The sequence below is a fragment of the Eleutherodactylus coqui genome, chromosome 1 (assembly GCF_035609145.1).
Source record: "Eleutherodactylus coqui strain aEleCoq1 chromosome 1, aEleCoq1.hap1, whole genome shotgun sequence".
In the NCBI taxonomy this organism is placed as follows: Eukaryota; Metazoa; Chordata; class Amphibia; order Anura; family Eleutherodactylidae; genus Eleutherodactylus; species Eleutherodactylus coqui.
The window spans coordinates 2,793,646-2,865,734 of NC_089837.1; the positions used below are offsets into that span (position 1 = coordinate 2,793,646).

General features: G+C 50.7%; 1 protein-coding gene across 1 annotated transcript; it reads right to left on the reverse strand.

The window, feature by feature from the left end:
* Window positions 1–21,674: 21,674 nt before the first annotated feature.
* LOC136617832 (zinc finger protein 660-like) lies at window positions 21,675–44,406 on the reverse strand. Its single transcript, XM_066594286.1, has 4 exons — window positions 44,257–44,406; window positions 42,065–42,156; window positions 41,197–41,287; window positions 21,675–22,780 (listed from the first exon to the last, which is right to left on the reverse strand). The coding sequence occupies exons 1-4, from the start codon at window positions 44,327–44,329 to the stop codon at window positions 21,873–21,875; spliced, it is 1,164 nt and encodes a 387-aa protein (XP_066450383.1). The 5' UTR covers window positions 44,330–44,406; the 3' UTR covers window positions 21,675–21,872.
* Window positions 44,407–72,089: the final 27,683 nt, after the last annotated feature.

Consider the following 72,089-nt stretch of genomic DNA (forward strand, 5'->3'; position numbering starts at 1 on the left):
TATTTAATGCACGATGTATATTACAAAGTGCATTAATATGGCCATACAGAAGTGTATACCCCCACTTGCTGCCGTGAGACAACAAGAGACACATTTCCTAGATTGACTGATGCAAAGTTTAAGGAAGGTATTTTTGTTGGGCCACAAATTTGACAACTTGTAAAGGATCCTGGATTTGACCAAGCTTTGGAGGGAAAATGAAAGCAAGCTTGGCAGCCTTAAAAGGAGTTAATCATGGATTCTTAGGCAACAAAGGAAATAACTAAACTCAGTTAGTGACAGTACTTCTGGAAAAATCCCATCAACTTGGATGCAACATGTCCCTTAAAATCCATGTTCTCCACTCCCACCAAGAGTTTTTCTCTCCTAGTTCTGGATCTGTCAGTGATGAACACGGAGAAAGATTCCACCAGGATATTTCTGTAATTGAACACAGCTATCAGGGCCGTTGGAATGAAGAAATGCTTGTGCATTGCTGCTGGTCTGTGTGTAGGGATGCTCCGCAACTCACTTACAAGAGGCAAGCCAAAAGAAAACCATCTCATGAAGTCACCACATGATTGTCTTCACACCAAACTACCTGCCAGGAATTCTTCCATCAGTTTAGAACTCTTAGAATGTAACTGTCATTACAAAAAATTCAAATTCAAATGCACTTTCAATGTTCGCATATGGAATTAAATTGTATCATTTTCTCTTAATCCATTAAAATAACTTCCTTCCACCTATATCACAAAAAGTAGAGCTAATAAAAAATTCTTTGTCATATTCGTTTTTCTCGCCCCAAAATTAGTAAGATTTGACTCATGAAGTTAAGGAAACATTCCCAAATATTTTTTTGTTGGCCATTGTTATTAGCGCTAGAAGCAGGGGAAAGGACTGTAACTGATCATAGGGAACACAAAAGTCCCAGCTCTCTAACAGCACTGGATCTCTCACCGTCTCCCCTTCTGCTGCCTCTCCTCTCCGTTCTGTGGCTCCACCTTAATTGACTCTCCCCTCATGCTGTGCTGGGTTGTCAAGCAGTCGGGTATAGACTGCGGGGAGCTGCCGCTACTGTCCTCTCCTCCTGCAGCGCCAGACTCCCAGGCCAAAGAACAGTCAGCAAAATCAGCATCCTGGAAGCCCACAACTATAGCTTCAGATGCCTCCTCGGTCTCAGGCACTCTACTGTTGGCACCTGAAGCATGGGAAGGGGCTGCCGATGATTGAGAAGAAAGCAAAAGTTAAAGTCCCGGCAGCTCTTTACCAGTACGGGCGCTTACCCCATCTCCCCCTCTGGTGCCTCTTTTCACCCTTGCTTTCTGTGGCTTCAGTGGGGTCCCCACATCCTTTGTGGAATTACCCCTCTTGCTGCACTGACCAGTCAAACAGTTGGGTGCAGACTGCGGGGAGCAGCAGCTGCTGTCCTCGCCTACTTCAGCATCGAAGTCTGCTATTTCTTTATTGGAGTCTCCCGCACTGTAAAGAACTCGTCCAGCTTCCCAGGCTTTGGATTTTCTTCCTTTGGTGCCCATCTTCTACACAAGTTCCTCCGATAGCTTATTTCAAAGATTCCATTGATTGTTATGCTTAAAAGTCGCTCTATGAGAGGTCTAGAGCGGAACTCCGCTTCACATGTCCGTCTTGTTCCAATGTAATTTGATCAAATTATATACCAGGAGCCTTGCGTATTATTATATTTTGTGGTTAGATTACACAGGTCTGCGATGAAAAAATTGCAGCATATTTAATTAGTGGGTTTAACAGTATTTTTTGTGCTAATTACGGTAAAAATAGTGAAAAAATTCCATCACCCCTAGATAAGTCACAAATTTCACCTGAAATGTTCTTATTTTCCGGGTTTTTCAGGTTCGGTACGCGTACGACAACGAATCTAAACTGTCTGCTAGGCGTGACCTTGACTGCAGTCAGTGACTCCGTGTGGAGCCAGCCACTGTGGTGGACGCATCAAACAGTTTGGTGATACGGTATTTAGAAGAAAGGGCTACTAGAAGATGTGCCAACTCTCCTAACTGTTATATTTGTGGGTCTTATACCGTCAAGAAGCAACAAAGGAACATTTCTAATTTTGTTCAGAAGGTGTATTTTGCATACTTTGGTATGAAATTAGGGGGCCAAGATAAATCTTGGGCTCCCCATATAGTGTGTTCTGTGTGTGTTGAAGAACTGAGACAATGGTTTCAAGGTAAGAAGAAATCATTTGGTTTTGGAGTACCCATGGTTTGGAGAGAGCCTAAAGATCACAGTGATGACTGTTATTTATGTTCTTGTTCAGGAAGGACATTTCATACCCAACCAACATACGTTCGGCTATTCGCCCTGTCCCTCATGGACCTGACTTGCCTATTCCTTCACCTCCGGATACCCTGGACAATATTTTAGACGATTTAGACCAAATGTCACATAGTAGCAGCGATAATGATGACAGCTATGATCCAGGTACCAATGACCCTGAACTTTTCTGTCAATCAGACTTGAACGATTTAGTACGAGATCTGGGCCTACCAAAGCATTCAGCGGAAGTGTTAGGGTCTAGACCTAAAGAAAGACATGTGTTAGCCTCCGGTGTTTCATTTTCATGGTACCGACTTAGAGAAAAGGAATTTGTCCCTTTTTTTACACAAGAGGGTGAATTAGTTTTCTGCAACAATGTACCTGGAATCATGGAAATGTTCAACATAACGTATGACCCAGAGGAACGGAGACTTTTCATTGATTCGTCAAAAAGGAGTTTGAAAGCCGTACTTCTTCACAATGGTAACCAATATGCTTCTGTGCCTGTTGGACACTCAGTCCATTTGAAAGAATGCTACGAAAATCTTGGGTTTGTTCTTAATAAGCTCAGGTACTCTGACCATAAATGGACCATTTGGGGGGATTTGAAAGTTATTTCCATGTCACTAGGTCAACAAAGGGGTTACACAAAGTTTCCATGTTTCCTCTGTAAATGGGATAGCCGTCCGTGACAGGAAACAACACTATGTCAAGCAGACCTGGCCAATCAGAAAGGCTCTTATTCCTGGAGTTAAAAATGTTGAAAGACAAAGTTTAGTGGATCCTAAAAAGATCTTACTTCCACCACTTCATATCAAATTGGGACTAATGAAACAGTTTGTGAAAGCATTACACAAAGAAGGAGAGTGTTTCAAGTATCTTTGTGAACAGTTTCCTGGTCTATCAGATGCTAAGCTGGAAGAGGGAGTCTTTGTTGGGCCTGACATAAGAAAACGTTTAAAAGATGAAATCCTTGTCACTAAAATGGAAATGGAAGAAAAAAATGCCTGGAATTCATTTAAACTTGTTGTAACAGGCTTTCTTGGAAATAAAAAAGACCCAAACTACAAAACTTTGGCTGCTGAATTGTTACAAAACTACAAAATCTTGGGCTGCAACATGAGTGTCAAAGTCCATTTCCTTCACTCACATCTGGACTACTTTCCAGAAAATCTTGGGGTTGTAAGTGAGGAACAAGGAGAACGTTTCCATCAAGATCTAAAAGAAATGGAGCGCAGATACCAAGGTCGATGGAAGGTCAACATGATGGCAGACAACTGTTGGGTGTTAAAAAGGGAAGATTCACAAGAACACAGCCGAAAAAGTACCAAAAGAAGCTTTGATGGAAAAAGAAAACGTTTTACAAAGACTTATAATAACTTTACCACACATGTGTATCACTACTAGGCTTATTTTAGCTAGGTATTGCTGTTTTTTGCTTTTACTTCATGTTAAAATAGAAAAAAACAAATAAAAAAATTTCCGTTTTTTGTATTTTTTCCAAATACTTCAACTTTATTTTGTAGGCAAGCCTTACATGATAGAAAAAAACCCGTCATTTTTGAAATCTGTGAAAAAAAACTACATAAAGATGATTTAACAAAATCAAAACAATTTTTTAAAAAGTTTTTTTTGCAGACCTGTGTTATTGATTATAGGTATGTATACCTCTGATAGTACATTTATTTGGCGTGCTGTTGCCATTTTTGAACTGAAAACTGGAGTGAAAATAGGTGGCAGAAACATCAACAATCTCTGTTATGCAGATGACACAATTTTGCAGAAATAGAAGCCGGTCTGAAGCCGCTGTAATATTACAACTGAAAGCTCAAATTAAACAAACATAAAATGTGTGCAAGACTTCATCTTCTTTGGACCAGGAGGGAGTATCTGTGCCAGAGATAATACATAAGATTGCATTGGGGAGGAGTGTGATGCTAAACATGGACAAAATCTGGAAAAGTAGAGATACTGGCATGGCAACTAAACGCAGGATAGTGCAAAGCATGGTTTACCCCATAGCCATGTAACATAGTATGTAGTACCAAGATTCCCCCCCCCTCAATGTTGATGCAGAGGAAGGCAAATAAAACCTAAAGCTATAGAAGCCAATTTTCCCCACTTTCCTTCCTGACTCAATAATGGCAATCAAAATAATCCCGGGTTCACCGCCCCTCCAGAGTAATCAGCGATATAACATGTAATATTGAACCACTCAAGAAAGGCATCCAAACCCTCTTATACTCTTATATCGTAACACCATCACCGCGTCCTCAGGAGAGAGTTCCACAGTCACACTGCTCTTACAGTAAAGAACCCCCTTCCATGCTGTATAGCAATCTTCTTTCCTCTAGACGTAGAGAGCGCCTCCTTGTTAAAGTCACAATCCTGGGTACAAACAGATGATGGGAGAGATCTCTGTATTGTCCCCTTATATATTTATACGTAGTTATAAGCTTGCCCTTCAGCGATCTATCTTCTAAACTAAATAACCCCAATTTGATCTGCTTCCATTTATTACTTTAGCTGCCCACCTTTGTACCCACTCAAGCTCCGATATGTTCTTTTTGATTACTAGTCCCCAAAACTGTCCACAAAATATCTTGTGTGGTCTGACCAAAGACTTGGAAAGAGGAAGAACAATGTTCTCATCATGTGTCCCTAGACTTCTTCTGATGCCCCCATGATCCTAACTGCCTTGGCAGCAGCTGCCTGACACTGGTTGCTCTAGTTAGGCCTACAGTTAACTAAAAACACCAATCCCTTCTCCATGTCAGTGTTCCCCAGTGGTTTCCCATTTAGTGTGTAATAGTGACATATATTTCTTGCCCGTGTGCAGAACCTTACATTTATCCATGTTACCCCTCATCTGCCACTTTTCTGTCCCCAACTTATCCAGATCCTCTTTTAATCCTTGTGCCCTCTTTTGTCTTAATATCTTTACTTAGTTGTCATCTGTAAATATTGATATTTTACTGCACAATCCTTCTACCAGGTTGTCAGGGAAATTTCTTGCGTACAGCACCAATCAGGCCCACCCCAATGCCCCGCTGCCGGCGGTAAAGAAGAGACACCACACACGGAGGTCTGGTATAGTTCCTCACACGGGGACATGACTGCGCACTTTATTACAGATTACATGGGATCTTATACCCTTTGGTCTCATCACTAGGAATGGGTGATGGGCTCATTGGCTCAAATTCACCGCATAACCATGTATGGGAAGTCCGGATTTCCGGCCTGAGACAGTGAAAGTTATATACGTAGTTGAACAGTCGTTATCTAGATACGGCGCTTCTGGGAAAAGAGCCAAGCACACGGCCTTCGTCCGATTCTTCTTTGCTGTGTTTAAAATACATTTTGTCTTCGCCTTGCAAGGCCTTTGGAATATCTGATGTAAGGCGACATATAAGTTTTTCTCATTTTAGAATTGAATAGAACTTGCATACAGGTATAAAAGCATAAAAAACATATGGCAATATATACATATACCCTCACAAGGTCATAAATAGATATATTAAAAATACAGCCTAAAACCGACCCCTGTGGTACCCCATCGGTAATGGTCAGCCCTCCAATGCTGCCGCCTGGTGTATCTCACTAGTAACAGGGACCCAATCAGAGTATGCACCATTTATAACCCCCCCTCTGCTTTTGTATCACAGATCAGTGACTTACACACAGACCAAGCATTCTCATGTTATATACCAACCTTTTATGCTGCACAGTATCAAACGCTTTAGAAAAGTCCAGATACACAAGATCCAGTGACTCCCCGGTCCAGTCTAGAACTTACCTCCTCATAGAAGCTGATCAGGTTTAAACCACAAACTCTAGACAGCATCAAAAGAAGTGCAGATTAAAAGTCAACGATGACGGAAGAGTTACTTTATTGCACACAGCTTAAGCATAGCAAAGCAGCAACGTTTCGACCCAATATTCTAAAAACTCCACCCCTACATGCGCGTAAGCTAGATGGACTCGCTGGACTACGTTAACTATATCTCAATGTGACATTTAGTGCAGTTTACTTTATGCCTCTGCAACTCATCTGACATTTCATTTTCCTCTGTGAATACACTGGAGAAAAAGCGATTTAATAGATTTGCTTTCTCCTCATCAGCCTCTACAATTTGTCCTACATTATTTATTATGGGACCCACACTTTAAGTATTAATCGTTTAACTACCTTGCGGCAGTTGCTGGTCCTCCTGGGGTGGCTGTGTGTGGGGTCCTGTGGTCAGGGCGCGTCCCTCCGGCTTTTGGTATGGCTGCCAGGGGCACAGGTGCCTGGCCAGCGTGCGCGCCCACACCTGTGAGTGCAGCTGCCGTGCACGAGCTCCCTTTTGTTGTGTTCTGTTGGGAGTTGGCCGTCTCCCTCTCTCCGCCCCTGGGCAGAGGCTTTTGTTTAAAGGTCGGGCAGAGACTTGCAATCACTGCCAGTTATTGGTTTCCCTCAGTGTGCTAGCTAGTCTGCCTCTGTTGGTCTCCTGCCTCTGTCATCTTGTCTGCTATACTTTGCTATTATCCGCCAGGTTTTTCCATCTGCCTCAGTTCTGCTTAGTATTGTTCTTGTTGGTTATTTACATCTGCCTTTACTGTCGGTATTCTACACTTACTATCCAGGTACGCCAGCATCCCTTCTTTGGTCCCTAGTGAAAGTAGGGACCGCCACCCCATTTGCCCGCCTGGGGTTAGCCAGGAGTGGAGGCAAGTAGGCAGGGACAGGGGTTGTGGGTGAGATCTAGGGCACCCGGGCTGGCGTATCAAGGATAGTATACCGTAACATAATAACTGGCCCTTAAAATTGCTCTCCAATGAAGGCCATAAGTACTCTCGCAAGTCAGTTGCAGGATTTAGTGGTCTGGATCCACGACCTGCCCGGTCGTATCATGGCCCAGGAGCAGAGGGAGTTAGTGCATGTTTCTACTGCCCCTTCTATTCCTGAGCCTAAGTGTCCGCTTCCTGAGGTATTTTCAGGGGAGAGGAGCAAGTTTTTTGTTTTTCCTAAATGACTTCTGGAATTTCACTCGGTCCGGTCAAGCTTTTATTGATTAGCGTGCTGCTGCCAATTTGATTAATTTAAGTTTTGTCAGACCTCTGACGACTGAATTCACGGCGTTAAAGATCCCCATAGGCTTTACTAGTATTGATGCTACCCCTCTGTTTGCAGGGGTTGTACAATGGAGGACTCCCATGTTACAGTTCACTGTGGATGTTCTCCATTCTGAGAATCTGTCGTTCTTGGTAATGGAAAGGATGTCCGTTGATGTAGTGCTCGGTATGCCCTGGTTGGCACTGCACAATCCCCTATTTGATTGGTACATTCGGCAATTGACACATTGGGGTTGGCCTGTCATAGTCACTTAGCTACTATATCCATGTGTTCAGCAGATACCATACTTATTCCTGAGTATTTGTCTGATTTTCATTATGTATTTTTCAAGAAACTGTCTGAGACTTTGCCTCCCCCTAGGGAGTGGGACTGTGGTATTAAATTGATCCCCGACAGTCCCATCCCTAAGGGAGCCATTTTCAATTTGTCTGGGCGTGAGCAAGAAGCCCTTAAGTCCTATATCTCAGAGTCTCTTGCCAAACGACATATCAGGCCGTCCAGGTCCCCTGCCGGGGAAGGTCTCTTCTTGTTAGGGAAGAAGGATGAGACATTGAGGCCTTGTGTGGATTATCGGGCTTTGAATAAAATTACAGTCAAGAACCAGTGCTCCTTGCCCCTGATTCCTGATTTTTTGAAATCAGTTGGTAGGGGCCCACTGGTTTTCCAAATTGGACTTAAGGAGGGCTTACAATTTAATTCGCATCTGGAAGGGAGATGAGTGGAAGACCACGTTCAACACCTTGTTTGGACATTTTGAATGTCTGGTCATGCCCTTCGGACTTTGTAATGCCCCCGCTGTGTTCCAGGGATTTATGAATGCGGTCTTCCACGACTTCCTGGGGGTATTTTTGTGTCGTGGAACCTTCCTTTGTGGAACCACCGCTTACTCAATTTGGAATGTTTACACCCCTCCATATTAATTCTGAATTGATAATGCGCATAAGAAGTTTTCACACTGACACGAGGTTCAGCATGTATAGCTTCCTCAATTCTAACTTTAATGTTGGGCGTGTAGCCTGTTTTAAGAGTTTAACATATCCGCCCATCTGGGCAGGTCAAAGATTACATAGATACAATGCATTGTTTAATTATTGGATAAGCATCTTGCAATTCTTCCATCCTCCGGTCATCTGTGATTGGCCATCAGGTGGTGGATGAAATGAGTGGGTTGTCTTGGAGCCACGTGTGGTTCCTTCGATATGATTGGATGTTACATCATGAACTATAAATTGCACAAACCTCCCATGTTATTTGCATACGTTTCCAGTAAAATTGCTTGGGTAATTTCTGCGGTAGCTGTTTCAGACTGCGGTTGTCCATGTCTGAGTTAACTGTCTTCCAAAATTGCAAAACAGATGGAAACTGTAACGAGTTTATACTATATATTATCTTGTCAGCGTTTTGAGAACAGAAGTTTCATGTTGGCTTCCCCATGTCAGCAGAGTTATAAAACAGATATTTTCATATGAGCGGAAGTACCTATTGCATAACTGTAAGAACATTATATTTGTAGCAAGACAGAAAGCAAATATGTATACAGAATGTTAAATTGACAACTGTCTACTGCCAAGGACCAGGTAGTCATCAGGGTCGGAATACACTGTATGCAACGACAAACAGAAATTAGGATGACTATAAAGGTGACAAATATAATCAGGTTAGGAGAGGTGCGACTTTTACTATTTCAGGTAAACACTGCATAACTTGTATAGAACCCCGCCTTCTTCACGTTACCTCGATTCATCAACAAGAGTGCAAAATCAGAACTATCTAATTACTGATCAATATGACTAAACCCCTGTCTCATTAGTAAGTGCATGATCATATATATCAATCTGGAAAGAGCTACAAGGTGATTATTTCCACTTCCCTTTTCCAGAGGCAGCAAGGTAACAGGACCAGGGGCGTTGTAACACCGGCATGTTGCGTGGACATAAGCAGAGTGCACTGCAGATAAAATAAAGCAAAATCTTAGCGAAAACCTATCACCGTGTTCTAAATACACAATGTTTCAAAACTTATTTTATATATTTTTTCCTTCTCCCGTTAGGTACCTTACTGAGGAAAACAGATTAAGGTTAGCTCTTTTTAGTTAGTGCGGTCAGCTTCTTAATGGCAACTGCGTCTTTACCCGCGGGTCACGTGTTGTCTGGAATGTAGGTACAAGTCAACCCTATCATCTTACAGACACTCCCTTTTTTGGCTAAAATCGTACCTAGTGCCATTCTATTTTGAAAAGTCATAGTCGAGGTAGGTCCTATTGGTCGACTAGTCCCTATAAGGCGTCTCTAGTATAACTTATAAATCAATTTTTAATTGTAATAAACATAATTAATCTGGTCAACATTTTATTTACCATAATAAATCAGGAAAAATTTTAAAAACTCGTCAGGTACCCCCCTTGGCTGTCTTATGACGTCAACGTACATGTGTGGGTCAAAACTATCACCAGGAGCCTCTCTTCTCACTCTAATGTGCTGTTACAATACTAGTAGTGTGCACAGGTACGCACGGCGTGGGACACCCTGATCTTCACCCACACCGATGTCCCTCCTGGAGATAGTCCTGATGGTGAACACATCCAGGCCGCCTACCCTGACCCTACACTACCTAGTGACAAGACTGGAAAGAGCCATCGTACCTATGCAGAAAACAAGGGTAGACCAACATGACAGGATAACTACAGAACACAGCAGAGTTGGGTCAAGATAGAGTAACTATGGGGGGGTAACCTCATTATCTTCAATGCTGTCTGACAGGATGTGGGGGAGCATAAGGGCTTTACTAAGGCACACTCCCCTGTCCAATTACTTTCTAGACAGGATGTCACATTATTTTACCTGTGAAGTGTGTACCTTCGTTTACCTCATTCACTTCCGGTACCCTGTATCTGCAGATTACCTCATTCATGAGCTTCTGTGTGGTTATCTGCTCATTTACCTTAGTATCAGGGTGGGCCTCCAACCTGAAAAAGACTCGAGCAACAACAAGCACATGTTCATACTCCCCAACAGGTGTGAGCTGAATTTGGTCAAATTGGCAATCTCTGAAATGGGTAGAGTGGTCAAGGCAAGTGTTATATGGCCACCTTACTTCTGTCCGGACTCGCATATGGCAAAGATCATGCTAACTGGACAAATGGTGCAGTAGCTACAGAGAACCTAGGTGTCACCCATTCTTGTTCAGTGTCGACGTCATCGCTGCTTTTGATTCTGTGTACCAGTTGGGCCATCATGGGGGACAGGGACCTCTGTAGGCAAGTTCTGTTGATTGTTCGCCATACGCCGTCCTGTTCTATCGCTCCCGTCTTTTAGCCCATCTGCTTTCTTTCCTCGTTGACTTGTAACTGTAAAGTCCTTGACATATCAAAGTCCAAAGTCTTTATCAAAGTCCAAAGTTTTTATCAAAGTCCAAAGTTTTTATCAAAGTCCAAAGTTTTTGTCACTGACTCATGCTGTCAGTATCTATTCTTCTTTCTTCCACGGCTTGAGGGCCGCTGCCTTTGCTGTGTTGTCGGCGAGGGTGTCACCTCTCGCTTCTCCATTGTAGAAATCGATGTGAATTCTCCATTGCCAGGTAGTAGTAGTAGGGTTTCCATGAGATTCTGCACCGCTGCACCATTCTTAATTGGCTGTCCTACTGAGATAACAAGCTGTCTGGCCTTCCATATTGGGCCATAATCATGAGCTATGCCAAATGCATTCCAGGAGTCAGTGTAAAGAGTTGCCGACTTACCTTCTACCACTCCACACGCCTCAGTGAGGGCCTCCGGTTCCGCTTCTTGCCCTGAGACACGCGGAGGCAGAGCTTCTGCGTTTAGGACATCTTGTTGTGTGACCTCTGCATATCTGGTTCGGAATCATCAATCCTCACCCTGATACCATCTACAAAAGAAAACTCAAAATATGCATCATTAACAGTGTGTACATCACTACAATAATGTCAGAATCTTATTGCACAGAATTTTAAACAATTTAAAAAAATAGCTGATCTGCCATACTCAGATCACCTATGCCTCCCCTCCCCCCAGGAATACCTGATTACAAGAAGAGTAACCGGATTCAAGGTATTACAACATTGGGAAGAAATATTGGGGGAGGCATGGAAAGAGCACATTGTAGCCGGATCTAATAAGCCAGAGATAAGTGCTTGGGTTGCACTTGCATGAGTATGTTCTGGGTGTCATTTGGGGTGTGGACCACTAGGGGGTAGTCCAATACCAACTTAGAAGATTTGTCAACCATTGCCTGTACTGCTGCCACCGCAAAAGCAGATGAGGGAGCTCCTCGAGCCACTGGATCTAACCTCATGGCTGTGGTTGTCCTCCGTGCTTTTGTGTCAATACTGTCGTATGGGTGGCAGTATGAAACAAGGCCCAGAAAGGTGCGGAATTTGGCAACAGTGTATGTACAGGTATGGCCTGCAGAACTTGGTTAGTCTTTGGAGGCCTCCAGGCCTTACAGCCTTCTGCAAGAGAAATTAACAGTGAAATTGTGGCCGGTTGGCAGTTTTTCCAAAGCATCAGCACACAGCACCTAACACCCTTCACCCCTTTTTTTTTTTTTAACTAGGGGGATACTGTTTGACCCAGGGGTGTGTATCTGGGTCTCGTATATATCATCATGGTGGATATATTCAATTTCCCTATGCCTGTCTTGTGGGTGTCCCATAATTTGTCAGGAACCGTGGAAAGCTGAGTTTGGGGCAGGAGAAAAAACAAACCTTTTTCTTCTGGCTATCTATGATTCTTACCCCCTCCTTGGATAAGAGACGTGTTCTTGCATCATCTAGCTCCACCCCTCTGAATCAGGCTAATCCCTTACTTCCTTATTCTCTCATTCAAGTTTGGCAGTCCTTGGGTACACATCACAACCCAATAAAGATAAAGTCTTATGCATCACACAATTTACACTTTACAAATTACGGGTCAATCTGCCCCGTTCCTCCTGTGGATACCTGGCCTTATCGTTACCTGCTTGTTTCCTATTCCTTGGCTTCTCTACCGTTTCTCTACAGTTTCTCTTACTCCCTGTAGTTTATTTATTTATTTTATATTGTCTGTGAATATACGTTACTTGTGCTGGGACTACAGGGCAAGTAACTTCCTCTTTTCAAGTCTCTCGCTCATGTGACAGCCCAGCGACAGGATTATAAGGGAGAACGTGGCTAATTTTTACTTTTACAACAGTTTTTGTCCCAGACTTCCGGCGACCGGGCAGATGCAGTCTTAGATGCCGGGCATCTCCATCTGATTGGTAATGTACTGCAATTCTCTCTATTTACTAAACTGTTATATTGAACGATGGTGTCTTTGGCGTGTATTAATACAGACGCCATTTCAGCCCACCTTCTCTTCCTCTTTTTAGGTCTCTTAGGGAAATTCTAACGTCTAATGCATAAATCACATATATTATGTTGTAACTTTACGGTCACAGCGGTGACCACCTAACATTGTATGTGGTTACAATTGAATTGGGGGCTGCTAACATGTACGCTGTTGGGGACTTGGCAAACATAGACGTATTTTCTTGTGGGCATGGTGGGCTACGCAGTCTGTTACAGTTACAGTTTGTATTCTTAAGAGCCCCCTCAGGATGTGAGTGGCATATAACTTTTTACATTTGTATGACGGATGTATTTGTCTGAAGGATTAGATTACATAACAAGCCATCCGCAGTAGTTATTTGTTACAGTACAAGAATTGCTTCACTTTTATTAAGAGTTCCACTTCCTCTTTTTAAATGAAGTTAGCAGCCTTTTTTTTTTTTTTTTTTTCCCAAACACACTTACGGGCACAAGCCTATACTTCTATGCTATTATTAACGTTTAACAATTCAAAGGCAACACAGTTTAGTAGTCTGTCTTTTACTAGAAGGGATCCAATAATGCAACCTATGAAGTCCAAACCCACAGCGCGCCGCTGTGTACGGTGCATTATCTTGGCTATAACCCAACCAATGCATTCTCATTGCTAACAATCCCTTCTTACAGTTGAGCAGGACTGATACTAATTCTATATAACAGACAAACAGACTATTTCTATATAACAACTCAGCAGGATTAGCTCTACACAACAGACAAGCACACTAACTTTATATAGAGGACAGGTAGGACGTTTTAAACGCACAGAAAGATTGCTTGATTAATCAATGATAACTTGACTCTCCACCCCTTCCACACTTTCCTGGAGGGTGTAAGAATTAACCTCGGTACAATGTTCGCTGCCTTTCAATTTCAATCATGGCTGCCAGATTCATGATTATAGAAGTCTCCTCAGACGCCGGACACAGTATGTCCCGCCCTAGAGTCTCTAGCATTTCTGTCACTACACAGTTTATTAATCTACCCTCAGACGGAGGGATCCACTCGTGCACGTTTAAACGATAAACAAATATTTGCAGACCATCATCCTCAAGCAGTGGACCATAACCACAGCGGTGGGCGGGGTAGGGATTATTCTGACTACAGATCTCCCATCCGAGGGTACTTTTCGTCAATAACAATCCTTTTTGGCAATTTGACAATTAAACAGACAAATAGACAGAGCGCCAGTACGGCTGGTTTAGTCTAAACTGCCCCTCGGGATACTGTCTGGCAGCCCCCCTCTCCTAGGTCTCTTACCAGACTCTAACGGAGCAGCGGTGCCTGTCCAGACGTTTGACCGTTTCCTGACTCTAAGGTTTTAGACACCAAACCTGACCCGAGCAGGACCACCTAGTCAAACTACCCCGACAGGTCCCCTTACTCTAAGGTTTTAGACACCAAACCTGACCCGAGTAAGGGGCCCCTGTATGGGGACTTCCTCCCCCTTAAAGCAATTCACTGACCTTGCCAACCGACCAGTACTCTCAAAACGACAGGCATGTAAACATTCCTTTATATCTTATGACAGGTTCTTATCGAGTGATCGAGACTTATAGAAATACCTGTCGAGCGGGTCCAAATCGTTCGGCCTTGACACGGCACATAGGCGAGCCTGAACTTAGCCACACAGGTATAGATAATTAATTTATCTTACCGTGTTCTGATGATATTTTGGGCCCACCAAGTCCAAGGTCGCATATGTCCGTGTCTTCTGTCCGAATTCTATGGAACCTGTCGATCACTCCCCGTACGGGCCACCAGCTGTCGTGGAACCTTCCTTTGTGGAACCACGGCTTACTCAATTTGGAATGTTTACACCCCTCCATATTAATTCTGAATTGATAATGCGCATAAGAAGTTTTCACACTGACACGAGGTTCAGCATGTATAGCTTCCTCAATTCTAACTTTAATGTTGGGCGTGTAGCCTGTTTTAAGAGTTTAACATATCCGCCCATCTGGGCAGGTCAAAGATTACATAGATACAATGTATTGTTTAATTATTGGATAAGCATCTTGCAATTCTTCCATCCTCCGGTCATCTGTGATTGGCCATCAGGTGGTGGATGAAATGAGTGGGTTGTCTTGGAGCCACGTGTGGTTCCTTCGATATGATTGGATGTTACATCATGAACTATAAATTGCACAAACCTCCCATGTTATTTGCATACGTTTCCAGTAAAATTGCTTGGGTAATTTCTGCGGTAGCTGTTTCAGACTGCGGTTGTCCATGTCTGAGTTAACTGTCTTCCAAAATTGCAAAACAGATGGAAACTGTAACGAGTTTATACTATATATTATCTTGTCAGCGTTTTGAGAACAGAAGTTTCATGTTGGCTTCCCCATGTCAGCAGAGTTATAAAACAGATATTTTCATATGAGCGGAAGTACCTATTGCATAACTGTAAGAACATTATATTTGTAGCAAGACAGAAAGCAAATATGTATACAGAATGTTAAATTGACAACTGTCTACTGCCAAGGCCCACCGATCCATATAGATATATACTGGGCTTCCACCACATTTGGTCATATATCTCAATGACATTCGGGTGTATTCCCCAGACTGGGATTCACATGTGCGGCACCTGAGGCTGGTTCTGACCTGTTAACAAAAAGTTGGTACTCATGCAAAGTTGGAGAAAGGAATTTTTGGTACTAAACAAGTGTCCTTCCTTGGTTATGTGATTTCACTCACAGAGATTCAAATGGAGTCTGATAAAGTGGCAGCAATCTCCCAATGGGTCAGACCAGATAGCCTGAAAGCTCTCCAGCGGTTTTTAGGTTTCGCAAATTTCTACCGTAGATTCATTAAGAATTATTTTGTTATTGCTCAACCCCTGACCTATCTTACCAAGAAAGGTGCCGACTTGGTAAGATGATGGCCAGAGGCCTTAGAGGCTTTTCGTCGTCTCAAAAGGGCATTTACTGCTGCCCCGATGCTAATACAGCCTGACGCACGGCGACCGTTCTTCATTGAGGTCGATGCATCTGAGGTGGGGGCGGGGGCTGTATTGTCTCAGGAAGTCAGCGGGAGACCTAGGTATAGTCCATGTGCGTTCTTCTCGCGGAAGTTCAGTTCGGCGGAATGTAACTACGACGTGGGTAATCGTGAGTTATTGGCGATTAAGTGGTCTCTAGAAGAGTGGCGTCACCATCTTGAGGGGTAAGGCATCCCATTACCATGTATACTGATCATAAAAACTTGGTATATCTCGCCAATGCTAAGAGACTCACAGCTCGTCAGGCCAGGTGGGCGTTATTTTTCGCCAGGTTTAAGCTCATCAATACATATATTCCAGGGGAGAAGAACGTGAAGGCTGATGCCCTCTCGCAGAGTTTCGGTTCGCCGGAGAGTGAGACAGTGGCTCCCTAAAATATCTTGGCACCTGGGGTGGTGGTGGCAGCTGTAGAATCTGATCTCGTTCCTCATCTACAAAATTGTCAGCAGGATGCTCCGTCGGGGGTGCCGGAGAGCAGATGGTTTGTGCCAGAGACCTTGCGTCTCAGGGTCATTGAAGAGTCTCACTCGTCTGTTCTCGCAGGCCATCCGGGGGTTCAGGGGACTCTGGATCTTTGTACTAGACACTACTGGTGGCCAGGCAAGGTATTGGGAGATCCCCGACTTTGTTAAGGGATGCTTTGTCTGTGCACGCAGTAAAAGTCGTCGTTGGCGTACGGAGGGACCTCTGAGACCGTAACCGGGTGCCTTTTCGTCTGTGGTCGCATTTATCGGTAGATTTTATCACGGATCTACCTGAGTCTCAAAAGTTCACCACTATCCTAGTTGCTGTGGACCGTTTCTCAAAGATGGCACATTTCGTGGCGTTAAAGAAGCTACCTTCTACAATAGAATTTTCCAAGATTTTTGTGAAAGAAATCATTCGTCTACATGGGGTTCCCGAGAACATCGTATCTGATTGCGGGGTTCAGTTTGTTGCGCAATTTTGGCGAGCTTTCTGTAGAAACCTGGGAACGTCGCTTTTCTTCTCGTCAGCATTCCACCCGCAGACTAATGGTCAGACTGAGCGGAAGAACGAGGATTTAGTGCAATATTTACGGTTGTTTGCTAGTGAAAAGGCTCATCAGTGGGCGGAATTCCTGCCGTTGGCAGAGTTTGCGCTAAACAACCGTACTTGTTCTTCCACTGGGGTATCTCCATTCCTTTGCGTATATGGTCAGCATCCCCACTTCCTTACAGCTATTTCTACTCCGTCTGCCTGTCCTGCATCTGATGTCTCCACAGATGCGCTGCAGGGGGTATGGAAAGAAGTACAGAAGAACTTGGATGCAACGAGGTGCTCGTATGCAGTTGCGTAGTGGGAGGAGTCTGTCAGTATCTGAACCTTACAGGATGGGACAGAAGGTATATTTGTCTTTTAGAAATCTCAAATTGAAAGTTCCGTCTTTGAAACTGGCGCCGCGTTACGTGGGTCCCTTTGTCATCACGCGGGTAGTAAATCCGCTTGCTTATAAACTTGATTTGCCAGTTACGTGAAAGGTCCATAGGGTTTTTCATAAGTCATTATTGAAACCTTTTGTCCCTTCTTGTACTTGTTGGTTAAGTTAATCTAAGGCCGCCTGCACACGGGCAGAAATCCCGCCGCGGGATTTCCCGCGGGATTTCCGCCACTGAAAGTTTGCATAGGAGTGCATTACAATACGCACTCCTATGCAGACGGCCGCGGTTTGGCCGGCAAACAAACCGCGCCATGTCCTATTTTTGTGCGGGGCACGCACTCACCCAGCCGCCGGCTCCAGTCTGCGCATGAAAGAGCCGGGGCCGCCAGGCGCAGGTGAGTACGCGCTCGTCCCTGCAGGCTCTCGGGTCGGGTCCCGCGGCGAGAATTCTCACTGCTGGATCCGACCCGCTCGTCTGCAGGCGGCCTTAAGTAATTGACAGGAACTTGTTACCTTTATGAGATCTGTAGGATTCAGCTTCTGAGTTTATATTCGGATAGTTAAAGTCCCCCATAATAATTACCTCATTGTGATTTGATGCTTCCTCCTTTTACCTCAATAATAGACTTTTGGTGGCTTGTTATGTTTGGTTTCAATAGAAAACCCCTGCGAGGATTTTATTGTTGTTTTTTCCTCCCTGTATTCCCACCCATAGACTCCACATGTTCATCTCCCTCAGGGCTCTCTCACATGGCCCTAGGTGTTTTTATGTGTGCCATCTGGAGCCGTAAAGACAAGTGAACTGGGTAAAAAAAAAATCTAACATTTGTGCGGCCTTTCAGACGGCATGGGCCCCAACGCATAAACACCAAGACCGCAATGTCGTTGCCTCCACTTCCCTCCCCCTCGCCAGCTCACCTCCTCTCTCCTTCCCTCCGGCTGTTTGCAATGAGAGTAGGCTGGATGGAGGTGGAGCTAAGCACTCGCCCCCTCCCTGCCCCTTCTCCACAGCCAGCAATGGAAAGGGCAGAGCTCAGCTCCACCCCCTCCCATTGCAAACAACTGAACGGGAGGACAGAAGAGGGAGGGAGTTTAGCCGTCTCACTGCTTAACTCCCTCCACCCCTCTTCTCCAGCTACAGTGATTGGCTCTCGTAGGAGCCCATGCAGTGGCCGACGTATCCTGGCCCGAAAGATAGTTCCAGGATTATCTTTGCTGCCCAACGTAAAAACGCCCGGTGCTATATTTGCCGTCCGGGGGCTTTTACGCCGTGGGAATACGGCCATGTGATCTGATGCATTGGAATCCATCAATCCATTTTATATGTGATTGTACACAGTATACATTTATGTAGCACACTGTTAATTTAATTTGTGCTAATAGATGCAAATTGTGTCAAAGGTTTCAGTCTCATACTAGTCATTTTGTGTTTATTCAGTCTAAGAGCTTCCGGACTGTTTAATTGGAGTGTGGGACTCCACTAATGGATTTAAAGACTTCAGGGAAATAGTCATTTGACATTGCAGCAGGGATTCTGAATTAGCAGATTAAAAGACTTTGGGGAAGTGTCTGTTAAGGAATCACTTGGGGAATGATATTTACAGCTGCACCTCATCTGGTATGGGTAAATAAACATCTGAGAGAAAAAAAAAGAGATGGCCTAGTGGAGGTTAAGTGCAATTCAAATGTGCACTTCAGTAATGACAAAAGGTGGATACGCCAAAGACTGAATGTTTGGATGTGGATAGATACTGGACATTTGCACGTGTTTGTAAAGGCAAAATGAAGGGTTTCATATAGAAGTCCTTGCTTGGAAAGATGTGAGATTGAGGTCAGAGCATGTAGAAATGAGAAGGAAAACAGTGAAATCTGTTATACAATTCTATTACTTGCCTAGAAAGAGTTCAATTCACTTCAGGGGAAGAAATGCGCTCCAGCCACATAGCATAGTTAGAAACTGCATACTTAGGATCTTCTAATTTGATCATTAATAATGTGGAGTTGTTATTTTTGTGAATTTGAGTGTGTGTAGGTCCCATATATGTTGTGTGTTGTCTATCTGTATACATTATATAGGTAACATATAACTAAAGTTATAGAAATCGTTATCATGGTCTGGAAACATCAGAAGAGAGACAGTTGGTGTAGGGACAGTTGAGAAGACAGCTGGCAAAAGGGGCACTATATCTATGGCCCTTACCAGTCATTCCATGGATAGAATGATTGATGGCTAAAAGGGGACCAAGTGCTGGCTGATAGTATCTCAGGGCACTGGTGAGAAAACCCAGTGAAGCAGTATGAGAGCAGATAGGAATACACTAGCAGCAAGTGCCACCACCTTTAGACATGGCAATGAAAGACAGGATTGTAAAAGAACATTGACCCCTTTCATCATCTGAAAGTTAAATGAATATAAGTTATATGTTACTCTGCCTGACTCCTCGGACTCTCTTCTCCAGGGTACCACCACACTACACCATGACATAACACAGGGATCAGAAGCCAGCTGGTACCATCAGTCACCAACATTTTACTGTGAAGTGTTCAGCTATAACAGAACAACCACCGTTGTACCAACCTCCCACCCTGGGACATTACAGTATGTTCTCTTTGTGTTTCTACTTGTTCTCTGTTCACAGAAAAAGTAAAAAGAAGTGTGGTGGCTCAGTCATTAGCACTGTTGCCTAGCAGTGCTGGAGTTCTAGGTTCAAAACTGAGCAAGGACAACATTCGCATGACAACCAGAATGGACTACTCAATTCAGAACTCAAGATCCTGCAACTCATGACTTGAAGGTTAAGAGGTCACTATTAGCTAACATGAATATTTTTGAGGAAATATTTTTCACACTTTTTTTTAGCCAAAAAAGCCTTCAACTATTAAGGCCTATGGTAGGACTTGGAGAATTTTTACTTTGGTTTCTTTAGAACTCAGTTTCCTCTCCCCCAATCCTTGCAGCTCTACAGTGCCTTCAAGGGGATTTCCTAAAGGACTGAAGCTCAAAACTCTTTAGGTGAGGCTTTCGTCCATAAATACTTTTTTGAGTATCGTGAACCATACAAAAGACTCCTTTCTCAGTGCCTTATTATCCAGACTATCCCATATTTCTTTCCTGAGGTCTCATCTGATAATAACAAAGAGGAGGTCTGCTTACCTGCCTTCTCTCCGGCGCCAAAGAATGAGGAGCAAGAAAAGCTTCACCTTCTTGAAGTTACCACTTACCTTGTCAGAACCAAAGATGTTAGGAGTTCTGATGTTCTTACTGTCCAGTTAAAAAATAACAAAGAGGTGAAGAAAGTGAGTAAATCCCCTCTGGTTGGGAGGAGTAAAGACACACCCCACAATATTATTAATTAGGGGGTCTCCCTACTCCAGAGGATGTAAGACCCTCCTCTACATCTACATCCAGGGTGGAGACAACCCCGTGCTCTCATGAGATCTGCAGATCCGCGCTTGGGCCTCATCTACTACACTTACTAACCGCTATGGGTAGGAAGTAGCTTCTTTAGGAGACGGTGCCTCTGGCAGGCAACTGCTTGGTACTGCAGCTTCTCCCATCCCCTAGGTCTTGTGCTGCCGGTCCTTATAGTGATCACACTGTTAACTGTAATCTTCCTTTCCTCTGAAGGCTCCACAACAAGTTCTACTGCTGCTCCCATCAGGAACGGTTTCTGCCTCCGGAGGGATTTCTATTCCACACAATCTGATTAATTGTTTAACCGCTCGTTTTCTCTTCTGTCCGAGGAAGCGGGAGGCAAAACAAACTGTCTATATTGTGCTGCCGAGGATCCAAAGAAAGGACAATCAAAGGTAAGAAGATTGTCGGCTACACTGTCATACTGGTATCTATCCCATCTATAACACGCTGTATTCTGCCCTGTATAGTGTCCTCACAGGAGGTCCATCTATAACACGCTGTATACTGCCCTGTATACTGTCCTCACAGGAGGTCCATCTATAACACGCTGTATACTGCCCTGTATACTGTCCTCACAGGAGGTCCATCTATAACACGCTGTATACTGCCCTGTATACTGTCCTCACAGGAGGTCCATCTATAACACGCTGTATACTGCCCTGTATACTGTCCTCACAGGAGGTCCATCTATAATACACTGTATACTGCCCTGTATATGGTCTCCACAGGAGGTCAATATTTTTGAATGAGAACAATTAAAGTGATCAATAAGAATGTAGTGCAAGGCTTGTGTGTAGGGTTGCCCTTTTTGGGGAGCTTACTCCGCAGTGGAGGAGGTTTTAGGCATCACATGGGCTAGCAGCATTCTCTCCCTATGTAGTAAATACTTGGATTCGTTGTAGGGGTTTTTTTTAGCAGTTTTGATGTACGTAAAGGCAAAAAATAAGAGTTATATTTCACAAGGAGACTTTTATTCAGTGATTTTTACAGTAATAAGAAGGTTCATGGGGACAATTCAGGGTCGCTGCTCTGGGAGTAAACCAGGATCTTCTCTTCTTCCTTCTACCCATAATACTTCTCCATGGATCTCGCTCACAGGTACATAGAATTTGGGTGTTTGGCAGATTTGGGGTGATTCTACCCACAAATAAATCTCTCTTACTGGATGTTTAATGTCTGTAAATAACTGGTGGGTTACATTTTCTCTGTGAACTAGAATCTGGTTTCTTCTCTGTGTGAATTGTCTGAGCAGTTTCAAAATTTGATCAAATTATAAAACATTTTTTCATATAGAAGATCAAAAAGGCTTCTCTCCTGTGTGAATTCTCTGATGCATAGCAAGAACAAATTGATTAAAAAAACATTTACCACATTTTGAACATGAATATTTCTGTTTCTCTCTGGTGTGTTTTTTCAGATGTGCATTAAGATTTGATTTATTTATAAAAGTTCTCTCACATTCTGTACATGAATACGACCTCTCCCCTGAGTGAGTTTTCTGATGATCCGTAAGTTTGCCTTTAGTAATAAATCCTCTCCCACAGTCTGAACATAAATATGGCTTCTCTCCTGTGTGATATCTCTGATGCTTAACCATATCTGATTTATTTGTAAAACATTTCTCACATTCTGAACAAGAAAACGGCTTCTCTCCTGTGTGGCTTCTCTCATGTATAACAAGGCTTGCTTTTCTTCTAAAGCTTCTCCCACATTCTGAACATGTAAACGGTTTCTCTCCTGTGTGAATTCCCTCGTGTTCTGCAAGGTATGATTTACTTGCAAAGCATTTCCCACATTCTGGACATGAATACGGCTTCTCTCCTGTGTGAGTTCTCTTATGTTTATCAAGTTTTGATTTATGTGTAAAATCTTTCCCACATTCTGAACATGAATACGGCTTCTCTCCTGTGTGAATTTTTATGTGTGGATAAAGATTTGACCTATGTGTAAACTGTTTTCCACATTCATTACATGGGAACCTTTTTCCCCCATCCTGACCCACACTTGTGGTAACCATCTGTGATTCGTTCGGAGACAGTTCCTCATAATTGGGGGGATTATATGATGGATCTGTACTGTGAAGTCCTGGAGGTACATTGATGGTAATGAGGTTTTCTCCTGAAGAGCGCTGCACGATATCTTCATCTTCTACCTTATAATTTACTGACAACATGAAGTTTCCCTCAGAAGTCGTACTGGGAGTTTCTGAAAGAATTAAAAATGGATTTCAGGATTGTTTTCATCCAATTTACAAATTTATCACATTACTATTAGGCTGGATGCACTAGAAGCTTTTGATGCAGTTTTTTTTTTTTTTTGGCTGAAGCCGGAAGTGGATACAGGAGGAGGGAGAAGTTCTTCCTTTATATGTGCCATGTAGGACACATAGCTTAATCACTTCCCGACTACATCATGTGAGTACACATACCTCCCGAATAGAGATGAGCGAGCACCAAAATGCTTGGGTGCTCGTTGCTCCAGTCAAACTTTCCGTGATGCTCGAGAGCTTATTTCGAATAACGAACCCCATTGAAGTCAATGGGAGACTCGAGCATTTTTGTATATGACCGATGCTCCGCATAGGTCTTCACTTGTGAAACTCTGGAAAACATCCGAAAATCATGGAAACACCACAGAAACGGATAAGGAAGGGCAGGGGCAGCATGAAGGACTGCATCTCAGGCTCCCAGGTCCCACCATTAAGCCACAATAGGGGCAAGAGTCTGCCCCACCCCCTAACAGTTTTTACTTTGGACAAACCCTCATTAGCAAGGTATACCTTAGCTAAGCACCACACTAACTGCAACCAAGCACAATCACTGCCTGCGGGTCACACCCCTGCCTCTTCTCCTGGGTTACATGCTGGCATTGCTGTCCAACCCTCCGCACGACCCTGCATCCACAGTGCACACACAAGTTTCCCTGCGCAGCCTTCAGCTGCCCTCATGCCACACGCTGGCCTCATAGCCACACCACCCTCATGTCTATTTATAAGTACGTCTGCCATGAGGAGGAACCGCAGGCACACACTGCAGAGGGTTGGCAGGGCCAGGCAGCGACCCTCTTTAAAAGGGGCGGGGCGATAGCCCACAATGCTGTAGAGAATCGATGATAAATTGACGTACGATCATCATTCCAATCCCGTGCCACCTCCGTCGCAAAAATGTCACGAGCCGCAAACGTGCGCATAAAGGGGACTCAGGTGCCAGCCCAGAACTTCTAAACATCTCCACAATGCAGCAATACTCTGTGTGGGAAGCATGTGAGCGGGCCCAGAGTCCCAGCCTCCATCTTGTGTGACCCAAGGTGTTGCGAGTTACATAGCAATGGGCAATCCATGAGTCCACACATAATTCATTCTGTGTAGGTGTTAGATAGCTCAACACCGCAATGGAAAGTCTTTGAGTTCCTGGGGCTTGCCTATGCTGTTGGTGCGCAAAGATGGTATTAAACAAGAAGAAATCAGAGTTTCACCCTGTCAAGTACCTCGGCCCACATTTCTACCCAGTCAGTGTATTTATGCCAGACAGGTAAAGCAACGCAATGGGAACTCATTGTGCACTCACAGCATAGGCTAGCCCAAGAAACTCAAGCATAGTATTAGACAAGGAAATCAGAGTGCCCAAACATGGCAGAGTTTCACCCTGTGAAGGACCTCGGCCTACTTTTCTGCCCTAGTCAGACAAGTAAAACACCGCAATGGAAAGTCTTTGTGCACCTACAGCATAGACGAGCCTCAGGAACTTAAAGATGGTATTACGTATAAAGAAATCACAGCGCCCGAACATGGCAAAGTTTCACCCCGCCAAGGACCTCGGCCCATACCCTCAGCAATCGTGGGCATAAAGCGGACTTCGATGCTAGTACAGCTGTGAACGTCTCATTTAATTATTTGCAGTTGCTTTCACCGCTCCAAAGACTGCATTAACCAGGAAGAAGTTCCACAGGCCCAACCTGGTGCAGTTGCATTTCCCCCAGGACATAGGTCTCTGCCCACACCCTTAGTAATCGCAGTCAAAGAGCGGACTCCGATGCTAGTACAGCTGTGAACGTCTCATAAATGCAGTAACGCTCCTCTTCTTTGGCCCAAACCAGTGTATCAGATAACTGTGGTAACTCCTCCTCCAAGCAGGAGGAGGAGGTGGCCTTAGAAGGCCAAGAAAAAATGACCAGGACCCGCAGTAGCCTGTGTGGGAAGTATGTTAGCGGGCCCAGAGTCAGGCTCGGTCCTAGACTCCACCTTGTGTGACCCAAGGTGCTCTAAGTTACATAGCAATGGGAAATCCATGTGTCCCAACACAGAAAGGTCAACACTGCAAGGGGAAGGGTTTGAGTTCCTTGGGCTTGCCTATGCGGTCAGTGCACAGAGATGGTATTACACAGGAAGAAATCAGAGTGCCCAACCATGGGAGAGTTTCACCTCACCAAGGACCTTGGCCTCGGCCCACAATTCTGGCCTAGTCAGTCACTGTATTATTTGTGCCAGATAGGTAAAACACCGCGATGGGAAGACTTAGTGCACCGATAGTATAGACAGACCCCTGTAACACTCCTGTAGCAAAGGTATAAACAGACCCCAGTAACATTTCTGTAGCACAAGTATAGGCAGACCCCAGTAACATTTCTGTAACAGTATAGGCAGACCCCTGTAACATTTCTGTAGTAACAGTATAGGCAGACCCCTGTAACATTTCTGTAGTAACAGTATAGGCAGACCCCTGTAACATTTCTGTAGTAACAGTTAAGGCGGACCCCTGTAACATTTCTGTAGTAACAGTTAAGGCAGACCCCTGTAACATTTCTGTAGTAACAGTTAAGGCAGACCCCTGTAACAGTTATGTAGCAGAAATATAGGCAGACTCCTGTAACATTTCTGTAGCAGCAGTATAGGCAGACCCAAGTAACATTTCTGTAGTAACAGTATAGGCAGACCCCTGTAACATTTCTGTAACACAAGTATAGGCAAACCCCGGTAACATTTCTGTAGCACAAGTATAGGCAGACCCCTGTAACATTTCTGTAGCAGAAGTATAGGCAGACCCCTGTAACATTTCTGTAGCAGAAGTATAGGCAGACCCCTGTAACATTTCTGTAGCAGAAGTATAGGCAGACCCCTGTAACATTTCTGTAGCAGCAGTATAGGCAGACCCCTGTAACATTTCTGTAGCAGCAGTATAGGCAGACCCCTGTAACATTTCTGTAGCAGCAGTATAGGCAGACCCCTTGTAACATTTCTGTAGCAGAAGTATAGGCAGACCCCTGTAACATTTCTGTAGCAGCAGTATAGGCAGACCCCTGTAACATTTCTGTAGCAGCAGTATAGGCAGACCCCAGTACCATTTCTGTAGTAGAAGTATAGGCAGACCCCAGTAACATTTCTGTAGTAAAAGTATAGACAGACCCCTGTAACATTTCTGTAGTAACGACGTTTCGATTCTTTTCTTATATGAGTCTTTGTCAAGAAAAGAAGGTTATATAAGAAAAGAGTCGAAACGTCGTTTTTCTGTGTTGGGAGGAATAAAACCCTCACTTCTTTGCACCACAACTGCTGCCTCCATTGCTTCTTTACTGGAATTATCATTGGATGGTCTGATTTGGATCCAGGCCTGATTGGCTTTTTGCAGGATCCCTGTCCGGAGCTATTAGGGCATAAATCTGTGCTGTTGATAAAAGACTCTATCTGTAGTAACAGTATAGGCAGACCCCAGTTACATTTCTGTAGCAAGAGTATAGGCGAACCCCTGAAACATTGGTGTACCATTAGTGTAGGCGAAGTCTGGAAAAATTAGTTAGATAACAGTATAGGCGAGGGCCAGAAAAATTAGTGTACCAAGAGTACAAGTGTACCTGTGAAAAATTTACCAACCGAGAGGGCAGGTGAGACCCAGAAATATTTTTTAAAGATACAGGCTCGCTGTTGCTTAATTTGCAACAGAGCCTGGAAGCAGCCCAGTGAAAAAAATTGGTTTCTGGTAAAGTATCAATACTTTTGAAACTTTGAAAAATTGTATAAAAAAAACTTGTAAGCAGAGTCTTTTGGGCCGCAGAAAAATTGGCAGTTTAGCGTGATGATATGTTGTTTTAAGAGGAGGAGTAGGAGGACTAATATCCGAGAGTGATTGACAAAGCTAATTCCCCCGTTTTTTCCGGTGATAGAGAATGCTTATTTATCCAGTTGCAGCGAAAAGAATCTTTAGGTACCGCTGCTTTCCGCCGGTGGAGAAGAGAAGTCTGGGGAAATCCAGGCTTTGTTCATCTTTATGAGTGTAAGCCTGTCGGCACTGTCAGTTGACAGGCGGGTACGCTTATCCGTGATGATTCCCCCAGCTGCACTAAACACCCTCTCTGACAAGACGCTAGCGGCAGGGCAATGCAGCACCTCCAGGGCGTATAGCGCAAGTTCGTGCCACGTGTCCAGCTTTGACACCCAATAGTTGTATGGAGCAGAGGCATCATGGAGCACGGTGGTACGATCGGCTACGTACTCCCTCACCATCTTTTTACAGTGCTCCCTCCAACTCAGCCTTGACTGGGGAGTGGTGACACAGTCTTGCTGGGAGCCATAAAGCTGGCAAAGGCCTTGGAGAGTGTTCTCCCTGCCTGCGCTGTACATGCTGCCTGATCTCCGCGCCTCCCCTGCTACTTGGCCCTCGGAACTGCGCCTTCTGCCGCTAGCGCTGTCAGATGGGAAGTTTAGCATCACTTTTTCCACCAGGGCCCTGTGGTATTGCATTACTCTCATACCCCTTTCCTCTTCGGGAATGAGAGTGGAAAGGTTCTCCTTGTACCGTGGGTTGAGAAGGGTGTACACCCCTAACATGAAGTCAGCCATGTGTGCCAGGGTGCCAGTACGCAAGACATGGCTGTCCTCACAAGGAAGATGACTTTCAGGATCCTCCCTCCTCCTCCTCCACAGCCCAAACACGCTGAATAGATGAGATGCAAGCAGCATGGGTACCCTCTGCATTGTGCCCAGCTGTCTCTTTCCCCTCCTCCTCCTCCAAAACGCGCTGAGATATAGACATGAGGGTGGGTGAACTCAACACATGTTTAAACAGCTAGATAGTAAGGAGGACTCCCCTCCAGCGCCCCGTTGTACCCCCCCCCCCCCCGAGATGCAATTGTAGGGTGCTGCTGATGGGTTAGGATGGTAGCCCAGAGCCTATTGAAAACTTCCAGCGCTGTCATGTGGGAATGCCTATTAACCCTTTCCAATGCAGTGTCAGCCTTCGTCAGCTCCAACGCTGTCCTGCATACTGTGACATACATATGGTGAACAGCCTCTGACATCGGAGCGCTGTCCTGCATACTGTGACATACATATGGTGAACAGCCTCTGACATCGGAGCGCTGTCCTGCATACTGTGACATACATATGGTGAACAGCCTCTGACATCGGAGCGCTGTCCTGCATACTGTGACATACATGTGGTGAACAGCCTCTCACATCGGAGCGCTGTCCTGCATACTGTGACATACATATGGTGAACAGCCTCTGACATCGGAGCGCTGTCCTGCATACTGTGACATACATATGGTGAACAGCCTCTGACATCGGAGCGCTGTCCTGCATACTGTGACATACATATGGTGAACAGCCTCTGACATCGGAGCGCTGTCCTGCATACTGTGACATACATATGGTGAACAGCCTCTGACATCGGAGCGCTGTCCTGCATACTGTGACATACATATGGTGAACAGCCTCTGACATCGGAGCGCTGTCCTGCATACTGTGACATACATATGGTGAACAGCCTCTGACATCGGAGAGCTGTCCTGCATACTGTGACATACATGTGGTGAACAGCCTCTGACATCGGAGCGCTGTCCTGCATACTGTGACATACATGTGGTGAACAGCCTCTGACATCGGAGCGCTGTCCTGCATACTGTGACATACATATGGTGAACAGCCTCTGACATCGGAGCGCTGTCCTGCATACTGTGACATACATATGGTGAACAGCCTCTGACATCGGAGCGCTGTCCTGCATACTGTGACATACATATGGTGAACAGCCTCTGACATCGGAGCGCTGTCCTGCATACTGTGACATACATATGGTGAACAGCCTCTGACATCGGAGCGCTGTCCTGCATACTGTGACATACATATGGTGAACAGCCTCTGACATCGGAGCGCTGTCCTGCATACTGTGACATACATATGGTGAACAGCCTCTGACATCGGAGCGCTGTCCTGCATACTGTGACATACATATGGTGAACAGCCTCTGACATCGGAGCGCTGTCCTGCATACTGTGACATACATATGGTGAACAGCCTCTGACATCGGAGAGCTGTCCTGCATACTGTGACATATATATGGTGAACAGCCTCTGACATCGGAGCGCTGTCCTGCATACTGTGACATACATATGGTGAACAGCCTCTGACATCGGAGCGCTGTCCTGCATACTGTGACATACATATGGTGAACAGCCTCTGACATCGGAGAGCTGTCCTGCATACTGTGACATACATATGGTGAACAGCCTCTGACATCGGAGCGCTGTCCTGCATACTGTGACATACATATGGTGAACAGCCTCTGACATCGGAGCGCTGTCCTGCATACTGTGACATACATATGGTGAGCAGCCTCTGACATCGGAGAGCTGTCCTGCATACTGTGACATACATATGGTGAACAGCCTCTGACATCGGAGCGCTGTCCTGCATACTGTGACATACATATGGTGAACAGCCTCTGACATCGGAGCGCTGTCCTGCATACTGTGACATACATATGGTGAACAGCCTCTGACATCGGAGCCCTGTCCTGCATACTGTGACATACATATGGTGAACAGCCTCTGACATCGGAGCGCTGTCCTGCATACTGTGACATACATATGGTGAACAGCCTCTGACATCGGAGCGCTGTCCTGCATACTGTGACATACATATGGTGAACAGCCTCTGACATCGGAGCCCTGTCCTGCATACTGTGACAAACATATGGTGAACAGCCTCTGACATCGGAGCGCTGTCCTGCATACTGTGACATACATATGGTGAACAGCCTCTGACATCGGAGCGCTGTCCTGCATACTGTGCCATACATATGGTGAACAGCCTCTGACATCGGAGCGCTGTCCTGCATACTGTGACATACATATGGTGAACAGCCTCTGACATCGGAGCGCTGTCCTGCATACTGTGACATACAAATGGTGAACAGCCTCTGACATCGGAGCCCTGTCCTGCATACTGTGACATACATATGGTGAACAGCCTCTGACATCGGAGCGCTGTCCTGCATACTGTGACATACATATGGTGAACAGCCTCTGACATCGGAGCACTGACCTGCATACTGTGACATACATATGGTGAGCAGCCTCTGACATCGGAGAGCTGTCCTGCATACTGTGACATACATATGGTGAACAGCCTCTGACATCGGAGCGCTGTCCTGCATACTGTGACATACATATGGTGAACAGCCTCTGACATCGGAGCGCTGTCCTGCATACTGTGACATACATATGGTGAACAGCCTCTGACATCGGAGCCCTGTCCTGCATACTGTGACATACATATGGTGAACAGCCTCTGACATCGGAGCGCTGTCCTGCATACTGTGACATACATATGGTGAACAGCCTCTGACATCGGAGCGCTGTCCTGCATACTGTGACATACATATGGTGAACAGCCTCTGACATCGGAGCCCTGTCCTGCATACTGTGACAAACATATGGTGAACAGCCTCTGACATCGGAGCGCTGTCCTGCATACTGTGACATACATATGGTGAACAGCCTCTGACATCGGAGCGCTGTCCTGCATACTGTGCCATACATATGGTGAACAGCCTCTGACATCGGAGCGCTGTCCTGCATACTGTGACATACATATGGTGAACAGCCTCTGACATCGGAGCCCTGTCCTGCATACTGTGACATACATATGGTGAGCAGCCTCTGACATCGGAGCCCTGTCCTGCATACTGTGACATACATATGGTGAACAGCCTCTGACATCGGAGCGCTGTCCTGCATACTGTGACATACATATGGTGAACAGCCTCTGACATCGGAGCCCTGTCCTGCATACTGTGACATACATATGGTGAACAGCCTCTGACATCGGAGTGCTGTCCTGCATACTGTGACATATATATGGTGAACAGCCTCTGACATCGGAGCCCTGTCCTGCATACTGTGACATACATATGGTGAGCAGCCTCTGACATCGGAGAGCTGTCCTGCATACTGTGACATACATATGGTGAACAGCCTCTGACATCGGAGCGCTGTCCTGCATACTGTGACATACATATGGTGAACAGCCTCTGACATCGGAGCCCTGTCCTGCATACTGTGACATACATATGGTGAACAGCCTCTGACATCGGAGCGCTGTCCTGCATACTGTGACATACATATGGTGAACAGCCTCTGATATCGGAGCGCTGTCCTGCATACTGTGACATACATATGGTGAACAGCCTCTGACATCGGAGAGCTGTCCTGCATACTGTGACATACATATGGTGAACAGTCTCTGACATCGGAGAGCTGTCCTGCATACTGTGACATACATATGGTGAACAGCCTCTGACATCGGAGCCCTGTCCTGCATACTGTGACATACATATGGTGAACAGCCTCTGACATCGGAGCGCTGTCCTGCATACTGTGACATACATATGGTGAACAGCCTCTGACATCGGAGCGCTGTCCTGCATACTGTGACATACATATGGTGAACAGCCTCTGACATCGGAGAGCTGTCCTGCATACTGTGACATACATATGGTGAACAGCCTCTGACATCGGAGCGCTGTCCTGCATACTGTGACATACATATGGTGAACAGCCTCTGACATCGGAGCGCTGTCCTGCATACTGTGACATACATATGGTGAACAGCCTCTGACATCGGAGCGCTGTCCTGCATACTGTGACATACAAATGGTGAACAGCCTCTCACATCGGAGCGCTGTCCTGCATACTGTGACATACATATGGTGAACAGCCTCTGACATCGGAGCGCTGTCCTGCATACTGTGACATACATATGGTGAACAGCCTCTGACATCGGAGCGCTGTCCTGCATACTGTGACATACATATGGTGAACAGCCTCTGACATCGGAGCGCTGTCCTGCATACTGTGACATACAAATGGTGAACAGCCTCTCACATTGGAGCGCTGTCCTGCATACTGTGACATACATATGGTGAACAGCCTCTGACATCGGAGAGCTGTCCTGCATACTGTGACACACATATGGTGAACAGCCTCTGACATCGGAGAGCTGTCCTGCATACTGTGACATACATATGGTGAACAGCCTCTGACATCGGAGCGCTGTCCTGCATACTGTGACATACATATGGTGAACAGCCTCTGACATCGGAGCCCTGTCCTGCATACTGTGACATACATATGGTGAACAGCCTCTGACATCGGAGCGCTGTCCTGCATACTGTGACATACATATGGTGAACAGCCTCTGACATCGGAGCCCTGTCCTGCATACTGTGACATACATATGGTGAACAGCCTCTGACATCGGAGAGCTGTCCTGCATACTGTGACATACATATGGTGAACAGCCTCTGACATCGGAGAGCTGTCCTGCATACTGTGACATACATATGGTGAACAGCCTCTGACATCGGAGCGCTGTCCTGCCTACTGTGACATACATATGGTGAACAGCCTCTGACATCGGAGCGCTGTCCTGCCTACTGTGACATACATATGGTGAACAGCCTCTGACATCGGAGCGCTGTCCTGCATACTGTGACATACATATGGTGAACAGCCTCTGACATCGGAGCGCTGTCCTGCATACTGTGACATACATATGGTGAACAGCCTCTGACATCGGAGCGCTGTCCTGCATACTGTGACATACATATGGTGAACAGCCTCTGACATCGGAGCGCTGTCCTGCATACTGTGACATACATATGGTGAACAGCCTCTGACATCGGAGCGCTGTCCTGCATACTGTGACATACATATGGTGAACAGCCTCTGACATCGGAGCGCTGTCCTGCATACTGTGACATACATATGGTGAACAGCCTCTGACATCGGAGCGCTGTCCTGCATACTGTGACATACATATGGTGAACAGCCTCTGACATCGGAGCGCTGTCCTGCATACTGTGACATACATATGGTGAACAGCCTCTGACATCGGAGCGCTGTCCTGCATACTGTGACATACATATGGTGAACAGCCTCTGACATCGGAGCGCTGTCCTGCATACTGTGACATACATATGGTGAACAGCCTCTGACATCGGAGCCCTGTCCTGCATACTGTGACATACATATGGTGAACAGCCTCTGACATCGGAGAGCTGTCCTGCATACTGTGACATACATATGGTGAACAGCCTCTGACATCGGAGCGCTGTCCTGCATACTGTGACATACATATGGTGAACAGCCTCTGACATCGGAGCGCTGTCCTGCATACTGTGACATACATATGGTGAACAGCCTCTGACATCGGAGCGCTGTCCTGCATACTGTGACATACATATGGTGAACAGCCTCTGACATCGGAGCGCTGTCCTGCATACTGTGACATACATATGGTGAACAGCCTCTGACATCGGAGCGCTGTCCTGCATACTGTGACATACATATGGTGAACAGCCTCTGACATCGGAGCCCTGTCCTGCATACTGTGACATACATATGGTGAACAGCCTCTGACATCGGAGAGCTGTCCTGCATACTGTGACATACATATGGTGAACAGCCTCTGACATCGGAGCGCTGTCCTGCATACTGTGACATACATATGGTGAACAGCCTCTGACATCGGAGCGCTGTCCTGCATACGGTGACATACATATGGTGAGCAGCCTCTGACATCGGAGCGCTGTCCTGCATACTGTGACATACATATGGTGAACAGCCTCTGACATCGGAGCGCTGTCCTGCATACTGTGACATACATATGGTGAATAGCCTCTGACATCGGAGCGCTGTCCTGCATACTGTGACATACATATGGTGAACAGCCTCTGACATCGGAGCGCTGTCCTGCATACAGTGACATACATATGGTGAACAGCCTCTCACATCGGAGCCCTGTCCTGCATACTGTGACATACATATGGTGAATAGCCTCTGACATCGGAGCGCTGTCCTGCATACTGTGACATACATATGGTGAACAGCCTCTGACATCGGAGCCCTGTCCTGCATACTGTGGCATACATATGGTGAACAGCCTCTCACATTGGAGCGCTGTCCTGCATACTGTGACATACATATGGTGAACAGCCTCTGACATCGGAGCCCTGTCCTGCATACTGTGACAAACATATGGTGAACAGCCTCTGACATCGGAGCGCTGTCCTGCATACTGTGACATACATATGGTGAACAGCCTCTGACATCGGAGCGCTGTCCTGCATACTGTGCCATACATATGGTGAACAGCCTCTGACATCGGAGCGCTGTCCTGCATACTGTGACATACATATGGTGAACAGCCTCTGACATCGGAGCGCTGTCCTGCATACTGTGACATACATATGGTGAACAGCCTCTGACATCGGAGCGCTGTCCTGCATACTGTGACATACATATGGTGAACAGCCTCTGACATCGGAGCCCTGTCCTGCATACTGTGACATACATATGGTGAACAGCCTCTGACATCGGAGAGCTGTCCTGCATACTGTGACATACATATGGTGAACAGCCTCTGACATCGGAGCGCTGTCCTGCATACTGTGACATACATATGGTGAATAGCCTCTGACATCGGAGCCCTGTCCTGCATACAGTGACATACATATGGTGAACAGCCTCTCACATCGGAGCCCTGTCCTGCATACTGTGACATACATATGGTGAACAGCCTCTGACATCGGAGAGCTGTCCTGCATACTGTGACATACATATGGTGAACAGCCTCTGACATCGGAGCGCTGTCCTGCATACTGTGACATACATATGGTGAACAGCCTCTGACATCGGAGCCCTGTCCTGCATACTGTGACATACATATGGTGAACAGCCTCTGACATCGGAGCGCTGTCCTGCATACTGTGACATACATATGGTGAACAGCCTCTGACATCGGAGCACTGACCTGCATACTGTGACATACATATGGTGAGCAGCCTCTGACATCGGAGAGCTGTCCTGCATACTGTGACATACATATGGTGAACAGCCTCTGACATCGGAGCGCTGTCCTGCATACTGTGACATACATATGGTGAACAGCCTCTGACATCGGAGCGCTGTCCTGCATACTGTGACATACATATGGTGAACAGCCTCTGACATCGGAGCCCTGTCCTGCATACTGTGACATACATATGGTGAACAGCCTCTGACATCGGAGCGCTGTCCTGCATACTGTGACATACATATGGTGAACAGCCTCTGACATCGGAGCGCTGTCCTGCATACTGTGACATACATATGGTGAACAGCCTCTGACATCGGAGCCCTGTCCTGCATACTGTGACAAACATATGGTGAACAGCCTCTGACATCGGAGCGCTGTCCTGCATACTGTGACATACATATGGTGAACAGCCTCTGACATCGGAGCGCTGTCCTGCATACTGTGCCATACATATGGTGAACAGCCTCTGACATCGGAGCGCTGTCCTGCATACTGTGACATACATATGGTGAACAGCCTCTGACATCGGAGCCCTGTCCTGCATACTGTGACATACATATGGTGAGCAGCCTCTGACATCGGAGCCCTGTCCTGCATACTGTGACATACATATGGTGAACAGCCTCTGACATCGGAGCGCTGTCCTGCATACTGTGACATACATATGGTGAACAGCCTCTGACATCGGACAGCTGTCCTGCATACTGTGACATACATATGGTGAACAGCCTCTGACATCGGAGCGCTGTCCTGCATACTGTGACATATATATGGTGAACAGCCTCTGACATCGGAGCCCTGTCCTGCATACTGTGACATACATATGGTGAGCAGCCTCTGACATCGGAGAGCTGTCCTGCATACTGTGACATACATATGGTGAGCAGCCTCTGACATCGGAGCGCTGTCCTGCATACTGTGACATACATATGGTGAACAGCCTCTGACATCGGACAGCTGTCCTGCATACTGTGACATACATATGGTGAACAGCCTCTGACATCGGAGCGCTGTCCTGCATACTGTGACATACATATGGTGAATAGCCTCTGACATCGGAGCCCTGTCCTGCATACAGTGACATACATATGGTGAACAGCCTCTCACATCGGAGCCCTGTCCTGCATACTGTGACATACATATGGTGAACAGCCTCTGACATCGGAGAGCTGTCCTGCATACTGTGACATACATATGGTGAACAGCCTCTGACATCGGAGCGCTGTCCTGCATACTGTGACATACATATGGTGAACAGCCTCTGACATCGGAGCGCTGTCCTGCATACTGTGACATACATATGGTGAACAGCCTCTGACATCGGAGCACTGACCTGCATACTGTGACATACATATGGTGAGCAGCCTCTGACATCGGAGAGCTGTCCTGCATACTGTGACATACATATGGTGAACAGCCTCTGACATCGGAGCGCTGTCCTGCATACTGTGACATACATATGGTGAACAGCCTCTGACATCGGAGCGCTGTCCTGCATACTGTGACATACATATGGTGAACAGCCTCTGACATCGGAGCCCTGTCCTGCATACTGTGACATACATATGGTGAACAGCCTCTGACATCGGAGCGCTGTCCTGCATACTGTGACATACATATGGTGAACAGCCTCTGACATCGGAGCGCTGTCCTGCATACTGTGACATACATATGGTGAACAGCCTCTGACATCGGAGCGCTGTCCTGCATACTGTGACATACATATGGTGAACAGCCTCTGACATCGGAGCCCTGTCCTGCATACTGTGACAAACATATGGTGAACAGCCTCTGACATCGGAGCGCTGTCCTGCATACTGTGACATACATATGGTGAACAGCCTCTGACATCGGAGCGCTGTCCTGCATACTGTGCCATACATATGGTGAACAGCCTCTGACATCGGAGCGCTGTCCTGCATACTGTGACATACATATGGTGAACAGCCTCTGACATCGGAGCCCTGTCCTGCATACTGTGACATACATATGGTGAGCAGCCTCTGACATCGGAGCCCTGTCCTGCATACTGTGACATACATATGGTGAACAGCCTCTGACATCGGAGCGCTGTCCTGCATACTGTGACATACATATGGTGAACAGCCTCTGACATCGGAGCGCTGTCCTGCATACTGTGACATACATATGGTGAACAGCCTCTGACATCGGAGCCCTGTCCTGCATACTGTGACATACATATGGTGAACAGCCTCTGACATCGGAGTGCTGTCCTGCATACTGTGACATATATATGGTGAACAGCCTCTGACATCGGAGCCCTGTCCTGCATACTGTGACATACATATGGTGAGCAGCCTCTGACATCGGAGAGCTGTCCTGCATACTGTGACATACATATGGTGAACAGCCTCTGACATCGGAGCGCTGTCCTGCATACTGTGACATACATATGGTGAACAGCCTCTGACATCGGAGCCCTGTCCTGCATACTGTGACATACATATGGTGAACAGCCTCTGACATCGGAGCGCTGTCCTGCATACTGTGACATACATATGGTGAACAGCCTCTGACATCGGAGCGCTGTCCTGCATACTGTGACATACATATGGTGAACAGCCTCTGACATCGGAGCGCTGTCCTGCATACTGTGACATACATATGGTGAACAGCCTCTGACATCGGAGCGCTGTCCTGCATACTGTGACATACATATGGTGAACAGCCTCTGACATCGGAGCGCTGTCCTGCATACTGTGACATACATATGGTGAACAGCCTCTGACATCGGAGCGCTGTCCTGCATACTGTGACATACATATGGTGAACAGCCTCTGACATCGGAGCCCTGTCCTGCATACTGTGACATACATATGGTGAACAGCCTCTGACATCGGAGCGCTGTCCTGCATACTGTGACATACATATGGTGAACAGCCTCTGACATCGGAGCGCTGTCCTGCATACTGTGACATACATATGGTGAACAGCCTCTGACATCGGAGCGCTGTCCTGCATACTGTGACATACATATGGTGAACAGCCTCTGACATCGGAGCCCTGTCCTGCATACTGTGACATACATATGGTGAACAGCCTCTGACATCGGAGCCCTGTCCTGCATACTGTGACATACATATGGTGAACAGCCTCTGACATCGGAGCGCTGTCCTGCATACTGTGACATACATATGGTGAACAGCCTCTGACATCGGAGCGCTGTCCTGCATACTGTGACATACATATGGTGAACAGCCTCTGACATCGGAGCGCTGTCCTGCATACTGTGACATACATATGGTGAACAGCCTCTGACATCGGAGCGCTGTCCTGCATACTGTGACATACATATGGTGAACAGCCTCTGACATCGGAGCGCTGTCCTGCATACTGTGACATACATATGGTGAACAGCCTCTGACATCGGAGCGCTGTCCTGCATACTGTGACATACATATGGTGAACAGCCTCTGACATCGGAGCGCTGTCCTGCATACTGTGACGTACATATGGTGAACAGCCTCTGACATCGGAGCGCTGTCCTGCATACTGTGACGTACATATGGTGAACAGCCTCTGACATCGGAGCGCTGTCCTGCATACTGTGACATACATATGGTGAACAGCCTCTGACATCGGAGCGCTGTCCTGCATACTGTGACATACATATGGTGAACAGCCTCTGACATCGGAGCCCTGCATACTGTGACATACATATGGTGAACAGCCTCTGACATCGGAGCGCTGTCCTGCATACTGTGACATACATATGGTGAACAGCCTCTGATATCGGAGCGCTGTCCTGCATACTGTGACATACATATGGTGAACAGCCTCTGACATCGGAGAGCTGTCCTGCATACTGTGACATACATATGGTGAACAGTCTCTGACATCGGAGAGCTGTCCTGCATACTGTGACATACATATGGTGAACAGCCTCTGACATCGGAGCCCTGTCCTGCATACTGTGACATACATATGGTGAACAGCCTCTGACATCGGAGCGCTGTCCTGCATACTGTGACATACATATGGTGAACAGCCTCTGACATCGGAGCGCTGTCCTGCATACTGTGACATACATATGGTGAACAGCCTCTGACATCGGAGAGCTGTCCTGCATACTGTGACATACATATGGTGAACAGCCTCTGACATCGGAGCGCTGTCCTGCATACTGTGACATACATATGGTGAACAGCCTCTGACATCGGAGCGCTGTCCTGCATACTGTGACATACATATGGTGAACAGCCTCTGACATCGGAGCGCTGTCCTGCATACTGTGACATACAAATGGTGAACAGCCTCTCACATCGGAGCGCTGTCCTGCATACTGTGACATACATATGGTGAACAGCCTCTGACATCGGAGCGCTGTCCTGCATACTGTGACATACATATGGTGAACAGCCTCTGACATCGGAGCGCTGTCCTGCATACTGTGACATACATATGGTGAACAGCCTCTGACATCGGAGCGCTGTCCTGCATACTGTGACATACAAATGGTGAACAGCCTCTCACATTGGAGCGCTGTCCTGCATACTGTGACATACATATGGTGAACAGCCTCTGACATCGGAGAGCTGTCCTGCATACTGTGACACACATATGGTGAACAGCCTCTGACATCGGAGAGCTGTCCTGCATACTGTGACATACATATGGTGAACAGCCTCTGACATCGGAGCGCTGTCCTGCATACTGTGACATACATATGGTGAACAGCCTCTGACATCGGAGAGCTGTCCTGCATACTGTGACATACATATGGTGAACAGCCTCTGACATCGGAGCGCTGTCCTGCATACTGTGACATACATATGGTGAACAGCCTCTGACATCGGAGCGCTGTCCTGCATACTGTGACATACATATGGTGAACAGCCTCTGACATCGGAGAGCTGTCCTGCATACTGTGACATACATATGGTGAACAGCCTCTGACATCGGAGCCCTGTCCTGCATACTGTGGCATACATATGGTGAACAGCCTCTGACATCGGAGCGCTGTCCTGCATACTGTGACATACATATGGTGAGCAGCCTCTGACATCGGAGAGCTGTCCTGCATACTGTGACATACATATGGTGAACAGCCTCTGACATCGGAGCGCTGTCCTGCATACTGTGACATACATATGGTGAACAGCCTCTGACATCGGAGCCCTGTCCTGCATACTGTGACATACATATGGTGAACAGCCTCTGACATCGGAGCGCTGTCCTGCATACTGTGACATACATATGGTGAACAGCCTCTGACATCGGAGCCCTGTCCTGCATACTGTGACATACATATGGTGAACAGCCTCTGACATCGGAGAGCTGTCCTGCATACTGTGACATACATATGGTGAACAGCCTCTGACATCGGAGAGCTGTCCTGCATACTGTGACATACATATGGTGAACAGCCTCTGACATCGGAGAGCTGTCCTGCATACTGTGACATACATATGGTGAACAGCCTCTGACATCGGAGCGCTGTCCTGCATACTGTGACATACATATGGTGAACAGCCTCTGACATCGGAGCGCTGTCCTGCATACAGTGACATACATATGGTGAACAGCCTCTGACATCGGAGCGCTGTCCTGCATACTGTGACATACATATGGTGAACAGCCTCTGACATCGGAGAGCTGTCCTGCATACTGTAAATATTCTGTAAATATCTCCGTCGGTATATTTGTATCTAAGCTCTGCAGACCGTTCTTAGAATAAAGCTTTATTAGTCGTCCTTGGATGCTTTAAGCGATGCATAACCCCGACGTGTGTTAGTCGTGTCGGCTGGTGGAGACAGAGGTGGCTGACTTACCTGTCAGAAATGGTCAGTGGTGGCAGAGAGGGGCGTGCAGGAAGTGGGGGTCTGGAGGTAAGTCGACCCTCCGGACGGTCCCTGGGTACATCACAGGTAGGTGACTGTCGGACCCACAAACCCCGTCATCTGTGACAACCCCAACTCCATAAAAGATGTACCTACCCCGAATAGTGCTGGTAAGTACTACCGGCTGCTCCACAAACACAAGGAGCCCTCGGAGATATAAAAGTCTCGGGCTCAGAACCCTGGAAAGCAGGTTGTGTTTGAAAAAAGTTATTTTTACTAAGAGGCCAAACAAAACGTTATAAACCTGTTATCACCGTAATCAGAGCGACCGCAGAATAAAGAGCAGCGCACTTTACTGCACCATAGGGATCACAGAAACAACGGCGCTCCGAGGAGGGACTGAATGTTATAAGGGCTTCACAACACTTCTAATGGCTGCACAACCGCTTTGTGCTTCCTGGTTGGTGCTGACCAGGTCATGTGACTGCTGCAGCCAATCACTGGCTAGAAGAAGTCCCTGCTGTGGTCGGTGACCAGGTCATGTGACTGCAGCAGCCAATCACTGGCTAAAAGAAGTCCCTGCTGTGGCCGGTGATTGGCTGCAGCAGTCACATGACCTGGTGAGCAGCAACCAGGAAGAACAAAGTGGCAAAACCCTATTAAATACCCTCCAGCCCATCATCACCTACCTGCGGGAACGTCCTCCTCCACCTCACTCTTCCACGGGTGATCGCCCCTCATCCTCTCTTCTTCTACCTCCACTTTAATATCATCTTCACCCTGATGTGTCATATGGGATAATTCAGTACAATATGGCGGAGCGGCGGGAAATATAACCGGACACTGAAATCTATGACTGCAGGAGAAAAGAGCTCCACCCCCTATATAGAGCTCCACCGCTTATATAGAGGAAAGAGCTCCAACCCCTATATAGAGCAGGGCCAGTGAAGCTCCACCCCTTATATAGAGCAGGGGCAGAGAGCTCCGCCCCTATATAGAGCAGGTCCAGAGAGCTCCACCTCTTATATAGAGCAGGACCAGTGAAGCTCCACCCCTTATATAGAGCAAGACCAGTGAAGCTCCACCCCTTATATAGAGCAGGACCAGAGAGCTTCACTACCTATATAGAGCAGGAGGAAAGAGCTCCACCCCGTATATAGAGCAGGAGTAGAGAGCTCCACCCCCCAATATAGAGCAGGACAAAGAACTCCACCTCTATATAGCGCAGGATCATAGCTCCACCCCCTATATAGAGCAGGACCAGAGCTCTACCCCATTTATGGAAAAAGGGGCAAATAGCTCCACCCCCTCTATAGAGCAGGACTACAGAGCTCAACCACTTACATAGAGCAGCAGCAGAGAGCTCAACCCCATATATAGTGCTGCACTCCCTATATAGAGCAGGATCACAGAGCTCCGCCCCTTACACAGAGCAGGGCAAGAGAGCTCCACCCCCTATATATACAGCAGGACCACAGAGCTCCACCCTCTATATAGAGCAGGGTCACAGAGCTCCGCCCCCTAAACAGATGTACTACAGGGCTCAGCGCCGTCTACCTGCCAGTTCTCCAGGACATCTTCCTCTGGACGCTCCTGAAAATATGGAGGACGGGGACATCTCTCTGGGGGTTTTCTCCTCCCATCTCCATCTGTGGAGACACACAGTGATGGGAGAATGTAGGCGACATCATACTGCCTCTTACCTGGTGACCACGAGGGCGGATGGCCATCCAGCATGGCGGCCACGTACTCATCACGCTGGCCCTCTACATACTCCCACTCCTCTTACCTGGTGACTCCGCCTCGAGCATGGCGGCCGCGTACACATCCCTCTGCATACTCATACTCCTCTTACCTGGTGACCCCGCCTCCAGCAAGGTGGACGCGTACACATCCCTCTACATCCTCCCACTCGTCTTACCTGGTGACCCCGCCTCCATCATGGCGGCCGTGTACACATCCCTCTACATCCTCCCACTCCTCTTACCTGGTGACCCCGCCTCCAGCATGGCGGCCACGTACACATCCCGCCGGCCCTCTACATCCTCCCACTCCTCTTACCTGGTGACCCTGCCTCCAGCATGGCGTCCGCGTACACATCCCTCTACATACTCCCACTCCTCTTACCTGGTGACCCCGCCTCCATCATGGTGGCCGCGTACACATCCCTCTACATCCTCCCACTCCTCTTACCTGGTGACCCCGCCTCCAGCATGGCGGCCCCGTACACATCCCTCTACATACTCCCACCCCTCTTACCTGCTGACCACGCCTCCAGCATGGCGGCCCCGTACACATCCCGCCGGCCCTCTACATACTCCCACTCCTCTTACCTGGTGACCCCGCCTCCAGCATGGCGGCCGCGTAAACATCTTGCCGGCCCTCTACATCCTCCCACTCCTCTTACCTGGTGACCCCGCCTCCAGCATGGCGGCCGCGTACACATCCCGCCGGCCCTCTACATACTCCCACCCCTCTTACCTGGTGACCCCGCCTCCAGCATGGCGGCCCCGTACACATCCCTCTACATCCTCCCACTCCTCTTACCTGGTGACCCCGCCTCCAGCATGGCGGCCCCGTACACATCCCTCTACATCCTCCCACCCCTCTTACCTGGCGACCCCGCCTCCAGCATGGCGGCCGCGTACACATTCTGCCGGCCCTCTACATACTCCCACTCCCCTTACCTGGTGACCCCGCCTCCAGCATGGCGGCCCCGTACACATCCCTCTACATCCTCCCACTCCTCTTACCTGGTGACCCCGCCTCCAGCATGGCAGCCCCGTACACATCCCTCTACATACTCCCACTCCTCTTACCTGGTGACCCCGCCTCCAGCATGGCGGCCCCGTACACATCCCTCTACATCCTCCTACTCCTCTTACCTGGTGACCCCGCCTCCAGCATGGCGGCCCCGTACACATCCCGCCGGCCCTCTACATACTCCCACTCCTCTTACCTGGCGACCCCGCCTCCAGCATGGCGGCCCCGTACACATCCCTCTACATCCTCCCACTCCTCTTACCTGGTGACCCCGCCTCCAGCATGGCGGCCGCGCACACATCCCGCCGGCCCTCTACATCCTCCCACTCCTCTTACCTGGTGACCCCGCCTCCAGCATGGCGGCCCCGTACACATCCCGCCGGCCCTCTACATACTCCCACTCCCCTTACCTGGTGACCCCGCCTCCAGCATGGCGGCCCCGTACACATCCCGCCGGCCCTCTACATACTCCCACTCCTCTTACCTGGTGACCCCGCCTCCAGCATGGCGGCCCCGTACACATCCCTCTACATACTCCCACTCCTCTTACCTGGTGACCCCGCCTCCAGCATGGCGGCCCCGTACACATCCCGCCGGCCCTCTACATACTCCCACTCCTCTTACCTGGTGACCCCGCCTCCAGCATGGCGGCCGCGTACACATCCCGCCGGCCCTCTACATCCTCCCACTCCTCTTACCTGGTGGCCCCGCCTCCAGCATGGCGGCCCCGTACACATCCCGCCGGCCCTCTACATACTCCCACTCCTCTTACTTGGTGACCCCGCCTCCAGCATGGCGGCCCCGTACACATCCCGCCGGCCCTCTACATACTCCCACTCCTCTTACCTGGTGACCCCGCCTCCAGCATGGCGGCCCCGTACACATCCCTCTACATACTCCCACCCCTCTTACCTGGTGGCCCCGCCTCCAGCATGGCGGCCCCGTACACATCCCGCCGGCCCTCTACATACTCCCACTCCTCTTACCTGGTGACCCCGCCTCCAGCATGGCGGCCGCGTACACATCCCGCCGGCCCTCTACATACTCCCACTCCTCCATGGAGAAATAGACGGCCACATCCTGACACCTTATAGGAACCTGACAACACAATATCCAGTCATCAGCCAGAGCCCCCCGCTAGAATGTCCCCCCACATTCCCCGCAGTCACCTCTCCTGTCAGCAGCTCCGTCATCTTGTTGGTGAGTTCTAGAAGCTTCTGGATCAGGGAGTGAGGATGGATGATGGGAGTCGCTGTCTTCTTCACTGCTGTGTACTCCTGTGGATGGAGGGAGACGCTCAGGGATGGCACAAATACAAGACAGATGGGAGGAATGGAGGGAAGTTCACCTCTCCGGTCAGCAGGTAGATGATCTCCCAGGTGACGGCTAATATCCTTCCGCTCATCTCCGTGCCGTCCATCGGGGCCTGAGGAGAGAGAGGTCACAGGGTACCGGCTGATAACAGAGAGCGCAACCCCTGTACTGCTGTATATATATATATCCTCTGATACCGGCTGATAACAGAGAGCGCAACCCCTGTACTGCTGTATATATATATCCTCTGATACGGCTGATAACAGAGAGTGCAACCCAGACATCAGCTTACCGTACTGCTGTGTATATATATCCTCTGATACCGGCTGATAACAGAGAGCGCAACCCCTGTACTGCTGTATATATATATATCCTCTGATACCGGCTGATAACAGAGAGCGCAACCCCTGTACTGCTGTATATATATATCCTCTGATACCGGCTGATAACAGAGAGCGCAACCTGCATGTCAGCTTACCGTACTGCTGTGTATGTGTATATATATATATATATATATCTCCTCTGATGCAGCTGATAACAGAGAGCGCAACCTGCATGTCAGCTTACTGTACTGCTGTGTATATATATATATCCTCTGATACCGGCTGATAACAGAGAGCGCAACCCCTGTACTGCTGTATATATATATCCTCTGATACCGGCTGATAACAGAGAGCGCAACCCCTGTACTGCTGTATATATATATATATATATATTATATATATATATATATATATATCCTCTGATACCGGCTGATAACAGAGAGCGCAACCCCTGTACTGCTGTGTATATATATATATATATATCCTCTGATACCGGCTGATAACAGAGAGCACAACCCCTGTACTTCTGTATATATATATATATCCTCTGATATCGACTGATAACAGAGAGACAAAAAATGCTTCAAGTAATGGGGTGATACAGAAGGTAAAGGGGCTGGAGATGTGCGCGGTATGGCAGGGTGGAGATGTGCACGGTATGGTGGGGTGGAGATGTGCCCAGTATGGGGGGGGGGGGGGTGGAGATGTGCGCGGTATGGCGAGGTGGAGATGTGCACGGTATGGCGGGGTGGAGATGTGCGCGGTATGGCGGGGTGGAGATGTGCGCGGTATGGCGGGGTGGAGATGTGCGCGGTATGGCGGGGTGGAGATGTGCGCGGTATGGCGGGGTGGAGATGTGCGCGGTATGGCGGGGTGGAGATGTGCGCGGTATGGCGGGGTGGAGATGTGCACGGTATGGCGGGGTGGAGATGTGCACGGTATGGCGGGGTGGAGATGTGCACGGTATGGCGGGGTGGAGATGTGCACGGTATGGCGGGGTGGAGATGTGCGCGGTATGGGGGGGGTGGAGATGTGCGCGGTATGGGGGGGGTGGAGATGTGCGCGGTATGGGGGGGGTGGAGATGTGCGCGGTATGGGGGGGTGGAGATGTGCGCGGTATGGGGGGGGGCTGGAGATGTGCGCTGTATGGCGAGGTGGAGATGTGCGCGGTATGGGGGGGGTGGAGATGTGCGCGGTATGGGGGGGGTGGAGATGTGCGCGGTATGGGGGGGGTGGAGATGTGCGCGGTATGGGGGGGGGTGGAGATGTGCGCGGTATGGGGGGGGGTGGAGATGTGCGCGGTAAGGGGGGGGTGGAGAGTGAGGGATGTTATACACATAGACAATGGTCAGACATTTAGCCGTGTGACGGCAGAAACAGTATGACTGCAGGAGCGGTTTATGAGGGCTAGCAGGGATTGCAGTCGGTAGGTCAGGGAGCATGTTATCAGGCGGAGTACAGAGGGGTTTGTTTAGGGAATGCGGTATGCCTCCCTGAAGAGGTGCGTTTTTAGAGCACGCCTGAAGTTCTGCGAGTCCTGGATTGCTCGGGTAGCCTTTGGTAGTGCGTTCCAGAGGACCGGTGCTGCTCTGGAGAAGTCTTGGAGGCGGGAATGAGGAGTTCAAATTAGAGGGGCACTCAGTCTGATTTCGTTAGCAGAGCGGAGAGCCCGGGCTGGGTGATGGATTGAGAGGAGGGAGGCAATATAGGGGGGGCGCTGCGCTGTGGATGAGGGATACAATATAGGGGGGCGCTGCGCTGTGGATGAGGGATACAATATAGGGGGGCGCTGCGCTGTGGTTGAGGGATACAATTTAGGGGGGTGCTGCGCTGTGGATGAGGGATACAATATAGGGGGGCGCTGCGCTGTGGATGAGGGATACAATATAGGGCGGCGCTGCACTGTGGATGAGGGATACAATATAGGGGGCGCTGCACTGTGGATGAGGGATACAATATAGGGGGGCGCTGCGCTGTGGATGAGGGATACAATATAGGGGGGGTGCTGCACTGTGGATGAGGGATACAATGTAGGGGGGCGCTGCGCTGTGGATGAGGGATACAATATAGGGGGGGCGCTGCGCTGTGGATGAGGGATACAATATAGGGGGGCGCTGCGCTGTGGATGAGGGATACAATATAGGGGGGCGCTGCGCTGTGGATGAGGGATACAATGTAGGGGGGCGCTGCGCTGTGGATGAGGGATACAATATAGGGGGCGCTGCGCTGTGGATGAGGGATACAATATAGGGGGGGCGCTGCGCTGTGGATGACGGATACAATATAGGGGGGGCGCTGCGCTGTGGATGAGGGATACCATATAGGGGGGCGCTGCGCTGTGCATGAGGGATACAATATAGGGGGCGCTGTGCTGTGGATGAGGGATACAATATAGGGGAACGCTGCGCTGTGGATGAGGTATACAATGTAGGGGGCGCTGCGCTGTGGATGAGGGATACAATATAGGGGGGCACTGTGCTGTGGATGAGGGATACAATATAGGGGGGCGCTGCACTGTGGATGAGGGATACAATGTAGGGGGCGCTGCGCTGTGGATGAGGGATACAATATAGGGGGGCACTGTGCTGTGGATGAGGGATACAGTATAGGGGGCGCTGCGCTGTGGATGAGGGATACAATATAGGGGGCGCTGCACTGTGGATGAGGGATACAATATAGGGGGCGCTGTGCTGTGGATGAGGGATACAATATAGGGGGCGCTGCGCTGTGGATGAGGGATACAATATAGGGGGGCGCTGCGCTGTGGATGAGGGATACAATATAGGGGGGCGCTGTGCTGTGGATGAGGGATACAATATAGGGGGCGCTGCGCTGTGGATGAGGGATACAATATAGGGGGTGCTGCACTGTGGATGAGGGAGGCGATATAGGGGGGCGCTGCACTGTGGATGAGGGATACAATATAGGGGGGCGCTGTGCTGTGGATGAGGGATACAATATAGGGGGGCGCTGTGCTGTGGATGAGGGATACAATATAGGGGGCGCTGCGCTGTGGATGAGGGATACAATATAGGGGGGCGCTGCGCTGTGGATGAGGGATACAATATAGGGGGGCGCTGCGCTGTGGATGAGGGATACAATATAGGGGGCGCTGCGCTGTGGATGAGGGATACAATATAGGGGGGCGCTGCGCTGTGGATGAGGGATACAATATAGGGGGGCGCTGCGCTGTGGATGAGGGATACAATGTAGGGGGGCGCTGCGCTGTGGATGAGGGATACAATATAGGGGGGCGCTGCGCTGTGGATGAGGGATACAATATAGGGGGCGCTGCGCTGTGGATGAGGGATACAATATAGGGGGCGCTGTGGATGAGGGATACAATGTAGGGGGGCGCTGCGCTGTGGATGGGGGATACAATGTAGGGGGGCGCAGGGCTGTGGATGAGGGATACAATATAGGGGGCGCTGCACTGTGGATGAGGGATACAATATAGGGGGGCGCTGCGCTGTGGATGAGGGATACAATATAGGGGGGCGCAGTGGATGAGGGATACAATATAGGGGGCGCTGTGGATGAGGGATACAATGTAGGGGGGCGTTGCGCTGTGGATGAGGGATACAATATAGGGGGGGCGCTGCGCTGTGGATGAGGGATACAATGTAGGGGGGCGCTGCGCTGTGGATGAGGGATACAATATAGGGGGGTGCTGCGCTGTGGATGGAGATACAATATAGGGGGGCGCTGCACTGTGGATGAGGGAAACAATATAGGGGGGCACTGTGCTGTGGATGAGGGATACAATATAGGGGGAGCTGCGCTGTGGATGAGGGATACAATATAGGGGGGCGCTGCGCTGTGGATGAGGGATACAATATAGGGCGGTGCTGCGCTGTGGATGAGGGATACAATATAGGGGGGCGCTGCACTGTGGATGAGGGATACAATATAGGGGGGCGCTGCGCTATGGATGAGGGATACAATATAGGGGGCGCTGCGCTGTGGTTGAGGGATACAATATAGGGGGCGCTGCGCTGTGGATGAGGATACAATATAGGGGGGTGCTGCGCTGTGGATGAGGGATACAATATAGGGGGCGCTGCGCTGTGGTTGAGGGATACAATATAGGGGGACGCTGCACTGTGGATGAGGGATACAATATAGGGGGGTGCTGCACTGTGGATGAGGGATACAATATAGGGGGGCGCTGTGCTGTGGATGAGGGATACAATATAGGGGGGCGCGGTGCTGTGGATGAGGGATACAATATAGGGGGGCGCTGCGCTGTGGATGAGGGATACAATGTAGGGGGCGCTGCGCTGTGGATGAGGGATACAATATAGGGGGGCGCTGCGCTGTGGATGAGGGATACAATATAGGGGGCGCTGTGCTGTGGATGAGGGATACAATATAGGGGGCGCTGCGCTGTGGATGAGGGATACAATATAGGGGGCGCTGCGCTGTGGATGAGGGATACAATATAGGGGGCGCTGCGCTGTGGTTGAGGGATACAATATAGGGGGCGCTGCGCTGTGGATGAGGACACAATATAGGGGGGTGCTGCGCTGTGGATGAGGGATACAATATAGGGGGCGCTGCGCTGTGGATGAGGGATACAATATAGGGGGGCGCTGTGCTGTGGATGAGGGATACAATATAGGGGGGTGCTGCGCTGTGGATGAGGGATACAATATAGGGGGTGCTGTGGATGTGGGATACAATATAGGGGGGCGCTGCACTGTGGATGAGGGATACAATATAGGGGGGCGCTGTGCTGTGGATGAGGGATACAATATAGGGGGCGCTGCACTGTGGATGAGGGATACAATATAGGGGGGGCGCTGCACTGTGGATGAGGGATACAATATAGGGGGCGCTGCGCTGTGGATGAGGGATACAATATAGGGGGGCGCTGCGCTATGGATGAGGGATACAATATAGGGGGCGCTGCGCTGTGGTTGAGGGATACAATATAGGGGGCGCTGCGCTGTGGATGAGGATACAATATAGGGGGGTGCTGCGCTGTGGATGAGGGATACAATATAGGGGGCGCTGCGCTGTGGTTGAGGGATACAATATAGGGGGACGCTGCACTGTGGATGAGGGATACAATATAGGGGGGTGCTGCACTGTGGATGAGGGATACAATATAGGGGGGCGCTGTGCTGTGGATGAGGGATACAATATAGGGGGGCGCGGTGCTGTGGATGAGGGATACAATATAGGGGGGCGCTGCGCTGTGGATGAGGGATACAATGTAGGGGGCGCTGCGCTGTGGATGAGGGATACAATATAGGGGGGCGCTGCGCTGTGGATGAGGGATACAATATAGGGGGCGCTGTGCTGTGGATGAGGGATACAATATAGGGGGCGCTGCGCTGTGGATGAGGGATACAATATAGGGGGCGCTGCGCTGTGGATGAGGGATACAATATAGGGGGCGCTGCGCTGTGGTTGAGGGATACAATATAGGGGGCGCTGTACTGTGGATGAGGACACAATAAAGGGGGGCGCTGTGCTGTGGATGAGGGATACAATATAGGGGGGCGCTGTGCTGTGGATGAGGGATACAATATAGGGGGGCGCTGTGCTGTGGATGAGGGATACAATATAGGGGGGCGCTGTGCTGTGGATGAGGGATACAATATAGGGGGCGCTGTGCTGTGGATGAGGGATACAATATAGGGGGGCGCTGCGCTGTGGATGAGGGATACAATATAGGGGGGCGCTGCGCTGTGGATGAGGGATACAATATAGGGGGGCGCTGCGCTGTGGATGAGGGATACAATGTAGGGCGGCGCTGTGCTGTGGATGAGGGATACAACTTAGGGGGCGCTGCGCTGTGGATGAGGGATACAACATAGGGGGTGCTGCGCTGTGGATGAGGGATACAATGTAGGGCGGCGCTGTGCTGTGGATGAGGGATACAACATAGGGGGCGCTGTGCTGTGGATGAGGGATACAACATAGGGGGCGCTGCGCTGTGGATGAGGGATACAATATAGGGGGGCGCTGTGCTGTGGATGAGGGATACAATATAGGGGGGCGCTGCGCTGTGGTTGAGGGATACAATTTAGGGGGGCGCTGCGCTGTGGATGAGGAATACAATGTAGGGCTGTGCTGTGGATGAGGGATACAATATAGGGGGCGCTGCGCTGTGGTTGAGGGATACAATATAGGGGGGGCGCTGTGCTGTGGATGAGGGATACAATATAGGGGGGCGCTGTGCTGTGGATGAGGGATACAATATAGGGGGCACTGCGCTGTGGATGAGGGATACAATATAGGGGGCACTGCGCTGTGGATGAGGGATACAATATAGGGGGGCGCTGCGCTGTGGATGAGGGATACAATATAGGGAGCGCTGCGCTGTGGATGAGGGATACAATGTAGGGGGCACTGCGATGTGGATGAGGGATACAATGTAGGGCGGCGCTGTGCTGTGGATGAGGGATACAACTTAGGGGGCGCTGCGCTGTGGATGAGGGATACAACATAGGGGGTGCAGCGCTGTGGATGAGGGATACAATGTAGGGCGGCGCTGTGCTGTGGATGAGGGATACAACATAGGGGGCACTGTGCTGTGGATGAGGGATACAATGTAGGGCGGCGCTGTGCTGTGGATGAGGGATACAACATAGGGGGCACTGTGCTGTGGATGAGGGATACAACATAGGGGGCGCTGCGCTGTGGATGAGGGATACAATATAGGGGGGCGCTGTGCTGTGGATGAGGGATACAATATAGGGGGGCGCTGCGCTGTGGATGAGGGATACAATATAGGGGGGCGCTGCGCAGTGGATGAGAGATACAATATAGGGGGCGCTGTGCTGTGGATGAGGGATACAATATAGGGGGCGCTGTGCTGTGGATGATGGATAGAATATAGGGGGCGCTGCGCTGTGGATGAGGGATACAATATAGGGGGCGCTGTGCTGTGGATGAGGGATACAATATAGGGGGCGCTGCGCTGTGGATGAGGGATACAATATAGGGAGGTGCTGCACTGTGGATGAGTGATACAATATAGGGGGCGCTGCGCTGTGGTTGAGGGATACAATATAGGGGGCGCTGCGCTGTGGTTGAGGGATACAATTTAGGGGGGCGCTGCGCTGTGGATGAGGAATACAATGTAGGGCTGTGCTGCGGATGAGGGATACAATATAGGGGGGCGCTGCGCTGTGGATGAGGGATACAATATAGGGGGGCACTGTGCTGTGGATGAGGGATACAATATAGGGGGGCGCTGCGCTGTGGATGAGGGATACAATATAGGGGGCGCTGTGCTGTGGATGAGGGATACAATATAGGGAGGTGCTGCACTGTGGATGAGTGATACAATATAGGGGGCGCTGCGCTGTGGTTGAGGGATACAATATAGGGGGCGCTGCGCTGTGGTTGAGGGATACAATTTAGGGGGGTGCTGCGCTGTGGATGAGGGATACAATATAGGGGGGCGCTGTGCTGTGGATGAGTGATACAATATAGGGGGCGCTGCGCTGTGGTTGAGGGATACAATATAGGGGGCGCTGCGCTGTGGTTGAGGGATACAATATAGGGGGCGCTGCGCTGTGGTTGAGGGATACAATATAGGGGGCGCTGCGCTGTGGATGAGGGATACAATATAGGGGGCGCTACGCTGTGGATGAGGGATACAATATAGGGGGCGCTGCGCTGTGGATGAGGGATACCATATAGGGGGGCGCTGCGCTGTGGATGAGGGATACAATATAGGGGGGCACTGTGCTGTGGATGAGGGATACAATATAGGGGGGCGCTGTGCTGTGGATGAGGGATACAATATAGGGGAGCGCTGCGCTGTGGATGAGGGATACAATGTAGGGGGGGCGCTGCGCTGTGGATGAGGGATACAATATAGGGGGCGCTGCGCTGTGGATGATGGATACAATGTAGGGGGGCGCTGCACTGTGGATGAGGGATACAATATAGGGGGGCGCTGTGCTGTGGATGAGGGATACAATGTAGGGGAGCGCTGCGCTGTGGATGAGGGATACAATGTAGGGGGGGCGCTGCGCTGTGGATGAGGGATACAATATAGGGGGCGCTGCGCTGTGGATGAGGGATACAATATAGGGGGGCGCTGCACTGTGGATGAGGGATACAATATAGGGGGGCGCTGTGCTGTGGATGAGGGATACAATTTAGGGGGGCGCTGCGCTGTGGATGAGGGATACAATATAGGGGGGCGCTGTGCTGTGGATGAGTGATACAATATAGGGGGCGCTGCGCTGTGGTTGAGGGATACAATATAGGGGGCGCTGCGCTGTGGTTGAGGGATACAATATAGGGGGCGCTGCGCTGTGGTTGAGGGATACAATATAGGGGGCGCTGCGCTGTGGATGAGGGATACAATATAGGGGGCGCTACGCTGTGGATGAGGGATACAATATAGGGGGCGCTGCGCTGTGGATGAGGGATACCATATAGGGGGGCGCTGCGCTGTGGATGAGGGATACAATATAGGGGGGCGCTGTGCTGTGGATGAGGGATACAATATAGGGGGGCGCTGTGCTGTGGATGAGGGATACAATATAGGGGAGCGCTGCGCTGTGGATGAGGGATACAATGTAGGGGGGGCGCTGCGCTGTGGATGAGGGATACAATATAGGGGGCGCTGCGCTGTGGATGATGGATACAATGTAGGGCAGCGCTGCGGATGAGGGATACAATGTAGGGGGGCGCTGCGCTGTGAATGAGGGATACAATATAGGGGGGCGCTGCGCTGTGGATGAGGGATACAATATAGGGGGGTGCTGTGGATGAGGGATACAATATAGGGGGGCGCTGCGCTGTGGATGAGGGATACAATGTAGGGGGGCGCTGCGCTGTGGATGAGGGATACAATATAGGGGGCGCTGCGCTGTGGATGAGGGATACAATATAGGGGGCGCTGCGCTGTGGATGAGGGATACAATATAGGGGGGGCGCTGCGCTGTGGATGAGGGATACCATATAGGGGGGCGCTGCGCTGTGGATGAGGGATACCATATAGGGGGGCGCTGTGCTGTGGATGAGGGATACAATATAGGGGGCGCTGTGCTGTGGATGAGGGATACAATATAGGGGGCGCTGTGCTGTGGATGAGGGATACAATATAGGGGAACGCTGCGCTGTGGATGAGGTATACAATGTAGGGGGCGCTGCGCTGTGGATGAGGGATACAATATAGGGGGGCACTGTGCTGTGGATGAGGGATACAATATAGGGGGGCGCTGCACTGTGGATGAGGGATACAATGTAGGGGGCGCTGCGCTGTGGATGAGGGATACAATATAGGGGGGCACTGTGCTGTGGATGAGGGATACAGTATAGGGGGCGCTGCGCTGTGGATGAGGGATACAATATAGGGGGCGCTGCACTGTGGATGAGGGATACAATATAGGAGGCGCTGTGCTGTGGATGAGGGATACAATATAGGGGGCGCTGCGCTGTGGATGAGGGATACAATATAGGGGGGCGCTGCGCTGTGGATGAGGGATACAATATAGGGGGGCGCTGTGCTGTGGATGAGGGATACAATATAGGGGGCGCTGCGCTGTGGATGAGGGATACAATATAGGGGGTGCTGCACTGTGGATGAGGGAGGCGATATAGGGGGGCGCTGCACTGTGGATGAGGGATACAATATAGGGGGGCGCTGTGCTGTGGATGAGGGATACAATATAGGGGGGCGCTGTGCTGTGGATGAGGGATACAATATAGGGGGGCGCTGCGCTGTGGATGAGGGATACAATATAGGGGGGCGCTGCGCTGTGGATGAGGGATACAATATAGGGGGGCGCTGCGCTGTGGATGAGGGATACAATGTAGGGGGGCACTGCGCTGTGGATGAGGGATACAATATAGGGGGCGCTGCGCTGTGGATGAGGGATACAATATAGGGGGGCGCTGCGCTGTGGATGAGGGATACAATATAGGGGGGCGCTGCGCTGTGGATGAGGGATACAATGTAGGGGGGCGCTGCGCTGTGGATGAGGGATACAATATAGGGGGGCGCTGCGCTGTGGATGAGGGATACAATATAGGGGGCGCTGCGCTGTGGATGAGGGATACAATATAGGGGGCGCTGTGGATGAGGGATACAATGTAGGGGGGCGCTGCGCTGTGGATGGGGGATACAATGTAGGGGGGCGCTGCACTGTGGATGAGGGATACAATATAGGGGGGCGCTGCGCTGTGGATGAGGGATACAATATAGGGGGGCGCTGTGGATGAGGGATACAATATAGGGGGCGCTGTGGATGAGGGATACAATGTAGGGGGGCGTTGCGCTGTGGATGAGGGATACAATATAGGGGGCACTGCGCTGTGGATGAGGGATACAATGTAGGGGGGCGCTGCGCTGTGGATGAGGGATACAATATAGGGGGGTGCTGCGCTGTGGATGGAGATACAATATAGGGGGGCGCTGCACTGTGGATGAGGGAAACAATATAGGGGGGCACTGTGCTGTGGATGAGGGATACAATATAGGGGGAGCTGCGCTGTGGATGAGGGATACAATATAGGGGGGCGCTGCGCTGTGGATGAGGGATACAATATAGGGCGGTGCTGCGCTGTGGATGAGGGATACAATATAGGGGGGCGCTGCACTGTGGATGAGGGATACAATATAGGGGGGCGCTGCGCTATGGATGAGGGATACAATATAGGGGGCGCTGCGCTGTGGTTGAGGGATACAATATAGGGGGCGCTGCGCTGTGGATGAGGATACAATATAGGGGGGTGCTGCGCTGTGGATGAGGGATACAATATAGGGGGCGCTGCGCTGTGGTTGAGGGATACAATATAGGGGGACGCTGCACTGTGGATGAGGGATACAATATAGGGGGGTGCTGCACTGTGGATGAGGGATACAATATAGGGGGGCGCTGTGCTGTGGATGAGGGATACAATATAGGGGGGCGCGGTGCTGTGGATGAGGGATACAATATAGGGGGGCGCTGCGCTGTGGATGAGGGATACAATGTAGGGGGCGCTGCGCTGTGGATGAGGGATACAATATAGGGGGGCGCTGTGCTGTGGATGAGGGATACAATATAGGGGGCGCTGTGCTGTGGATGAGGGATACAATATAGGGGGCGCTGCGCTGTGGATGAGGGATACAATATAGGGGGCGCTGCGCTGTGGATGAGGGATACAATATAGGGGGCGCTGCGCTGTGGTTGAGGGATACAATATAGGGGGCGCTGCGCTGTGGATGAGGACACAATATAGGGGGGTGCTGCGCTGTGGATGAGGGATACAATATAGGGGGCGCTGCGCTGTGGATGAGGGATACAATATAGGGGGGCGCTGTGCTGTGGATGAGGGATACAATATAGGGGGGTGCTGCGCTGTGGATGAGGGATACAATATAGGGGGTGCTGTGGATGTGGGATACAATATAGGGGGGCGCTGCACTGTGGATGAGGGATACAATATAGGGGGGCGCTGTGCTGTGGATGAGGGATACAATATAGGGGGCGCTGCACTGTGGATGAGGGATACAATATAGGGGGGCGCTGTGGATGTGGGATACAATATAGGGGGGGCGCTGCACTGTGGATGAGGGATACAATATAGGGGGCGCTGCGCTGTGGATGAGGGATACAATATAGGGGGGCGCTGTGCTGTGGATGAGGGATACAATATAGGGGGGCGCTGTGCTGTGGATGAGGGATACAATATAGGGGGGCGCTGTGCTGTGGATGAGGGATACAATATAGGGGGGCGCTGTGCTGTGGATGAGGGATACAATATAGGGGGCGCTGTGCTGTGGATGAGGGATACAATATAGGGGGGCGCTGTGCTGTGGATGAGGGATACAATATAGGGGGGCGCTGTGCTGTGGATGAGGGATACAATATAGGGGGGGCGCTGTGCTGTGGATGAGGGATACAATATAGGGGGCGCTGTGCTGTGGATGAGGGATACAATATAGGGGGGCGCTGCGCTGTGGATGAGGTATACAATGTAGGGGGCACTGCGCTGTGGATGAGGGATACAATATAGGGGGGCACTGTGCTGTGGATGAGGGATACAATATAGGGGGGCGCTGTGCTGTGGATGAGGGATACAATATAGGGGGGCGCTGTGCTGTGGATGAGGGATACAATATAGGGGGGCGCTGTGCTGTGGATGAGGGATACAATATAGGGGGGCGCTGTGCTGTGGATGAGGGATACAATATAGGGGGCGCTGTGCTGTGGATGAGGGATACAATATAGGGGGGCGCTGCGCTGTGGATGAGGGATACAATATAGGGGGGCGCTGCGCTGTGGATGAGGGATACAATATAGGGGGGCGCTGCGCTGTGGATGAGGGATACAATGTAGGGCGGCGCTGTGCTGTGGATGAGGGATACAACTTAGGGGGCGCTGCGCTGTGGATGAGGGATACAACATAGGGGGTGCTGCGCTGTGGATGAGGGATACAATGTAGGGCGGCGCTGTGCTGTGGATGAGGGATACAACATAGGGGGCGCTGTGCTGTGGATGAGGGATACAACATAGGGGGCGCTGCGCTGTGGATGAGGGATACAATATAGGGGGGCGCTGTGCTGTGGATGAGGGATACAATATAGGGGGGCGCTGCGCTGTGGATGAGGGATACAATATAGGGGGGCGCTGCGCAGTGGATGAGAGATACAATATAGGGGGCGCTGTGCTGTGGATGAGGGATACAATATAGGGGGCGCTGTGCTGTGGATGATGGATACAATATAGGGAGGTGCTGCACTGTGGATGAGTGATACAATATAGGGGGCGCTGCGCTGTGGTTGAGGGATACAATATAGGGGGCGCTGCGCTGTGGTTGAGGGATACAATTTAGGGGGGCGCTGCGCTGTGGATGAGGAATACAATGTAGGGCTGTGCTGTGGATGAGGGATACAATATAGGGGGCGCTGCGCTGTGGTTGAGGGATACAATATAGGGGGGCGCTGTGCTGTGGATGAGGGATACAATATAGGGGGGCGCTGTGCTGTGGATGAGGGATACAATATAGGGGGCACTGCGCTGTGGATGAGGGATACAATATAGGGGGGCGCTGTGGATGAGGGATACAATATAGGGGGCGCTGCGCTGTGGATGAGGGATACAATATAGGGGGGCGCTGCGCTGTGGATGAGGGATACAATATAGGGGGCGCTGCGCTGTGGATGAGGGATACAATATAGGGGGGCGCTGCGCTGTGGATGAGGGATACAATATAGGGGGGCGCTGTGCTGTGGATGAGGGATACAATATAGGGGGCACTGCGCTGTGGATGAGGGATACAATATAGGGAGCGCTGCGCTGTGGATGAGGGATACAATGTAGGGGGCACTGCGATGTGGATGAGGGATACAATGTAGGGGGGCGCTGTGCTGTGGATGAGGGATACAATATAGGGGGCGCTGTGCTGTGGATGAGGGATACAACTTAGGGGGCGCTGCGCTGTGGATGAGGGATACAACATAGGGGGTGCAGCGCTGTGGATGAGGGATACAATGTAGGGCGGCGCTGTGCTGTGGATGAGGGATACAACATAGGGGGCACTGTGCTGTGGATGAGGGATACAACATAGGGGGCGCTGCGCTGTGGATGAGGGATACAATATAGGGGGGCGCTGTGCTGTGGATGAGGGATACAATATAGGGGGGCGCTGCGCTGTGGATGAGGGATACAATATAGGGGGGCGCTGCGCAGTGGATGAGAGATACAATATAGGGGGCGCTGTGCTGTGGATGAGGGATACAATATAGGGGGCGCTGTGCTGTGGATGATGGATACAATATAGGGGGCGCTGCGCTGTGGATGAGGGATACAATATAGGGGGCGCTGTGCTGTGGATGAGGGATACAATATAGGGGGCGCTGCGCTGTGGATGAGGGATACAATATAGGGGGCGCTGCGCTGTGGATGAGGGATACAATATAGGGAGGTGCTGCACTGTGGATGAGTGATACAATATAGGGGGCGCTGCGCTGTGGTTGAGGGATACAATATAGGGGGCGCTGCGCTGTGGTTGAGGGATACAATTTAGGGGGGCGCTGCGCTGTGGATGAGGAATACAATGTAGGGCTGTGCTGCGGATGAGGGATACAATATAGGGGGGCGCTGCGCTGTGGATGAGGGATACAATATAGGGGGGCGCTGCGCTGTGGATGAGGGATACAATATAGGGGGCGCTGTGCTGTGGATGAGGGATACAATATAGGGAGGTGCTGCACTGTGGATGAGTGATACAATATAGGGGGCGCTGCGCTGTGGTTGAGGGATACAATATAGGGGGCGCTGCGCTGTGGTTGAGGGATACAATTTAGGGGGGTGCTGCGCTGTGGATGAGGGATACAATATAGGGGGGCGCTGTGCTGTGGATGAGTGATACAATATAGGGGGCGCTGCGCTGTGGTTGAGGGATACAATATAGGGGGCGCTGCGCTGTGGTTGAGGGATACAATATAGGGGGCGCTGCGCTGTGGTTGAGGGATACAATATAGGGGGCGCTGCGCTGTGGATGAGGGATACAATATAGGGGGCGCTACGCTGTGGATGAGGGATACAATATAGGGGGCGCTGCGCTGTGGATGAGGGATACCATATAGGGGGGCGCTGCGCTGTGGATGAGGGATACAATATAGGGGGGCGCTGTGCTGTGGATGAGGGATACAATATAGGGGGGCGCTGTGCTGTGGATGAGGGATACAATATAGGGGAGCGCTGCGCTGTGGATGAGGGATACAATATAGGGGGGCGCTGCGCTGTGGATGAGGGATACAATGTAGGGGGGGCGCTGCGCTGTGGATGAGGGATACAATATAGGGGGCGCTGCGCTGTGGATGATGGATACAATGTAGGGCAGCGCTGCGGATGAGGGATACAATGTAGGGGGGCGCTGCGCTGTGAATGAGGGATACAATATAGGGGGGCGCTGCGCTGTGGATGAGGGATACAATATAGGGGGGTGCTGTGGATGAGGGATACAATATAGGGGGGCGCTGCGCTGTGGATGAGGGATACAATGTAGGGGGGCGCTGCGCTGTGGATGAGGGATACAATATAGGGGGCGCTGCGCTGTGGATGAGGGATACAATATAGGGGGCGCTGCGCTGTGGATGAGGGATACAATATAGGGGGGGCGCTGCGCTGTGGATGAGGGATACCATATAGGGGGGCGCTGCGCTGTGGATGAGGGATACCATATAGGGGGGCGCTGTGCTGTGGATGAGGGATACAATATAGGGGGCGCTGTGCTGTGGATGAGGGATACAATATAGGGGAACGCTGCGCTGTGGATGAGGTATACAATGTAGGGGGCGCTGCGCTGTGGATGAGGGATACAATATAGGGGGGCACTGTGCTGTGGATGAGGGATACAATATAGGGGGGCGCTGCACTGTGGATGAGGGATACAATGTAGGGGGCGCTGCGCTGTGGATGAGGGATACAATATAGGGGGGCACTGTGCTGTGGATGAGGGATACAGTATAGGGGGCGCTGCGCTGTGGATGAGGGATACAATATAGGGGGCGCTGCACTGTGGATGAGGGATACAATATAGGAGGCGCTGTGCTGTGGATGAGGGATACAATATAGGGGGCGCTGCGCTGTGGATGAGGGATACAATATAGGGGGGCGCTGCGCTGTGGATGAGGGATACAATATAGGGGGGCGCTGTGCTGTGGATGAGGGATACAATATAGGGGGCGCTGCGCTGTGGATGAGGGATACAATATAGGGGGTGCTGCACTGTGGATGAGGGAGGCGATATAGGGGGGCGCTGCACTGTGGATGAGGGATACAATATAGGGGGGCGCTGTGCTGTGGATGAGGGATACAATATAGGGGGGCGCTGTGCTGTGGATGAGGGATACAATATAGGGGGCGCTGCGCTGTGGATGAGGGATACAATATAGGGGGGCGCTGCGCTGTGGATGAGGGATACAATATAGGGGGGCGCTGCGCTGTGGATGAGGGATACAATGTAGGGGGGCACTGCGCTGTGGATGAGGGATACAATATAGGGGGCGCTGCGCTGTGGATGAGGGATACAATATAGGGGGGCGCTGCGCTGTGGATGAGGGATACAATATAGGGGGGCGCTGCGCTGTGGATGAGGGATACAATGTAGGGGGGCGCTGCGCTGTGGATGAGGGATACAATATAGGGGGGCGCTGCGCTGTGGATGAGGGATACAATATAGGGGGCGCTGCGCTGTGGATGAGGGATACAATATAGGGGGCGCTGTGGATGAGGGATACAATGTAGGGGGGCGCTGCGCTGTGGATGGGGGATACAATGTAGGGGGGCGCTGCACTGTGGATGAGGGATACAATATAGGGGGGCGCTGCGCTGTGGATGAGGGATACAATATAGGGGGGCGCTGTGGATGAGGGATACAATATAGGGGGCGCTGTGGATGAGGGATACAATGTAGGGGGGCGTTGCGCTGTGGATGAGGGATACAATATAGGGGGCACTGCGCTGTGGATGAGGGATACAATGTAGGGGGGCGCTGCGCTGTGGATGAGGGATACAATATAGGGGGGTGCTGCGCTGTGGATGGAGATACAATATAGGGGGGCGCTGCACTGTGGATGAGGGAAACAATATAGGGGGGCACTGTGCTGTGGATGAGGGATACAATATAGGGGGAGCTGCGCTGTGGATGAGGGATACAATATAGGGGGGCGCTGCGCTGTGGATGAGGGATACAATATAGGGCGGTGCTGCGCTGTGGATGAGGGATACAATATAGGGGGGCGCTGCACTGTGGATGAGGGATACAATATAGGGGGGCGCTGCGCTATGGATGAGGGATACAATATAGGGGGCGCTGCGCTGTGGTTGAGGGATACAATATAGGGGGCGCTGCGCTGTGGATGAGGATACAATATAGGGGGGTGCTGCGCTGTGGATGAGGGATACAATATAGGGGGCGCTGCGCTGTGGTTGAGGGATACAATATAGGGGGACGCTGCACTGTGGATGAGGGATACAATATAGGGGGGTGCTGCACTGTGGATGAGGGATACAATATAGGGGGGCGCTGTGCTGTGGATGAGGGATACAATATAGGGGGGCGCGGTGCTGTGGATGAGGGATACAATATAGGGGGGCGCTGCGCTGTGGATGAGGGATACAATGTAGGGGGCGCTGCGCTGTGGATGAGGGATACAATATAGGGGGGCGCTGCGCTGTGGATGAGGGATACAATATAGGGGGCGCTGTGCTGTGGATGAGGGATACAATATAGGGGGCGCTGCGCTGTGGATGAGGGATACAATATAGGGGGCGCTGCGCTGTGGATGAGGGATACAATATAGGGGGCGCTGCGCTGTGGTTGAGGGATACAATATAGGGGGCGCTGCGCTGTGGATGAGGACACAATATAGGGGGGTGCTGCGCTGTGGATGAGGGATACAATATAGGGGGCGCTGCGCTGTGGATGAGGGATACAATATAGGGGGGCGCTGTGCTGTGGATGAGGGATACAATATAGGGGGGTGCTGCGCTGTGGATGAGGGATACAATATAGGGGGTGCTGTGGATGTGGGATACAATATAGGGGGGCGCTGCACTGTGGATGAGGGATACAATATAGGGGGGCGCTGTGCTGTGGATGAGGGATACAATATAGGGGGCGCTGCACTGTGGATGAGGGATACAATATAGGGGGGGCGCTGCACTGTGGATGAGGGATACAATATAGGGGGCGCTGCGCTGTGGATGAGGGATACAATATAGGGGGGCGCTGCGCTGTGGATGAGGGATACAATATAGGGGGCGCTGCACTGTGGATGAGGGATACAATATAGGGGGGGCGCTGCACTGTGGATGAGGGATACAATATAGGGGGCGCTGTGCTGTGGATGAGGGATACAATATAGGGGGCGCTGCACTGTGGATGAGGGATACAATATAGGGGGGGCGCTGCACTGTGGATGAGGGATACAATATAGGGGGCGCTGCGCTGTGGATGAGGGATACAATATAGGGGGGCGCTGCGCTATGGATGAGGGATACAATATAGGGGGCGCTGCGCTGTGGTTGAGGGATACAATATAGGGGGCGCTGCGCTGTGGATGAGGATACAATATAGGGGGGTGCTGCGCTGTGGATGAGGGATACAATATAGGGGGCGCTGCGCTGTGGTTGAGGGATACAATATAGGGGGACGCTGCACTGTGGATGAGGGATACAATATAGGGGGGTGCTGCACTGTGGATGAGGGATACAATATAGGGGGGCGCTGTGCTGTGGATGAGGGATACAATATAGGGGGGCGCGGTGCTGTGGATGAGGGATACAATATAGGGGGGCGCTGCGCTGTGGATGAGGGATACAATGTAGGGGGCGCTGCGCTGTGGATGAGGGATACAATATAGGGGGGCGCTGCGCTGTGGATGAGGGATACAATATAGGGGGCGCTGTGCTGTGGATGAGGGATACAATATAGGGGGCGCTGCGCTGTGGATGAGGGATACAATATAGGGGGCGCTGCGCTGTGGATGAGGGATACAATATAGGGGGCGCTGCGCTGTGGTTGAGGGATACAATATAGGGGGCGCTGCGCTGTGGATGAGGACACAATATAGGGGGGTGCTGCGCTGTGGATGAGGGATACAATATAGGGGGCGCTGCGCTGTGGATGAGGGATACAATATAGGGGGCGCTGCGCTGTGGTTGAGGGATACAATATAGGGGGCGCTGCGCTGTGGATGAGGACACAATATAGGGGGGTGCTGCGCTGTGGATGAGGGATACAATATAGGGGGCGCTGCGCTGTGGATGAGGGATACAATATAGGGGGGGCGCTGCACTGTGGATGAGGGATACAATATAGGGGGCGCTGCGCTGTGGATGAGGGATACAATATAGGGGGGCGCTGTGCTGTGGATGAGGGATACAATATAGGGGGGCGCTGCGCTGTGGATGAGGGATACAATATAGGGGGCGCTGCGCTGTGGTTGAGGGATACAATATAGGGGGACGCTGCACTGTGGATGAGGGATACAATATAGGGGGCGCTGCGCTGTGGTTGAGGGATACAATATAGGGGCGCTGCGCTGTGGATGAGGATACAATATAGGGGGGGTGCTGCGCTGTGGATGAGGGATACAATATAGGGGGCGCTGCGCTGTGGATGAGGGATACAATGTAGGGGGGCGCGGTGCTGTGGATGAGGGATACAATATAGGGGGGCGCTGCGCTGTGGATGAGGGATACAATATAGGGGGCGCTGCACTGTGGATGGGGGATACAATATAGGGGGGCGCTGCGCTGTGGATGAGGGATACAATATAGGGGGGGCGCTGCGCTGTGGATGAGGGATACCATATAGGGGGACGCTGTGCTGTGGATGAGGGATACAATATAGGGGGGCGCTGTGCTGTGGATGAGGGATACAATATAGGGGGGCGCTGTGCTGTGGATGAGGGATACAATATAGGGGGCGCTGTGCTGTGGATGAGGGATACAATATAGGGGGGCGCTGCGCTGTGGATGAGGTATACAATGTAGGGGGCACTGCGCTGTGGATGAGGGATACAATATAGGGGGGCACTGTGCTGTGGATGAGGGATACAATATAGGGGGGCGCTGTGCTGTGGATGAGGGATACAATATAGGGGGGCGCTGTGCTGTGGATGAGGGATACAATATAGGGGGGCGCTGTGCTGTGGATGAGGGATACAATATAGGGGGGCGCTGTGCTGTGGATGAGGGATACAATATAGGGGGGCGCTGCGCTGTGGATGAGGGATACAATATAGGGGGGCGCTGCGCTGTGGATGAGGGATACAATATAGGGGGCGCTGTGCTGTGGATGAGGGATACAATATAGGGGGGCGCTGCGCTGTGGATGAGGGATACAATATAGGGGGGCGCTGCGCTGTGGATGAGGGATACAATATAGGGGGGCGCTGCGCTGTGGATGAGGGATACAATGTAGGGCGGCGCTGTGCTGTGGATGAGGGATACAACTTAGGGGGCGCTGCGCTGTGGATGAGGGATACAACATAGGGGGTGCTGCGCTGTGGATGAGGGATACAATGTAGGGCGGCGCTGTGCTGTGGATGAGGGATACAACATAGGGGGCGCTGTGCTGTGGATGAGGGATACAACATAGGGGGCGCTGCGCTGTGGATGAGGGATACAATATAGGGGGGCGCTGTGCTGTGGATGAGGGATACAATATAGGGGGGCGCTGCGCTGTGGATGAGGGATACAATATAGGGGGGCGCTGCGCAGTGGATGAGAGATACAATATAGGGGGCGCTGTGCTGTGGATGAGGGATACAATATAGGGGGCGCTGTGCTGTGGATGATGGATACAATATAGGGAGGTGCTGCACTGTGGATGAGTGATACAATATAGGGGGCGCTGCGCTGTGGTTGAGGGATACAATATAGGGGGCGCTGCGCTGTGGTTGAGGGATACAATTTAGGGGGGCGCTGCGCTGTGGATGAGGAATACAATGTAGGGCTGTGCTGTGGATGAGGGATACAATATAGGGGGCGCTGCGCTGTGGTTGAGGGATACAATATAGGGGGGCGCTGTGCTGTGGATGAGGGATACAATATAGGGGGGCGCTGTGCTGTGGATGAGGGATACAATATAGGGGGGCGCTGCGCTGTGGTTGAGGGATACAATATAGGGGGCGCTGCGCTGTGGATGAGGAATACAATGTAGGGCTGTGCTGCGGATGAGGGATACAATATAGGGGGGCGCTGCGCTGTGGATGAGGGATACAATATAGGGGGGCGCTGCGCTGTGGATGAGGGATACAATATAGGGGGCGCTGCGCTGTGGATGAGGGATACAATATAGGGGGGCGCTGCGCTGTGGATGAGGGATACAATATAGGGGGGCGCGGTGCTGTGGATGAGGGATACAATATAGGGGGGCGCTGCGCTGTGGATGAGGGATACAATATAGGGGGCGCTGCGCTGTGGATGAGGGATACAATATAGGGGGCGCTGCACTGTGGATGAGGGATACAATATAGGGGGCGCTGTGCTGTGGATGAGGGATACAATATAGGGGGGCGCTGCACTGTGGATGAGGGATACAATTTAGGGGGGCGCTGCGCTGTGGATGAGGAATACAATGTAGGGCTGTGCTGCGGATGAGGGATACAATATAGGGGGGCGCTGCGCTGTGGATGAGGGATACAATATAGGGGGGCGCTGCGCTGTGGATGAGGGATACAATATAGGGGGCGCTGTGCTGTGGATGAGGGATACAATATAGGGAGGTGCTGCACTGTGGATGAGTGATACAATATAGGGGGCGCTGCGCTGTGGTTGAGGGATACAATATAGGGGGCGCTGCGCTGTGGTTGAGGGATACAATTTAGGGGGGTGCTGCGCTGTGGATGAGGGATACAATATAGGGGGGCGCTGTGCTGTGGATGAGTGATACAATATAGGGGGCGCTGCGCTGTGGTTGAGGGATACAATATAGGGGGCGCTGCGCTGTGGTTGAGGGATACAATATAGGGGGCGCTGCGCTGTGGTTGAGGGATACAATATAGGGGGCGCTGCGCTGTGGATGAGGGATACAATATAGGGGGCGCTACGCTGTGGATGAGGGATACAATATAGGGGGCGCTGCGCTGTGGATGAGGGATACAATATAGGGGGCGCTGCGCTGTGGATGAGGGATACCATATAGGGGGGCGCTGCGCTGTGGATGAGGGATACAATATAGGGGGGCGCTGTGCTGTGGATGAGGGATACAATATAGGGGGGCGCTGCGCTGTGGATGAGGGATACAATATAGGGGAGCGCTGCGCTGTGGATGAGGGATACAATATAGGGGGGCGCTGCGCTGTGGATGAGGGATACAATGTAGGGGGGCGCTGCGCTGTGGATGAGGGATACAATATAGGGGGCGCTGCGCTGTGGATGATGGATACAATGTAGGGCAGCGCTGCGGATGAGGGATACAATGTAGGGGGGCGCTGCGCTGTGAATGAGGGATACAATATAGGGGGGCGCTGCGCTGTGGATGAGGGATACAATATAGGGGGGTGCTGTGGATGAGGGATACAATATAGGGGGCGCTGCGCTGTGGATGAGGGATACAATATAGGGGGGTGCTGCGCTGTGGATGAGGGATACAATATAGGGGGGTGCTGTGGATGAGGGATACAATATAGGGGGCGCTGCGCTGTAGATGAGGGATACAATATAGGGGGGCGCTGCGCTGTGAATGAGGGATACAATATAGGGGGGCGCTGCGCTGTGAATGAGGGATACAATATAGGGGGGCGCTGTGCTGTGGATGAGGGATACAATGTAGGGCAGCGCTGTGGATGAGGGATACAATATAGGGAGGTGCTGCGCTGTGGATGAGGGATACAATATAGGGGGGCGCTGCGCTGTGGATGAGGGATACAATATAGGGGGGTGCTGTGGATGAGGGATACAATATAGGGGGGTGCTGTGGATGAGGGATACAATATAGGGGGCGCTGCGCTGTAGATGAGGGATACAATATAGGGGGGCGCTGCGCTGTGGATGAGGGATACAATGTAGGGGGGGGGCTGCGCTGTGGATGAGGGATACAATATAGGGGGGCACTGCGCTGTGGATGAGGGATACAATATAGGGGGGCGCTGCGCTGTGGATGAGGGATACAATATAGGGGCGCTGCGCTGTGGATGAGGGATACAATATAGGGGGGTGCTGCGCTGTGGATGAGGGATACAATATAGGGGGCGCTGCGCTGTGGATGAGGGATACAATATAGGGGGGTGCTGCGCTGTGGATGAGGGATACAATATAGGGGGCGCTACGCTGTGGATGAGAGATACAATATAGGGGGCGCTGCACTGTGGATGAGGGATACAATATAGGGGGGCGCTGTGCTGTGGATGAGGGATACAATGTAGGGGGGCACTGCGCTGTGGATGAGGGATACAATATAGGGAGCGCTGCACTGTGGATGAGGGATACAATATAGGGGGGCGCTGTGGATGAGGGATACAATGTAGGGGGGCGCTGCGCTGTGGATGAGGGATACAATATAGGGGGGCGCTGTGCTGTGGATGAGGGATACAATATAGGGGGCGCTGCGCTGTGGATGAGGGATACAATATAGGGGGCGCTGTGCTGTGGATGAGGGATACAATATAGGGGGGCGCTGCGCTGTGGATTAGGGATACAATATAGGGGGCGCTGCGCTGTGGATGAGGGGTACAATATAGGGGGAGCTGTGCTGTGGATGAGAGATACAATATAGGGGGGCGCTGCGCTGTGGATGAGGGGTACAATATAGGGGGGCGCTGCGCTGTGGATGAGGGATACAATATAGGGGGCCCTGCGCTGTGGATGAGGGATACAATATAGGGAGTGCTGTGCTGTGGATGAGGGATATAATATAGGGGGGCGCTGCGCTGTGGATGAGGGATACAATGTATGGGGGCGCTGCGCTGTGGATGAGGGATACAATATAGGGGGCGCTGCGCTGTGGATGAGGGATACAATGTAGGGGGGCGCTGCGCTGTGGATGAGGGATACAATGTATGGGGGCGCTGCGCTGTGGATGAGGGATACAATATAGGGGGGGCGCTCCACTGTGGATGAGGGATACAATATAGGGGGGCGCTGCACTGTGGATGAGGGATACAATATAGGGGGGCGCTGCACTGTGGATGAGGGATACAATATAGGGGGGTGCTGCGCTGTGGATGAGGGATACAATATAGGGGGCGCTGCACTGTGAATGAGGGATACAATGTAGGGCGGCGCAGTGCTGTGGATGAGGGATACAATATAGGGGGGCGCTGCGCTGTGGATGAGGGATACAATGTAGGGCGGCGCAGTGCTGTGGATGAGGGATAAAATGTAGGGTGGCGCTGTGCTGTGGATGAGGGATACAATATAGGGGGGCGCTGCGCTGTGGATGAGGGATACAATATAGGGGGGCGCTGCGCTGTGGATGAGGGATACAATATAGGGGGGTGCTGTGGATGAGGGATACAATATAGGGGGGCGCTGCGTTGTGGATGAGGGATACAATATAGGGGGCGCCGCGCTGTGGATGAGGGATACAATATAGGGGGGCGCTGTGCTGTGGATGAGGGATAAAATGTAGGGGGCGCTGCGCTGTGGATGAGGGATACAATATAGGGGGCGCTGCGCTGTGGATGAGGGATACAATATAGGGGGGGCGCTGTGCTGTGGATGAGGGATACAATATAGGGGGGGCGCTGTGCTGTGGATGAGGGATACAATATAGGGGGCGCTGCGCTGTGGATGAGGGATACAATATAGGGTGGCGCTGCGCTGTGGATGAGGTATACAATATAGGGGGCGCTGCGCTGTGGATGAGGGATACAATATAGGGGGGCGCTGCGCTGTGGATGAGGGATAAAATGTAGGGTGGCGCTGCGCTGTGGATGAGGGATACAATATAGGGGGGGCGCTGCACTGTGGATGAGGGATACAATATAGGGGGCGCTGCACTGTGGATGAGGGATACAATATAGGGGTGTGCTGCGCTGTGGATGAGGGATACAATATAGGGGGCGCTGCGCTGTGGATGAGGGATACAATATAGGGAGGCGCTGCGCTGTGGATGATGGATACAATATAGGGGGGGCGCTGCGCTGTGGATGAGGGATACAATATAGGGGGGCGCTGCGCTGTGGATGAGGGATACAATATAGGGGGGGCGCTGCGCTGTGGATGAGGGATACAATGTAGGGCGGCGCAGTGCTGTGGATGAGGGATAAAATGTAGGGTGGCGCTGTGCTGTGGATGAGGGATACAATATAGGGGGGCGCTGCGCTGTGGATGAGGGATACAATATAGGGGGGCGCTGCGCTGTGGATGAGGGATACAATATAGGGGGGCGCTGCGCTGTGGATGAGGGATACAATATAGGGGGGTGCTGTGGATGAGGGATACAATATAGGGGGGCGCTGCGTTGTGGATGAGGGATACAATATAGGGGGCGCTGCGCTGTGGATGAGGGATACAATATAGGGGGGCGCTGCGCTGTGGATGAGGGATACAATATAGGGGGCGCTGCGCTGTGGATGAGGGATACAATATAGGGGGGCGCTGTGCTGTGGATGAGGGATAAAATGTAGGGGGCGCTGCGCTGTGGATGAGGGATACAATATAGGGGGCGCTGCGCTGTGGATGAGGGATACAATATAGGGGGCGCTGCGCTGTGGATGAGGGATACAATATAGGGGGCGCTGCGCTGTGGATGAGGGATACAATATAGGGGGGCGCTGTGCTGTGGATGAGGGATACAATATAGGGGGGCGCTGCACTGTGGATGAGGGATACAATGTAGGGCGGCGCTGTGCTGTGGATGAGGGATACAATATAGGGGGCGCTGCGCTGTGGATGAGGGATATAATATAGGGGGGGCGCTGCGCTGTGGATGAGGGATAAAATGTAGGGTGGCGCTGCACTGTGGATGAGGGATACAATATAGGGGGCGCTGCACTGTGGATGAGGGATACAATATAGGGGTGTGCTGCGCTGTGGATGAGGGATACAATATAGGGGGCGCTGCGCTGTGGATGAGGGATACAATATAGGGAGGCGCTGTGCTGTGGATGTGGGATACAATATAGGGCGGCGCAGTGTTGTGGATGAGGGATACAATATAGGGAGGCGCTGCACTGTGGATGAGGGATACAATATAGGGGGGCGCTGTGGATGAGGGATACAATATAGGGAGGCGCTGCACTGTGGATGAGGGATACAATATAGGGGGGGCGCTGCGCTGTGGATGAGGGATACAATATAGGGAGGCGCAGCGCTTTTGGATGAGGGCAACAGTAAGCGATTTAGCGCGTCCACAGTGAGAAAAAGGCGGATTCTTGCGATGTTCTTGAGGTGCAGCTGACATGTTCGGGCGAGAGATTGGATGTAGGGGGTGAAGGGGAGATCGGAGTCAGATATGACCCCAAGGCAGCGGGCGTGCTGGGAGTTATGGTGCCACACACTGCGATGTCAGGAGGAGGGCGGTTAGGGGAGGGCGGAAACACCAGCAGGTCAGTTTTAGAGAGGTTTAGGTAGAGAGAGGACATCGTGTTAAAGACAGCGGACAGACAGTCAGTGATGTCACAGGAGGAGGTGTATAGCTGGGGGTCATCAGCATACAGGTGGTATTGGAGGCCAAATCTCATGATGGTTTGTCCAATAGGGGCTGTGTAGATGGAGAAGAGGAGGGGGCCGAGGACCGAGCCCAGGGGGACCCCAACAGCAAGGGGAAGAGGAGGGGAGGTAGAGCCAGCAAAGGAGACGCTGAAAGAGCGGTCAGATAGGTAGGAGGAGAATCGGGTGAGATCTGTGAGTACAGACAGTGAGCAGGAGCTAGATGCAGTGCTGACAAGACTAGGGTCAGGGCTAGTCTGGGATTGGGAAGTTATTTCCTGACGGATGTCGTCTATTTTCTTTTTGAAGTAAGCAGCCAGCTCTTCAGCACTGAGATCCGTCACCGGGGGCTGCGGTTTAGGGCCGAGAAGGGAGTGAAAAGTATCAAAGAGCCGTTTAGGGTTGTGCGATAATGAGGAGACGGGAGGTGAAGTAGACTTGATTGGCGCGGTGGAGGGCGAGGTTGTAGGTTCTGAGCATAAATTTGTAGTGGAGGAAGTCTGCGTACGTTTGCGATTTCCTCCACAGCCGTTCAGCACTTCTAGAGCACCGCCGGATGAAGCGTGTTTGAGGCGTGAGCCAGGGTTGCCATGGTCTACATCGGATGGCTCGGGTCCTGGGGGGCGCCGCTTCATCCAGGGCATGTTTGAGAGTGGTGTTGTAGTGAGCGGCAGCCAGGTTGGGGCAGGAGAGGAGAGAGATAGGGGACAGAGAGGACTGTAGGGATTCAGCAAAGTATAGGGTGTGAACGGCCAGAAGGTTCCTGCAGGTACGGTAGGTAGGTGGGTCTGGAGAGATGGTAGGGAGCGTGACAGAGAAAGAGAGGAGGTTATGGTCCGAGAGCGGGAGAGGGGAGTGAGTAAAGTTGGCAGCAGAGCAGAGCTGGAGGAAGACCAGATCCAGAGTATTGCCATCCCTGTGAGTGGGAGAGGCTGTGAGTTGAGAGAGACCAAGGGAGGATGTGAGCGAAAGAAGCTGAGAGGCAGATGGGGAGTTGGGGTCATTAGTGGGGATGTTAAAAATCACCTAAGATGAGGGTTGGAATTTCACAGGATAGGAAGTGGGGGAGCCAGGCAGCAAAGTGGTCCAAAAACAGGCGAGCAGCAC

Excerpts from the sequence above, each read along its gene's own strand:
- LOC136617832 (XM_066594286.1), bottom strand. The coding sequence starts at position 44,329 with ATGGAGGAGTGGGAGTATGTAGAGGGCCGGCGGGATGTGTACGCGGCC. Across the intron at positions 42,157-44,256 it reads GCTGGAGGCGGGGTCACCAG|ATGGAGATGGGAGGAGAAAA; the intron begins GTAAGAGGAGTG and ends GTGTCTCCACAG. Across the intron at positions 41,288-42,064 it reads ATGTCCTGGAGAACTGGCAG|GGTGAAGATGATATTAAAGT; the intron begins GTAGACGGCGCT and ends ATGACACATCAG.